At 37.7% G+C, this 67,914-nt stretch overlaps 9 protein-coding genes, 1 long non-coding RNA gene and 1 pseudogene across 24 annotated transcripts in view; 6 read left to right on the forward strand and 5 right to left on the reverse strand.

Annotated features, from left to right (window-relative positions):
* The first annotated feature begins 310 nt into the window (after positions 1-310).
* On the forward strand, positions 311-2,822 carry LOC103934379 (annotated as a pseudogene).
* Positions 2,823-3,006: 184 nt separating this feature from the next.
* LOC103934363 (probably inactive leucine-rich repeat receptor-like protein kinase At5g48380) lies at positions 3,007-4,046 on the reverse strand. Its single transcript, XM_009344112.3, has one exon. The coding sequence runs from the start codon at positions 3,880-3,882 to the stop codon at positions 3,202-3,204; it is 681 nt and encodes a 226-aa protein (XP_009342387.2). The 5' UTR covers positions 3,883-4,046; the 3' UTR covers positions 3,007-3,201.
* Positions 4,047-6,118: 2,072 nt separating this feature from the next.
* LOC103934364 (probably inactive leucine-rich repeat receptor-like protein kinase At5g48380) lies at positions 6,119-9,325 on the reverse strand. The gene is made up of 3 exons (XM_009344113.3): positions 8,916-9,325; positions 7,611-8,561; positions 6,119-7,430 (listed from the first exon to the last, which is right to left on the reverse strand). The coding sequence occupies exons 2-3, from the start codon at positions 8,469-8,471 to the stop codon at positions 6,411-6,413; spliced, it is 1,881 nt and encodes a 626-aa protein (XP_009342388.2). The 5' UTR covers positions 8,472-8,561; positions 8,916-9,325; the 3' UTR covers positions 6,119-6,410.
* A 7,542-nt stretch (positions 9,326-16,867) lies between these two features.
* LOC103934360 (FRIGIDA-like protein 3) lies at positions 16,868-21,086 on the forward strand. Of its 3 annotated transcripts, none has more exons than XM_009344107.3 (5): positions 16,868-17,029; positions 17,290-17,375; positions 18,438-19,495; positions 20,065-20,234; positions 20,454-21,086. In XM_009344107.3, exons 3-5 carry the CDS (start codon positions 18,448-18,450, stop codon positions 20,874-20,876), a joined length of 1,641 nt encoding a protein of 546 aa, XP_009342382.1. In that variant the 5' UTR covers positions 16,868-17,029; positions 17,290-17,375; positions 18,438-18,447; the 3' UTR covers positions 20,877-21,086. The 3 variants fall into 3 exon arrangements, with proteins under 3 accessions (XP_009342382.1, XP_018499803.1, XP_048430022.1); XM_018644287.2 differs by having other exon boundaries at positions 16,869-17,029; positions 17,297-17,375; XM_048574065.1 differs by lacking the exon at positions 17,290-17,375 and having other exon boundaries at positions 16,870-17,029.
* A 1,431-nt stretch (positions 21,087-22,517) lies between these two features.
* Positions 22,518-25,179, forward strand: LOC103934358 (rhodanese-like domain-containing protein 4A, chloroplastic). The gene is made up of 4 exons (XM_009344105.3): positions 22,518-23,271; positions 23,685-23,787; positions 24,339-24,581; positions 24,828-25,179. Exons 1-4 carry the CDS (start codon positions 22,571-22,573, stop codon positions 24,873-24,875), a joined length of 1,095 nt encoding a protein of 364 aa, XP_009342380.2. The 5' UTR covers positions 22,518-22,570; the 3' UTR covers positions 24,876-25,179.
* Positions 25,180-25,361: 182 nt separating this feature from the next.
* Positions 25,362-26,901, forward strand: LOC103934378 (ubiquitin-like-conjugating enzyme ATG10). The gene is made up of 4 exons (XM_009344127.3): positions 25,362-26,208; positions 26,306-26,374; positions 26,516-26,615; positions 26,693-26,901. Exons 1-4 carry the CDS (start codon positions 26,008-26,010, stop codon positions 26,899-26,901), a joined length of 579 nt encoding a protein of 192 aa, XP_009342402.3. The 5' UTR covers positions 25,362-26,007.
* LOC103934359 (hemolysin A) lies at positions 26,899-30,391 on the reverse strand. Of its 2 annotated transcripts, XM_048574066.1 has the most exons (10): positions 30,231-30,391; positions 29,932-30,004; positions 29,708-29,787; positions 29,182-29,284; positions 28,911-29,067; positions 28,587-28,715; positions 28,245-28,331; positions 27,544-27,588; positions 27,028-27,246; positions 26,899-26,957 (listed from the first exon to the last, which is right to left on the reverse strand). In XM_048574066.1, the coding sequence occupies exons 1-9, from the start codon at positions 30,343-30,345 to the stop codon at positions 27,046-27,048; spliced, it is 990 nt and encodes a 329-aa protein (XP_048430023.1). In that variant the 5' UTR covers positions 30,346-30,391; the 3' UTR covers positions 26,899-26,957; positions 27,028-27,045. The 2 variants fall into 2 exon arrangements, with proteins under 2 accessions (XP_048430023.1, XP_009342381.2); XM_009344106.3 differs by having other exon boundaries at positions 26,899-27,246.
* A 1,763-nt stretch (positions 30,392-32,154) lies between these two features.
* LOC103934357 (uncharacterized hydrolase YNR064C) lies at positions 32,155-35,506 on the forward strand. Of its 6 annotated transcripts, none has more exons than XM_048573618.1 (13): positions 32,159-32,413; positions 32,512-32,566; positions 32,744-32,799; positions 32,915-33,015; positions 33,157-33,226; positions 33,412-33,481; positions 33,622-33,678; positions 33,772-33,839; positions 33,925-34,005; positions 34,238-34,315; positions 34,414-34,569; positions 34,727-34,778; positions 34,898-34,975. In XM_048573618.1, the coding sequence occupies exons 1-12, from the start codon at positions 32,255-32,257 to the stop codon at positions 34,745-34,747; spliced, it is 972 nt and encodes a 323-aa protein (XP_048429575.1). In that variant the 5' UTR covers positions 32,159-32,254; the 3' UTR covers positions 34,748-34,778; positions 34,898-34,975. The 6 variants fall into 6 exon arrangements, with proteins under 6 accessions (XP_048429573.1, XP_048429572.1, XP_048429575.1 ...); XM_009344104.3 differs by lacking the exon at positions 34,727-34,778 and adding an exon at positions 35,210-35,506 and having other exon boundaries at positions 32,168-32,413; positions 34,898-35,050; XM_048573616.1 differs by having other exon boundaries at positions 32,155-32,413; positions 34,414-34,778; positions 34,898-35,050.
* A 7-nt stretch (positions 35,507-35,513) lies between these two features.
* On the reverse strand, positions 35,514-39,004 carry LOC103934377. 2 transcript variants are annotated; one of them, XM_048573614.1, is made up of 14 exons: positions 38,761-39,004; positions 38,381-38,497; positions 38,031-38,087; positions 37,835-37,936; positions 37,620-37,700; positions 37,405-37,523; positions 37,206-37,307; positions 36,982-37,098; positions 36,723-36,791; positions 36,550-36,616; positions 36,314-36,367; positions 36,140-36,229; positions 35,946-36,029; positions 35,514-35,833 (listed from the first exon to the last, which is right to left on the reverse strand). In XM_048573614.1, exons 1-14 carry the CDS (start codon positions 38,785-38,787, stop codon positions 35,720-35,722), a joined length of 1,200 nt encoding a protein of 399 aa, XP_048429571.1. In that variant the 5' UTR covers positions 38,788-39,004; the 3' UTR covers positions 35,514-35,719. The 2 variants fall into 2 exon arrangements, with proteins under 2 accessions (XP_048429571.1, XP_048429570.1); XM_048573613.1 differs by having other exon boundaries at positions 38,031-38,090; positions 38,761-39,000.
* An 11,159-nt stretch (positions 39,005-50,163) lies between these two features.
* Positions 50,164-57,751, forward strand: LOC103934356. 6 transcript variants are annotated; one of them, XR_007254518.1, is made up of 4 exons: positions 50,164-54,128; positions 54,213-55,583; positions 55,681-55,752; positions 57,125-57,751. It is a non-coding gene; the product is annotated as an uncharacterized LOC103934356 (long non-coding RNA). The 6 variants fall into 6 exon arrangements; XR_007254519.1 differs by having other exon boundaries at positions 50,164-50,498; XR_007254516.1 differs by having other exon boundaries at positions 50,169-54,266; positions 54,860-55,583.
* A 1,146-nt stretch (positions 57,752-58,897) lies between these two features.
* The window catches only part of LOC103934376, a 10,960-nt gene continuing 1,943 nt past the window's right edge, over positions 58,898-67,914 (reverse strand). The window contains exons 6-21 of the mRNA XM_048573929.1: positions 67,898-67,914; positions 67,412-67,510; positions 66,725-66,841; positions 66,502-66,617; positions 66,193-66,292; positions 65,757-66,115; positions 65,092-65,422; positions 64,360-64,577; positions 63,739-63,957; positions 63,006-63,192; positions 62,206-62,456; positions 61,963-62,055; positions 61,776-61,877; positions 60,069-60,426; positions 59,817-59,954; positions 58,898-59,737 (exon numbers count right to left, since the gene is read on the reverse strand). The exon at positions 67,898-67,914 is cut by the window's right edge and continues 58 nt beyond it. Coding sequence (XP_048429886.1) covers positions 58,898-59,737; positions 59,817-59,954; positions 60,069-60,426; positions 61,776-61,877; positions 61,963-62,055; positions 62,206-62,456; positions 63,006-63,192; positions 63,739-63,957; positions 64,360-64,577; positions 65,092-65,422; positions 65,757-66,115; positions 66,193-66,292; positions 66,502-66,617; positions 66,725-66,841; positions 67,412-67,510; positions 67,898-67,914 — 3,545 coding nt within the window. The remainder of the gene's footprint in view (positions 59,738-59,816; positions 59,955-60,068; positions 60,427-61,775; positions 61,878-61,962; positions 62,056-62,205; positions 62,457-63,005; positions 63,193-63,738; positions 63,958-64,359; positions 64,578-65,091; positions 65,423-65,756; positions 66,116-66,192; positions 66,293-66,501; positions 66,618-66,724; positions 66,842-67,411; positions 67,511-67,897) is intronic.

Consider the following 67,914-nt stretch of genomic DNA (forward strand, 5'->3'; position numbering starts at 1 on the left):
TGATACTTGTGGTGGATTCTATTACCAATCTCAGTCAAATTTCGAGATTGATGTCCATGTTTTGTTTGAAAATTGGACAGGTAGCTCTCATGCATGGTAAAAATACGTCATTTCATGTGTATTTTTGCGCTTTCATGTATATGTTTCGTTAAAAAATACACTTATAGTGGATTCTATTACCAATCTCAATAAAAGTATATAGCCCAAGTTTTATTCAAAAGTTGGACTTCTAGCTCTCATGCATGACAGTATGTCATTTCATGTGTACTTTTACTCTTGCATGTGATGACCTAACGTTCAACTTTTAGACGGAATATAAACGCAAACTGGTATTTTGACTAAACATTGGTAACTGAGGCATACAATTAATACCGAGTATATATAACTTGCTGAGTACAGCAAAGAATTGAAAACCCTAGCAAAAGAACCTAGTTCCTTTTTGTGAGAATCTCGAGAATCAGTGAATCGTATCCGTTCATTGTACATCATGCAGTTAGAAATAATTTTAAATTTTTTTATTTAAAATTGAATACAAACAGTCTCGAACGAAAATTGACTGCACGATGTACAATGAACAAACACGATTCACGGATCCTCGGATTCTACAAAGAGGATTCGGAGAGGATCCTGTTGGCTAGCAAAAAAATAGGAAAAACAGAGGAAAAGAAAGAGAGAGATGACAAGGCTCACTGCTTGGTGTTGCCCTATCCATCCCAAGGCCACATAAATCCCATGCTCCAATTCTCCAAGGTTCTACAACACAAAGGACTAAAAATCACCCTCGTCACTACTCACCGTTTCCACAGCACCATGCATAGATCACCATTCACCTCCATTGCATTCGAAACCATTTCCGACAGCTACGACGAAGGTGGGATTCTCCAAGCTGAAACCACTGAAGCCTATTTGGACAGCTTTCAGAAGGTAGGGACAAATACATTGATCGAGCTTCTCGAAAAGCTTTCGTGCTCAGGGAACCCCGTTGATTGTATTGTTTATGATGCATTCATACCTTGGCCTCTTGATGTTGCTAAAAAGTTTGGAATTGTTGGGGCAGTTTTTCTCACTCAGTCTTGTGCAGTGGACAACATTTACTACCATGTCCAACAAGGACTGCTCAAACTTCATCTGCCTCCTGACTGTGAAATTCTGCTTCCTGGATTGCCACCACTTCAGCCCTCAGACATGCCTTCTTTCATCCATGCTTTTGGGTCGTACCCGGCTTTCTTCAAGATGGTTGTGGATGATCAGTTCTCTAATGTTGACAAAGCTGATTGGATCCTCTGCAACACATTTTATGAGCTGGAAGAAGAGGTAATTGATCAATAAACATGTTGGGATTGTGCATATACACTACCAAAAAATGGGGCCTTAATTACAAAATTAAGGACGCAAATGAGAAGTTTGCGTCTCGTTAAACAACATTAAACACTAATAGGGTGAAGCAGTATCCATTCAATATAAGGCACTATGTATTGTGCCCAATGCAGAAAATAATTGACACAAACACAGTATTGATCACAGGAACCGTGCAAAGAGAAACATGTAACCTCTAGCGTGACAACTTTTTGACAAATTAAATGATTTTTAGTAGTGATGTGCAACATCATGATTAAATTGAACGATTTTCATTGTTTTTCTTTTCCAAATTCATTCCTGGAGAGGATAGATATACTAAGTAGTTTAACTTTTTTCTTAAGTACAAAACAATCAAGAATATGTAAGATAGGTGCTTTGAATTGTTGATTCATCGCAAAGATGGCACAAAACCAATAGTTCATTATCTAATGAATTTTCTTTTCATTCTACTCAAACTGAGAGTTATCAGTATTTATCAAAGTTGTTCCTATCTATTGGAAGGACAGCAAGGCAAGCTGTATATACAGCAAGGCAAGCAGAAAGCAAGGCAGCATGTGTTTGCTGACTCATGGACAGCAGGGAAAGGATACATATATACAATTCAGAAAAAAGGAAACCTGAAAGCTTTACACCCTTGTAATCAGATGCAACAGCACACATGCATGTGCACATTCCTTTCCCTGCTGTCCATGAGTCAGCAAACACATGCTGCCTTGCTTTCTGCTTGCCTTGCTGTATATACAGCTTGCCTTGCTTTCTGCTTGCCTTGCTGTCCTTCCAATACTATCTAATGGAAGTTCGTTATTGGATCCAATGACAAAGACATTGTTAAGAAAAAGAGAGCGTTTTCCGAATGAAATGAAACCGAATTCATGTAAAAAGAGAGTAATTGAGCTTACGAACATTAAATTTAATTCCAAGCTTATATTTGGTGTTTTGATTTGTTTGTGCATATATAGGTGGTGGATTGGATGGCAAAGTTTTGGCCATTGAGGACGATCAGACCAACCATACCATCAAAGTACTTGGATAAGCGGCGGGAAGATGACACAGAATATGGCTTTAGTCTTTTTAATCCAAACACTGATGCCTGTATGAAATGGCTAAATGCAAAGCCAAAAGAGTCTATAGCTTATGTGTGTCCTTTGGCAGCTTAGCAGAACTTGGAGCTGAGCAAATGGAGGTACTAAGTCGGGGTTTGAAGAGGACCAAAAGCTACTTCTTGTGGGTGGTTAGAGAAAAAGAAGCGGCTAAGCTACCAAAAGGATTTGTAGAGGAGGCATCGGAGAAGGGTTTCGTGGTCTCGTGGCGCCCCCAATTGGAGGTTTTAGCACATGAGGCTGTGGGATGCTTACAACTAGGTTTACTTTTGGTGTTTGAAAAATAAGAGGACGCGTTTCATGCCTTTGGGTATACAAATGGATGTTCTTTAATTTATCCGGTTACCTTTTTTGTGCAATTCAATGAACTTGTAGTCCGGCAACGGATTTTTTTTCCAACAAAAAAATAAAAAATAAAAATAAAAACACAATCTATGTTTTGTAAAATTTGCAATGTTTGCGAGATTAATAATTAATCATGTACATAGTTTTCAAGTCACGCCGAAAAATTTCTTATTTTCAAGTACAAGATTATTTGCATACACGATTGGACACGAATTACTGATCAGATTTATTTCGACTTAAATCCTCGTGAGACACCATGAAATAAAGCACACTGCTAGCAGCTCGCAGGGAAAAAACAGAGAAAAAGGGGAAAACCAAAACCAAAACCAAAACCAGAACCAGCTGCTGCCATAACTACATGATTCGACTTCCAAACTTTGAATATAGTACTACGCTTCTACTGGCAAGGCTTCAACGGGCCTCCACAGAGTCCGGAGTTGCCTGCGTAGCTTTCCGATCCGAATGAAACAGAACCGTCGAAATTTGGGACTGGACCGGATAGTCTATTGTTGGCCACACTAAATGTTTTAAGCCTTTTGAGCTGGGCAAGTTGTTGAGGAATTTTACCCGAGAACTCATTGTTTTCAAGCTTAAGCACATTCAGATAGCTACAATTCGAAAGACTCGGGGGGATTTTCCCCGAGAAGCTGTTCGATGAGAGATCAAGAGTCGTAATAAACGCAAGGATTCTACCAATATCTTCAGGAAGAGGTCCACTGAGCTTGTTGCCGGACAGATCTAGGCCAGTTAAGCTTGAGCAGTTAGATAAGCCCCGAGGAAACTGACCTTTTAGTCCCAAATCCGAAAGCTTGATGTTCAAAACTTTGTTCTCGTTTGGGTGCCAGCACTCGATTCCAAGAAATTTGCAGATGAAGCCTTCGGTGGTGTTGCTAAAATCCCATGAAAGGCTTAAGTACCCTGAAGGATCTTCAAGTGAGGCTTTTATGCTTTTGAGGCAGCTAATATCACTCTCAACACCAAAGCTGAAACTACAAGTAAGCAATAAGACGCAACAAATAAAAATGCTGCCAAGAAAATGTTGTTTGCTCAACAAGGTATCACGTACTAAGAAATCCATCAAAACGGTCTTAAAAATTTCTACTGTTTCAATAAAATTGAAGCCAAATGACCAGAGCTAGAGATAGTGCTCAATCAAACCCACAAATTCTCTAGCTTTTAATAAGACTGGGGAATGTGAAAGAACCCAGAAATTTCACTCGGAAAGAAAGTTCAACGACAAAATTAATGTCATGGTCCAGACGTAACTTAAATGCCAGAGTGGTTTATAAGTCCACGTATTTTTTTTTCCTGATCCCTATGTGAAACGAAAATTTTTTAGCATAACTATCACAACGGTACACAATATTACTATTCAAGTTTTTATACAAATAAATAAAAACACATCTCGGTCAAACAAAACTATACGTGATTCTCTCTTAATCGCCTTCAATAGGATATGTTATTCAAGATCTCAATTCAAAGAAAAATCAATATAATAAATAAAATAACGTGTTATAAAATAAGAAAGACGACAAAATTGTTAAATATGTCAGCACTCAACAATGCCTTCATTTTGAGGTCATTCCTTTTTGTCAAAAGCTGAGGAACGACTTGGACAATTGACTGCTTGACTGGGGCTTTCCAGACCCTGCTAGTGCCTTTGCGGTTGGCTTCCTGAGATGGCACTGTTTCATTATAAACTTTGACTTCTCAGACGTGAATCGCACTTCCCTTGCCCATGCATAAATTTTTTTTTTTTTTCAACAAACGATATTATCTACATTAAAAGAAAGAGAGGGGATAAGCTAAGTTTCACAATAAACTAACAATAATATGATTCAAATTCACATTTGGCGAGAATCGAACCTAAGACCTCCACTTACAAGTAAAAATGAATATCACTAAATTGTAAAATTAAGTGATAAAATTATTATTAGTACTGAAAATTGGTGGAGTAAAAGCTACTTCTTGTGGAAAACGGGGCTTAAAGCTCAAGCTGATAAGAAAGGGACAGTGAGACAAGAAGAAATAGCACATTAAGAAGAGAAATTCAAAACAAAGGGTAATCAAAACCGTACCGAACGGATCCTAAGCGTACAATCACCCCTTCGAGCGTACCATATATTATTTCAAAGGGTTCAAACTCAAAACATTTACTCATTAAAGATATGGATCTACAACGATTATCACGTAATTTAATCGCATATTATATGAAAAATAATATGAACTCGTAAAGATATTGAAGACTAAGCAGAATCTCTAGGTGAGGCGGGGCATGACGCCTGCGAATCATTTCTTCATTGTTCAAAAGATACCAATCATGAGCTAATAAAATGGACATGTAATTGTTAATAATAATAAGGCCATTAAAGATATAGAACTTGATAACCTCTTTCAAATTTATATATTAATCAACCAATCAACTAATCAACTTAGCTAAACTTAATTCATTTTTTTTTTCCTATCGTTTGTTCATAGGAACAAGAAGAAGGAAGAAAAAAAAACTGAATTAGGAGGGTCTTAGCTTCTCTTTATTATCTTGGGCTTTTGGGATTGTACTGGTGGAGCCAGATTCAACCTGGGACCACGGTGTTGTAGGCCCAATTGGTGAAGTCTCTGTTTGGCTCAATTTCCATGTTATTTTCAGGGATAGTGCTTCTCACACACCCATTTTTACACATCACATATCCTTATTATAGCTCGTTTAGAACTACTTTTAAAATAGGTAAAAGCGTTTTTTGTGAAATGCTTTTGAAACTAATCTTTAATAAAAATGCAAGTAAGTCCTAAAAAACACTAGAAGTGTTTCTTGCAAGAATCACTTGAAGTGCTTTTAGAATCCACATAAAATTCTGTTGAAAACATTTTAAAAGCAGTTTCAAACGAGCCTTTAATTTTTTGCAATTGATTTTCTTTAATTCATTCAATTCGACGGTTGATAATTGAGAGGTGCCTGAAAAATAAAAATGGAGGTGTAAATATCACTACCCTATATAAACTCTCATGTAATCGGCATCCATGCAATTCGTCCGTGAATCGTCGATGCCTTATTCGATCATTGAGAAACTAAACTATTAACATGTTATATATGACCCAAAAAGTGAACAGCCACATCATAAATAATATTTACGACAAGATTCATCACTCAATATAAAAATGAAACAGTTGGGCAATGCTTCTGCATTCTCGTTTCAACTTCTATTTACTTTGTTTCCCATCAACTTAGTTTTGGGTAAAAATAACCAAGAAACAAAAACTTCTCTGAAAATGGCGCTGAGAAGCAGATATGAGAGGTGGCAGGGACGAAAAGAGAATGAAGAACAGAATCTCGGCGTCATCTTCCTCCTATCGGAAATAATACATTTAATACAAATGCAACTACACAAATACCCCACAAATTTACTAACCAAGTTGGGTTATAAGGGACTCACATTACACATGAAAAGATTCTAACATGATGATTTTACATTTGTATGTCGAAAAAAGCAGTTCCAAATGTTAACTAAAGCGTAAATCATATATGTATAAATAATGCTTATTACAGTACACAAAAACAGATAATTACAGAAGGGTACTGACCATATACTAATAAACTCTTACCTTTTTTCAGGTCATCTCAACCATCCCTCGAGCAACAATAAGTTCACCTGAAGCATCACCATCGCCATTGTCTGTTGGCATCATCATCTCATCTTCGACTGTGAAGTGATATTTCTCCCCTATGGCCCTTAGAAGCTGGTATACTTCAAACATTGTAGGCCTCTCCTTGGCAATAGGCCCTACACAGTTGCACGCAACTTTAAGAAACTGGAAAAGCTCATCATTCACACCCTTCCCGACCAAAGATTTGTCTAGCGCATCCAGGAGTTGAGATTTACTTGACAGTTGCATAATCCATTCCACCAAATTTCCTTTGAAGTCTTCAGGGGCTTTAGAAATGTGGGTAGCCCTCTCACCAGTCACCAACTCAAGGAGTACAGTTCCGAAACTGTAAACATCTCCCTTTGGAGTGGCCACTAGAGTTCGTGCATACTCGGGAGCAACATATCCCAGATCACCAAACTCCCCATTCACAAAAGTACTCAAATGTGTATCAATTGGATTCATGAGCCTAGCTAGCCCAAATTCAGATATTCTGGGCTCAAAATCTGCATCCAATAAGATGCATTTGGAGCTTATGTTTCGGTGGATAATTCGAGGATTGCAGTTATGGTGGAGCCACGCTAATCCTCTAGCTGCCCCTATCCCAATTTTAAGCCTAGTTGGCCAGTCCATGATCTTTGCACCTTCAGCATCTGCAGGATGTAGCTGATCGTGGAGGGTACCATTAGGCATGTACCTATAGACCAAAAGCCTTTCCCTCTTTGCCGTGCAAAAACCTAAAAGAGGAACCAAGTTACGGTGCCCTATATTTCCCAAAGTAGCCATCTCAGACAGAAACTCTTTCTCAGAGTGTTGAGATTCCTGCAACCTCTTGACCATAAGTGGAGTGCCGTCATCGAGCACTGCTTTGTACATTGTTCCAGTTCTTCCTGTCCCAATGATATTGTCCTTGCAGAAACTGTTGCTGGCCCTCATGAGATCACTCAGCTTCATCTTAGAAAGCGACTTCTCAAACATGGAAACCTGGAGTAAACTAGCTTCGTTAGAATGCAATACAATTCAAACCACCAAAAATGGAAACATAAATTGGACCGTCTAAAATCAATAAAACATCGCGAGAAACAAAGAGAAACAGAACCAATCAAATATCATTATACGTAAGTATTAATTTGTTTCTAAAAGATATGCTATGTAATAGCTTGCCTTGACGGCTTTCGTTTTCTTCAAACTCTTAGCCCACTTGTTTCCTTCAGGGTCCTCTTCCTTCTTCTTTGCAGACACTCTACGCATAAAGAAGACCAAGGCAATAATCACAACTAGTCCTGCAAACGTTGCACCGCCAACACCAGCTGCCACAATAACTACGCTGTTAGACTTCTTTTGAGCTCCCCGGCACGGATTCAGAAGCTTCCCACAAAGTCCAACATTGTTTGCGTAACTTTCTGCTGTAATTCCAGGATTGGAACCGAAGTCTGGGACTTGGCCAGAAAGCTGATTGTTTGCCACGCTAAATGTTTTCATCCTACTGAGCTGGCCAATGCCTAGAGGGATGTTACCCGTGAACTGGTTGCTGTCAAGCTTAAGCACATTCAGATAGCTACAATTGGTAATATTTGTTGGGATTTGCCCTGAGAAGCTGTTAGAAGAGAGATCAAGAGTTGTAATGTACGAAATAATTCTACCGATATCTTCAGGAAGAGGTCCACTGAGCTTGTTGCTCGAAAGATCTAATCCTGTTAAGCTTGTACAATTCGCTATACCATGAGGAAACGGGCCCTTGAGTCCCAAATCCGAAAGCTTGATATTTAAAACTTTGCTCTCGTGAGGGTGCCAACACTCGATTCCCAGAAAGTTACAGATGAAACCTTCTGTGTCATTGTTGAAATCCCATGAAGATTTTAGGTAACCTAAAGGGTCCTGAAGTGTTGCTTTTAGACTTTTCAAGCAGTTGATATCACTCTCAACGGCAGAGCTCAAACTACAACTGAGTAATAACCAGACCACAGCACCAACGAAAATACCAGGATCTCGTCCATTCAATACCATATACATTGAAAAAGCCATCAAAATCGCCTAAATTCGCTATTTTTTATTATTACCAGAGCTCAAGAAGACTGAATTCCACAAAACCCCAGCATTAGCAAACACCAAGCCCTGAAACAAAATTCAAAAGCAAAAAGAAATGAACCCAATCAGACCAATAAACACTCAAGTTTTACAAAACTTTAGCTTTAATTAACACCAAATTTGAAAACAAATTATGGAAACAACACAGGAAGCAAAACCCAATTCATCATCTCTCTACCAAAAGATGCAGAAACAGGTATACCAAGCAATAATTCAACTAATGAAAACAAGCGAATTCAAAATTCACAAAATACAAACTAGAACAAACACGTAGCAAGTTCAAAAAACTGACTTGATCCAATTGAGTTGACCCAAGTCTCCCTAAACATACAAAAATCCAGCTACAAATTTAAAGCTTTGGGAAAATTTCAAAAAACTCACCTGACATAATTCTCTTGCAGAAAACACTGATGAATCAAAGATCCCGGAGAAGGGTTCTTGAATCCACAGCAAAGCTTCCTTCTTTTTCCACAAAGACAAAGACTTTCCCGGTCAACAAAAAAATAAGTGCAACATACGATTTATATAAAAATAATTACCCAATAATTTTTCTGGGAAAATTGTAAAAAGGTGTGTGAATGGAGATGGATTTTTGCAGAAAAAAACGTTTGGATGGGATTGGAGAAGAAAAGAGAGGAAAAGAGAGAGGGCCGACGGGTCAAAGAAGGCCGGCCATTTTTGTCCAACTTGGCGACGACTTGAGGACTGCAATTTAGTGCTATTGGCTCAATAGACTCCTGACCATGAGAGAGTGCTTGACCGGCCCTTTCTCGGTTTCTTTTTCCACGAAATGGGAAAGTTTTTTAATGTTTTTACTGTTAAAAGTGTGTCTCTATTGATCTATAAACGGTTATCACTACGAAAAGCTTCGGTCTTTTCTGTGCTTTTTGTGTTCAACCACTCCTCATTTTTTCCTTTTTTACTCCATGATAAAACTATAAAAAACTTTGGTCCACGGAGATTTTTCAGTGTAAGAGTCATTCAACGGTATGTTATGTTATTGACTTATGAGTTAAACAAATTTACTTGAGTTTTTATTTTTTTTTTCATATTTAGTGAATTTAAACACAATTGTGATTTACTAGACTTTATGATTAAGAGTGTCATTATCGGACGTTAATCTTGTATCGTAGAAGACAAACGTTATTCACTAACAAATAGATAGACGTGTTATAAAATGCGTGGATCAATAAGGACACATGTCAAATTGATGATGACAACGAAAAATTACTCATTAGGTTCTTACAAGAGAAATGCTAAGGATACTCTAAAAAATGATATTTTCAAAGAACTTTCTGTCACTTTACAATTTAACGTCAATTATCGTATTAACATTATAAAATATTATGCAAAAAACATAGAATAACAAAGAGTCTCAGCCTCACATTTGAAAAGATCTTCTTAGCATTTATAGTGAGAGTAAGAGTGAGGGCAGAGTCAAATTTGAGTCGGTTTCCATTTCCCCAAGCTAACATTTTTGTACTTATTATAGGAGATATTTGTTTTGCTTCCTTCATCTCATGTATTCATGAGTGGAGCAAACACGTTATGAAATTAATTTCAGCCTGGACATTATTTCTTTTGTGTTTTATTTATTGATGATTGTCGTTCAAACACTTTTAAAATGCTGAACAAGTTGAAGGAGTAAAACTCATATATTTTAGTTTAAGGACTCGTTGCATCTAAGTTTACGGATCAATACTCTAATTTTCTCTTAATTCCATATGTTTTTATTTGGTTATACATGTTTATGGGTTTAAATATTCATTTTTATTTGCAATAAGTTTGATACATATTTATGGGTTTAACTATTCATTTTTATTTGCAATTTAGCTCAAATGATTTATAACATTTACCTATATAGTATACACTTATAGTCTAAGCTAATTTCTCTTTCTTCAATATTGTTTGTATTAAAAAAAAAAAAACCAACTTTATTTTGTTAAGAGATAAATGCTAAGAAGACTCTCAAAAGTGAGACTTTTCATAAACTTTTTATTACCTCGTATTTTTAGCACAAATTTTATAATATTAACACAAAAATTAACCTTAAATTATAAAATGGCATGGTGTCCTTGAAGAGTCCCACAATCTCTTTAGCATTTCCCTTGTTAAAAATTGGTGTGATGTTTATATAAAGCCAATGTGACTTGCATTCCATACTTTATCAAAAGGGAAAGGTACATTCCTCATATTTTAGTTTTTTTTTTTTTTTTATAATGCTTCCCTCTTGTTTAATTAAGGGTATCAACTTCACCTTTGGTGAACAACATTTCCTAAAATCAGTTGCTTTTGCCATTTAATCCTCATTAAATAGTGTGTACCAAATACAATGCAACCTAAATAGCCCATTGAAGCATTAAAAATTTTGAATTTATTGATGAGTCTTTACAAATAACAAACTTCAATATGTTGATAAGTTCATGTTTTTACATGTGGTCTAATATCTTAGTAGATAGGATGTTCATTTCTACCATGTGTTCTGAGTTTAAAATTCTTTTCTCTTAAATTATTGTAATAGTTTTGAATTTGCCATCTCCCTTTAATAAGAATAAAATTTGAAAAAAAATAAATTCATGTCTTCACTTTGTTAGTGATGCACAACAAAATTTAGGGGTGTGTGATTTTACTTCTTACACACCCCTTGATAATTTCTATCCGTTGATCTTCTTCAATTCATCTGATCCGATGGCCGAAAATTAAAAAGATGTGTGAGAAATAAAATGGGGTGTGTGGATATCACACCCCTAAAATTTAATGTGATGTATGGTTGAGGAAATTAAATAGAATAGGATAGAAAATAGGAACCAAATGAAATCAATAAGGAATAATATCAAATATATTCTTCGTTGCAAATGGAATCCAAGATTGAATCAAATTTAGGGTTGGTGTTCAAGGTTCATGTTCGAACTTAGCACTAGTTTTGGATGGCTGTATTTTTTTTCTTTAAAGACTATTTTGCTGTACTTTAAGAATAACCAGCTGTAAAATAAAGCAGTTGAGCATTTGATAAACTGTATTTTTAAAAGTGTTATGTGTACGAAAAATAGGGTAAAAGCGTTTGGAACACTTTAATGTGAAAGTAATATAATTGTATATAATGACAAAATTGAACATAATAATTGGGGCGGTGACAACAACAACAGCGGCGAGGCGATGGAATTGATGGCTACGACAATGGTGGGGGTATGGTTTTTGGTGACAACAAAAGGATGTCGTGGTTGGGGGAATAGTGCTAGAGTCAATGATAGAGGTGGTGGTGGCAGTTGTGGTTATGATAGCGGTGATAGCAACGATGGTGATGGTAATGATGGTGGTGACGGTGGTGGTGGTTGCGGTAGTGTTGGTAATGGTGGCAGCGAGGGTGGCAGTGATGGTGATGGTCGTGGTGGCGATTGTGGTGGTGGCAGTAGTGACAATAATGATGGTGGTAGGGGTGGTAGTCATGTAAGGTTAATAGTTGTAGTGGTTTTTTTGTTATAGCCCAAAGCCCCTACAAGAAGATTGGGATTTACTATAGGAAAAGAGCTTCGTCAAACTCTTCAACTTAAGTTATTTCTATTTGGAATCAGTTTAGAGAAGTTGCATACCAAACAAGGATTTGAATTTAATATTTTTAAACAACACATGTGCTTTTAGAAAAAAATCAAAATTTTGAGTTTTGTTCTCAAGTTAGATACCAAACAAACCCTTATATTTTTACCAAATGTTTTTTATTACTTAACTTTAAAGTTAAACAATTTTTAGTTGAGCCAGGATGGGTCAGATCTACAGTAAGGTGGGGTGAAAATACCCTTGGTTCGACCGTTAGCCTCGAAATCTGGATTTGGGTAAGTTGAACTAGTCTGAGACCATGATTAACCGTCTAGAAGGCTATAGGAGTAGGTTGGGCGCATGGGTGCTAGGTTGCCTCGGTTTGTCCTGCTTAGTCTCGAGCTAGAGGTCCACTAGGCTCGCGTTGGGTTGTAGCTTGCGCCACGGTTGGCGCAACTTGGGTTACCTCAGTTTGGGTAGTTCGCGTCCAGGTGAAAGAGGTAGGCGTTAGGACTGCTGCCTAGAGCGAGCAATTTAATGGGCCTACGGCTGCTGGCTACTTACGTCTCAGGCCCCCTACCCTAGGGCTTTCTCGCAATGAGTGGACGCTGCCCTATAGGCCATTACAACGACGGCAGCCGCTGCTGGCATGGCCACGGTACCTCGTGGTGGCAGTGGTGCGGTCTTTGCCATGGTAAGCCTCAATGAGCAACGACATAGAGCCACGTCGCTATCTTCATCAGTTGGTCTATGTCATTCCACGTAAGATGTCTCATTGGTTGTAGTTTCTGAATTTCCTACCATGATAGCACCAATTTATGGATGCAAATTTTTGCTGTCTCTTCCTTTATGAAAATGCACCTGCAAAGATTAAGGCCAAAAGCATCATGCGCTCACGATGAATGGGGGGCTTTGGCCTAAGAATCTATGTTGCCAAAGTTATCACCTCTATAGAGGTAATCTAATTCTGAGGAAATCCAGAATTGAACTCCTGAATTGGGTGGACCCCACATAAAATTTGATTCCCCAATTGCTAGTAAATGGCGGAATGCTTCAGGAGGAATGCAATTCTGTTTCTCTCCCTTTCCCATCCCAATTAGTAAACACGCTTTGAGGGAGAGAGGTCCCTTAAACGATGGTGAGGAACCTTTTTACATTGTCCATTGGCTAAATAGTAGTGAGGCTAAAATATTATACAACACATACAAAATGTAAAATATGGTCATTTTGGTTACGGTCTTTGTTCAACCCAATTGTTCGATTGAAATTTTATTTATTCAGTCCAACATTTAAATGTTGCATTATTTAGGAGATTTAACTCTCGCATTTATGAATTTCAGAATCGATAATTATGAAATTAAAAAAATTCAAATAGTATTTTTGAAATATAATAATTACTTAATGCTCAATAATAGAGTAAGATTGTTCTTCACATAGTTTTAGCAAAATCAATAAGACATTTATTAGTAGTGACGAGAATGGACGAATACAATTGTACAAAGAAACCCTAAACCCAATGGATATAGTTCCAGATTTTGGTGATTTTTGGTAGACATGATCTTTGAACGAATACCTGAAAGATGGACAGTTCAGCTCATTGAAATACATTACGAAGTGAGCCCCACAAAATGTTTATCAAAAGTTGTATAAAAAAAGTGATGTCATAGATATGTCCCCATAACAAATATTATATGCCTTTGGCCTTTTATGGTTATCTCCAACCTTACCATGTATGTTTAACTATTCATCTTTACGTATAAATGACACACCCTGACCCGGAATGTCCACCTGGACTCTAAATCGAGTTGTGCTGAGCGACACCAGGAAGGTGACGAAGCCATAAAGTGTGGTGATGTGGAAAATGTGAATAAATTTGAACCTAAAAGCAAACTAAATGCAAGAGTGCGCATGTGAGCAGGATTGAACCTAATTCACACATGGTGCCAGAGCATAAGTAAAATACAGTAAAAGTAGGATAAGAATTATACCATCGAAGGTAATCTCCTAAAGTAACATTTGCCAGGAATCCTTGTCGGCACAAAAACTCTGCCACTAAATCGTGGAGGGCCAAAAAATAAGGTGAGTGGGCCTAAAACATAATAACCCTTCGCTACAAAACAAGCATAGTTTCCAAAAATAACATACTTCGTATAGTATAGAAATACTTACCATAAGTAATATCTCCAAAATGCAATAATTCACCATATTTCGCATATAAAACATATAGTATCCAATATCTCGCGTAATGAACATATAATATCTAGTGCTCATAGACATATGCTGACACACGAACTCATGCAGAGATATTTTGATATAAACAGGATTGGGTGTAATAATGATTTACGTTATAGTATTACAATCACATGAATACTGGCGCTATGCGCATCACATACGAGTCCTAATTGCCTATAGCAATTTAGGACAAGATTGGCACCTACAATGGATCTAAAATGAGCGTACGGTGCAATGTGAACATACAGGTGAAGACTGGCCCTGGCCCGGGTGAGTACTAACACCAGTGTAGCATGCACGATGAGCAGTTAACACAAATATGATCATGCAACAGTAATTCAATAATCCTAGTCAATAAAATACTATTCATGGCCACAACTATGATTAAAGCATCCCATAATAGTACGAATACCCGTGCCTCTCATAGGATATAAGACAATTTCATAAATTTCGTTGTTCCACTCATTCTTATAAGCGTTAGTCTAATCTAGATGTAATGTAGAGAATTCTTTACTAACTATATATATATATATATGGAAGTTAAATAAATATGTAGTAAAAGACCCACTCACAATTACTTGCGAGATCACATCCGTTCAAGCTATGAAAGTCGAAGCCTCCGATAGTAATCACACCTAAGCATAATATTGAGGCCTATTAGTCAAACTCAATTAAAATATTTGAATTTGGAAAAACTGATGGCGGATTCAGAATCAGCACGTTGAACTACGCTAAGAAAGGTCCTGAGCAAATTTTGTAAAAAGTCAACAATCAACCAAAAAGTCAGCCGAGTCGTCAAGGCGGTCAACTACGTTAAAACTTTGGAATTTCACCAAATGGATGCCAAAAATGGACTCGGGGCATCAAAATAGCGTAGGAGGGTTTCGGAGAAAATTTCGAAAAAGTCAACAAAAGTCAACTAATGGTCAACATTTAAAGTTAATGAAATGGACCGAAGTCGAATTTGGTGGACTCGGGTTGGATTCGGGTTTGAGTCAGTTTGTGGATCCATGTTTGGATCCGAATTTTGGTTATTGAGTCGAGTCGACCTAGTCCCAGTTGAGGGTTTCTAGGGATTTTGGCCTGGAAACTTTTCGAGCTCCGATTTGGGTTCAAATCTTAACCATTTCTTGCATACTATATATGGATTTGAAGCTATGGAAGAGTAGATTAGGAATATAACAATGAAGTTAGTTAGTTTTTGTCCTCCAACTATTAAAAACCTACAATTACCACCCTAATTTTATAATTTGTTAAACTGTTGTATTTCTTTGAATATTTTTTTGGCTAAGAAATTTGGAATTAGTTTTTGTATAATCTAAATTTGGAATTAGTTTTTGGATAATCTATCTTGTTTTACTTTTATGAACATTTTGCTATAAAAAAGTTCAAATTCTGAAGAAAAAAATTGGTAGTGAAATATGAGAAAATTGAATTTTTATGGATGAGTGAACATGTAGATGTGTATTTCTAGAATATTAGAAGAGTTTTGGTGTTGGATCTGATTTGGGTTAATTTATAATATTATTTTGACCATTGGATTTAAATTTAAGTCATTGAATCTTTTTATTATCGTTAAAATTGATTAGTTGGATTTGAGTTGTTGGATTTAAAAAAAGGATGTAGATGGGCAAATGGCATTGAATCAATATCCAGGAGGTACGACAGTCATTGGATGCCAGTGACGCTATAGTCACATTCGTAGAAGGGGTGTTGTCCATGCGCTCACCCGCAGAGGATCTCTTTGCTTTAATGCAGCTAACGCACGAAGCTAAGTCTTCTCCTTTCTTCACATGCAACTACTACAAGCTAGGGCCCTCGTCGGCCCATTTATTTTCTTATCAATCGTGGTGGAGGGGGGGGGTGTTGTTTCTCACTCCCAAATACATCCCATGAAGAGGTATTGGTCTAAATTTCAAGTTTTTATTTTTATTTTTTATGAGAAATGTTAAAGAGACTCTCTCAAAAGTGGAACTCTCCACTGCCTTATGTTTTTGGTACAATTCTTATGCCAACATTATAAAATATTATGCAAAAAATATGAGGTAATAAAAAATCTATAAAGAGTCTCACTTTAAAAATATCTCATCATTTTTTTTTTTTTATTTCCACCCTACAGCCTAAACGGAAACGGTAATGGGGTAAATTTAATTATTACCGTTAGATTGGAACATATGATAAGGCTACAAATCACGACCATTGAAATTACACGACCAAAATTGAACTTGGCCCGAATACTTTGTCCACGTTCATAACCAAAATTTTAGATTAGTTTTTCTGACAAAAGTATTACTTAAGGAAAGTACAACAAAACCTTGTCCGACAAAGATAATTTTCATAGTCCTGTCCAGCGCATAGACGGCAGGTGGCACAACCTTAACAGTTAACACCACTCTCCATTTCACTACCAACACTCCTGCGGCCCAGGCCCATTAATCTTTCCACGCCCTCTGCACATTCCCGAACGCGGAAGTATAAAAAATGAGAGTGCCCCTTAAAAAGCAAAAGAAAGAAGGCTGCGATATATAACACTCTCGCTTGCTTGTCTGAACTTTCCTCTGTCCCTCTCTCTCTCTCTCTCTGTCTCCCCTCTTTCTCTCTCCCATCGACTCTGTATGTAGGGATCGCTGAGAGCAGCAGCCACACACCCGCACACCGACCGCCACTCTCAGCAGCCATGGATTGATCTGCCCTCGTCGCAATTTCCACAGTTGCATCGGGGCTTTTCGGTAAAGTTTCCTTCTTTACTTGCTGATTAACACATTCGGCTTAATTTCGTACTGTAATCTTCAGATCGGGGCCTTTTCTTTTCCGCGGAAATTTCCCTGTTTTCCCGCGAAATTTGTTCGATTTTCCGGGGAAGTCGGGGAAACGTTTCCCGCGGGAAACGTTGGGATGTTCTGTCTGAAATTGAAGAGTTTCGGTTGCTAATTCTGAGGCTTTGTCGTCCAGTTTCGATTTTTTAACGTTTGGTTTTGACTTTTTTAAGGTTTTAGGGTTTTGAAGTGTCGTTTGTGAATCGAGCATTTGGAGATCTTTACTCATTGCGGTAGTTCAACCTTGCTGTAATTGCTGGTGAGTCTTAATTTGCTGTAGAAATTAGGGTTTTTGTCGTTTATCTTTCCAAATTTGGCTGCAGTTTGTTTGAATTTTAGTTGTCATTTTTTTTTTCTTTCAGTTTGATTGACTGAGGTTAATGCTTCTCAAGGTTGCTACTTTTGCTGTAAATGTGTAATTTTGGTGATTTGAGGATAAGTTTATTAATTAGAATAATTAGGGAGGTAAGATTGTAGTGGATTTAATGAGCTAACATTCCCTTTTGATGATATATAGGACCACTTACTGTTTTTACTTTATTTGCATGCTGAATTGTTTGTTTTGAAAGTGCGAGTATTATTCTAAGTCGAAACTATGAAGTTGAGATCATTCTGATGCTTTGAGCGGAGCACATCCATCCCAATTTGATGGTTTCCTTTTTATTGGGCGGTTATGGGATCTCTGATCTGGTTTAACTTCATCCTTGAAGCTCCCTCTTCTGTTTGTCAAATTTAGTTACATTGGGAAAGTAATCTGTCAATTTTTTTAGTATCTTTATTAAGCTGTTTTCGTATGGATGATTACCCAACCGATATATGTTTGAGGCGGCTTGAGAAGGCGATGACATCCAGCGTATCCTTCAGTCGAAGCCAACAATATTTTTATGATAGTGCTATTCACACACGCATTTTTACCTCCCACACACCCTTGTTAATTTTTGGCCATTGATCTTCAATTCATTCAATCCGACGGCCAAAAATTGAGAGGGGTGTGTGAGAAGTAAAAATTATATGCGGATAGCACTACCCTTTTTTGAAATACCTTTGCGGTTGGACTTGTATCAAGACCTGAAAGGATTTGTTTTCCTAATAATTTAGTTTTCTTTATATTATACAAGTGAATACCTGATACATTGGCAGACTGTAATCTTCATATACATCTAATTATGCATGTATTGACCTGTGTACTTTAGGGGTATGATGAGTTTAAACAAGATGCTGTATCAGATCAAAATTAGCATGTAGTTTTTCTGCTGTTTCTGCTTCTTTAACTGTCGATAGGTCAATATGTGTTGACATTTCTCTCTTTTGTTATCTCCAGATCCTTTGCCATGGATAATACCCATTCCGTTTCCACGCTGATAGATTGTACAACATCTAAGATACAACAACTTCAGAAAGCATTTTCTGAGCTTGAGAGCCACCGAGCCGTAACCCTGAACTTGAAGTGGAAAGAACTTGAAGCGCATTTCCACGGTCTTGAAAAGTCCTTAAAGAGGCGTTTTGATGAGCTGGAAAGCCAAGAAAAGGAGTTCGAAACCCGAACAATTGAAGCCCAAAAACTGTTAGAAAAGCGGCAAGCTGCTGTTGTGGCCAAGGAACAAGCTTCACTGGAGATTCTTCAAAAGAAGAGAGATGCTGCTGCGTATGCTATTACTCATGCTCGAGAGAAGCAAAGGAAGGTATCAACTGAGGAGCCTTCTGTTGTCACTGATGATGGCCAAGGTGAGCCGCCAAGTGTGGAAGAGAAACCACCAGATATGATAGTTTCTGATAGTAACTGCCAAGAAATGAAAAGTCCTGAAATGGTGAGTATAGAGGTGATGTCCTATCCCCAGTTAGCGAAGCTGTGTGAACAGATGGACACAGAAGGTCTCCACACATTTATATCAGATAACCGAAAGAACCTCGCTTCCATAAGGGAGGAAATTCCACTTGCACTAAGAGCTGCAGCCAAACCTGCCTTATTTGTCTTGGAATCTTTGGAAGACTTTTACCGCCTAGAAGGGCCCAATACAGACCGGAAGAAGGATGCAAACCTGTTGGGTGTCCGTCGAACTTGTATCATGTTGATGGAGTGTCTGAGCACACTACTAACAAACCCAGAATTAGTCTCTGCGTCTGATATAATTACAGAGGAGGTTAAGGATATGGCAGAGGCAATTGCTGAAGAATGGAAGCCGAAGTTGGATGCTCTTGACATGGATGCTAGCAATGGGAACTCACTAGAGGCTCATGCCTTTTTGCAACTTCTCGGAACTTTTGGCATTTCCTCTGGTTTTGATGAGGAAGAACTATTCAGGATAATACCAATGGTTTCGCGTCGTCGCCAAGCAGCTGACCTTTGCCGTTCTCTTGGATTGACTGAGAGAATGCCAGGTTCGTGTTTTTCTTTATGAAAACATACAATTAGGTGAAAATTTTCAAAACTTTTTTAGTTTGATAAATAAATATGCGGTCCTTAAATATGGCCATGTGAACTATTCCAATCTAAAGAAATGTTTATCTTCTTTACTTTTGTTTTGCCCTTGTCTTTTACTTGTTGGCATGTGTCTTTGGCATGTTTTTGTTTACAATTCTATAAGTTGGTAATGTTTTGTCTCCCGCTAGATCTTTCCATTATAACCACTGAAATAAGGTTAGAATTGCAACTTTGGTCAAACTTCCTTTCTATTCATCCTGGGTGAGTTACTCAGAAGCTTATATAAGCTGGTCTTGCATTTCATTACTGTCATTGTGTAAAAGTGCAGCAACATCAGAGACCAATCTCCTGGCATTGGCAGGATAATTTTACCGATACCCATATAACATCAACCTGAAAACAATGCAGTTTTGATTAAAGGACCACCGTTGAGAACCTAGAAGTTGAAAAAAAATGATTTCTTCCTTGCATGAACTTCAAATTTTGTATATTCTGGAAGCTGATTATGTTAATGTTGACATTGCAGGTGTTATTGAAGTGTTAGTGAATAGTGGACGGCAAATTGATGCAGTTAACTTGGCTTTTGCCTTCGAATTGACAGAGAAGTTCTCTCCTGTGCCTTTGCTGAAGTCCTACTTGAAAGAGGCAAGAAAAACTTCGCCGGTCAAATCTGGAAATGCATCTCCCACAGCACAGGTGCTCATCACTCTTTATCTTTATCGCATGGGGTTTCTGCTCTCAATTTAATTATATTCTATTTTGCATTTTTTGATTATCTGTTTAATATGAAATTGACTTTAATTTGCCAATGGAAAATTAACCCGGGATAGTACTGATATTTGGTGGGGTTTTCCAGAGAAAGGATGGTGTATAAGTGCAAAATGGATACATATAACAAATATTTTGTTGTTTCAGAATGAAGTGAACGACCGAGAGCTGGCTGCCCTTAAGGCTGTGCTCAAGTCCATTGAAGAGCATAAGCTTGAGGAGCAGTATCCAGTGGATCCTCTTCAGAAACGGGTTCTTCAGCTGGAAAAGGCCAAAGCAGACAAGAAGAGGGTGGCTGAAGCAGCAAAGCCTCAGCCCAAGAGACCTCGTGCTAACGGTGTTGGATATGCTCCCCGCGTCACTAATGTTGTTACTGACAAGACTTTCTATCCTAGAGTTGCTGATAACAGGTACCCGCAATACGTGTATGACAGACAGTTTGTTTACCCGGGACCTGCTGACAACCATTGCCCCTCCCTGCTGGGTTCTGCTACGTACAACATGTCTCCTGCTCATGGAAACTACTATGCAACCGGCTACCAGTACCAGCCTGCGGCGTACCTTCACTAATTTGAGGCCAAAAAAGTGACACTGATCCTCCTCAGTTTAACGGTTAGTCTTTAACCCTCTGAGTTCGTCGATGTTCAATGTAAGAATGATATTAGTATCCGAAAAAGACCCCAGAAAAAGAAAAAAAAAAAAAAAAAAGTTGTCTTGTTAAATTGTTAGTTGGATTTACAAGAAGATATTTGATCCTCTAATATATGTACTTTGTTTTTACTTTTGTATATGTTTTTCTTTTATCTACCTTATGTTTTAGTTTGAGTGCATTCAAAATGCACATAGCCAACAGGCTGATCATTCAAGGAGGTATTTTTGACATGCTGAAAACTTTGAAGGGATCGTGCCAGTTTTAAATAAGAAAACCTCTCAAGTATTTTATAACATAACGTACCGGAAGTGGTATTTATGCCTCGTACCTCCGGTGATCGTATATTGAAACGTTTCGATGGAAAATTTTCATCGGTAAATCGTGAGGATCCAGTCATCCAAGTGTGGAGGTATTTTTGCAAACATTTTTCTTTCACAATAATTGGTCAAGTAGTTAGCAAGTATGGAGGTTATTATTAGGAGAGAGAAATAAGTTTCTTCAGCTTGAGTTGGGTTAAAAATACGGAATGTATTAGCACAATCACTATTTTCAAATAAAGTATTTTCTACGTTAGCATCATGAATAGTAGAAATGGATGGAATTGCTAAAGAATCAACTGTAACCCTAAAAGAACCAGATTCCGTAAACAACATAGAGGGAGAATGAAGGGAATATCTTATCGAAGCATGAATCTCTCTAAAGTACTGACAAGTGCATTGACCGGTTTTTTCTAAGTCTGTTGATACCAATGTCGTGTTCGAATCAAGAATGAGATCATTTTCACAAAGAGGGACGCTAGATAGAGAAATAGCTCTTCAAAATGCAGAGGAATTTCTCACGCCATGAACAATTATTTAGTTTAATGACACTCTTTATTTGGTTTAATGACACTCCGTCTTTATTTAGTTTGAGAAAATGCTCAATTCTCATATCATGAGTTGAATTAGAAAAGTTATTCATCCCACGCTAATGTTATGTCAGTCATCAAAATTCACCACGCTAAAATAGCACAACTTTATTTTTCTTATAGTTCTTTTTGGTCATATTTATTTATCTTCAAAGTTTTGGTACCAACTCTAAAAGAATATAAACTACATTGATTTATCTTCTAATTAAATAGGATAAATTTGGTATATTCGCACAGGTTTTGAGTCGTGTGACATATCGCATCTAAAATTGTCATTTTTTGCCATGAAACAATAGATACTCTAATTACCTCCTCATGCACTCTCTATTTTTGTGTTCTACGTTTTGATTTATTCTATTGACATTTTACTGCAGTGATGAAAAACAATATGCCTATTTGTGTGTTCGATCCCCATTGAGCCTCCTTCTCTTTAACAACTAAAAATTTGACATACCAACGCTATCGTTTGTAAAAAATAAAAAAGTCTAACAACAAGTAGAAGACAGAAATGTCATGAGAAAAAAAGGAATGTGAATTACGTTCTTTGCCATCCAAAAATAAAAATTGTAGACATAAATTGGGCTGGACTCTTGGGTCATGGGTTGCTTTTGTTACTACCCAAAATCCACCATCCAATTCCATTGATCATCCTTTACCTTCTTGGCCTTATCTTCTCTCTGTCCATCTCCCTCTCACTCCTCTCCAATGGAGTCCCTCTCCATGATCCTCTCCTTTTCTCCACCACCCCAAAACCACCTCAAAGCCCAGAAACCGTCCACCTCTCCACCAACCTCTCTTCCCCAAACCACCACCATTCCCGCCATTTCCACTTCCCTGCTACCCAATTCTTCCCAATTCCAATTTCCCTCCACCAAAAACACTCCTCACACCCCAATTTTCCTTCTCAAACCCACTCATTTCCCTCACAGATTACCAAAAACCCAACTCAAATTCCTCCTCACCGAGCTCATTGCAACCACCCCATTTGCCCTTCCTTCTTTCGCTTCCGAATCCGCAGCCTCCGCACCGGAGCAAGTTTCCGACAAAATAAACCTGGAATCAATCTTGGTCTCGATCGATGACTTTTTCAATCGGAACCCGTTTTTCGTTGCTGGGTGCACGTTCGTTTGGCTGGTTGTGATTCCTCTGGTTCAGGCGTATTTGAGAAAGTACAAGTTTGTCCTCGTCATTGACGCGTTTCGGAAGCTCCGGGACGACCCGAATGCTCAGCTGTTGGATATTCGAGACGAGAAGAGCTTGGGGTACCTGAAGTCTCCGAATTTGAAGATTTTGAACAAGGGTACTGTGCAGGTTCCGTTTTCGGAGGATGACGAAGCTGGGTTTGTGAAAAGGGTTTTGGAGAGGTTTGCGAACCCAGCAGAGACTGTGCTTTGTATTCTGGGCAAGTAAGTGTAAAGATTTTGCTTTAGCTTCATCTTTTACTTGAATTTATGCTAGAAGTGGTTTTATTATAAACGTATAAAAATTTATGTTAAAAATCCAAGTGCTTCCTTGGAAAAGCACTTCTACAACCAAGGAGGGTTTTTTTTTTTTTATTTTTTTTTTAAACGTAGTAAGCACTAAAAGTGCTCTCAGAAGCAATCCCAAGCATGCCTTAGATATGGATTGATAGTTTAGGTCTATGATGAGTGTCTAGTTCTAGGAGAAAAACTTACCTCCAATGCTAGTGTGACGGTATCCCAAGCCAGCTTAAATACCGCCGTAATGACATCCCGTGGAAGGAAGATAAGTTTATTTCATTTTTTTGGATTTAAAGGTATGTGTAATCTCAGTATCGGTTTCTCTTGTTGGAAGGTAGTTTTGATGGAATTTCCATCAAAGTGGCTGAGTTACTGTTCAAGAATGGTTTCAAAGAGGCTTATGCAATCAAGGGTGGGGTTGGAGGTACAAAAGGGTGGCTGGTAAGCGTCTTTTCTTTTCTTTTAGTTTCCGTTTCACGTTATCTGCGATTAATTTGAACTGTAGCTCCATTGAGATCAGCCTTTGTGTTGATGCTTTTCAGGAGAATGTAGTTGAATTGTTTTTTGATTCATTAATTCTTGGTAGATTTTTTTGGATGTGTAAGATTCTGATGGAACCATTCAAATTCCGAATGTAGTAGAGAACCTATAACCCTAGAGTGAGGAACAATTTTCCTTTTCTGGATTTGTGTACCAGCACCATAAAAAGTTATAAGGGCATACATTATGCATATGGGAAATTTTGAATTCTCCGACTGCTTAAGTTTTTCTGTTGTACCGATAACGACCTAATTAAAGCAAAATTTCCAAGTTGACTAGTGAAATGATTTACTGCATAGGTTTGAAATTGCTTCTAGGGTGTTTTAAAGACTGTTTGACGAGTGCGTATAAGAATTCTGAAGCTGCAGTTCAACTTTTAACACGAGGATTTGCTAAAGTGTGTTGGCCAGTTTTGTTTTCTTAGATAATGTGTTTACCTTTTTCCTCCTCAGGAATCACAAGAAACTCTTTTGCCACCTTCTATGCATATCTACCCCAAGAAGAAGGTTAAAACTTCACAAGAAACTGTGGCAAACGGAGTTGTTCAGGGAAAGGAAGACAGCAATGGTGCTGTCACTTCTAGAAATTTGTCCACAGGAGAAAGTCAAACGACAGACAATGGACGCACAACCAAGTCTACAGACTCCGCATCACAAATGAAAAATGGCTCTAGATCATCCTCTCCCTACCCAAGCGTATGTTCAGTTTCTTTGTCATTAATAATTACTAGTTACAAAAGATTACATATCCTTAATTATCGACACCGTATGCTTTACCTTAAAAGATGGTTTAATCTCATTCGTTCTAGAGTTATGGCTTCCATTAACCAATGTTGGTGGGTGGATTTTGCACAATCCATTGGCAGTTTCAAATTTCTTTTCCAATAGGGTCATGTCTGTTTGTTCATGTACGTTTTTTCATTTTGGTTGTTTCCGATGCAGTATCCAGATTTGAAACCGCCATCTTCCCCAACTCCATCGAAGCCCTGAGATCGACGCTGTGACTTGTCTTGCTCAGAAGTGGTGCCTCCGGTTGGGCGAAGCATATTTTTTCACAAGTTTTGCCGATCATTAGTTCTATATTCATCATATCGAGGAGAGGTTATTGATAAATGACCGGCGTTGTATGTCTTAGTAGCAGTAAATTTCTAGTTCTGAATTTTCATATCAGCTGTATATTTTGTAATAAGTGCGTTTGAGCTAACATTTGTCCCATGGTGATCGTTGCAGCGGAACCGTGTTATGAAACCATTCGAAAATGCACAAATCTTCCATGTGGTGTTGCATTGTGTTATGTATAAATGTTACCTCTCTGGTGGGGAAAAAAAAAAAAAAGCCCCTTTGGACAATGCCCCTGTGATTAATCGCGTTATCAGTCTCAGTTCAAATGAAATTTCCGTCTAAATTCCTTATAAATTTGTAATTGTGTAACCATATGACATTGTGCGCAGAATGTGGATGAAAATATCGATACAAACTAAAGACTAGTAATGACTAATGAGTTTGCCAGAGGTAATATTGAGATGAGAGAGGGAAAGGAAAAAAGAAAAGAAAAAAGGGGTGTCAAATCCCGTGTAATTAAACGACACTTAAAATGTTCTCTAAAATTGACCCATTTAATTAAGAATCTAAAATTGACCAATGTTGTCTCTGAATATTAGTGCTACACATCAATCTTATCATTTCGTAAGAATTTTATCAAAACATCTGTTAATGTGCTGATATGACATACATAAGAGTCATACTTAGATCCAAAAATAAAAAATCAATTAAGTTTCTCTGCCGCAGTCCGGCCTGACCAGCCAAAACATTGCAAATCCTTTCACAAAACCTGTCCCCAATGGACTCAACCCATACAAATTATTCTTACATAAAAGATGCCCATGCAGTAGAAGTTTTGACGGAATTATAACAGAAGGATGACATTAATTTCAAGCATTTATATCCAAATACTACATTGATCAATTTTCATCTTTGAAATCTTATTGATTGAATAGGTCAATTTTAAGGATCATTTGTGATAAAAAAAAACCCTTTTGAAATTTAAACGACATGAGAAGCAAAGAATTTCAAACCCGATTTGAATTCTCAATTACAAGGAAAGGAAAATCAAACGAATTTTATGGAGGTTTTGGGATGGGATGGAGCCCTCTCGTCACGTGACTTCTATGTCGCAGCACGTGCTTTTGCCGACAACCGGAAAGAATTCAACTCCGACTTGCCTCCATGGAATTGGGTTCCTTCTCCTCATCTTTCTCAGTTGCAGCAGCAGCAGCAGGGCTACTTGTCATTGGAGAGGATTTGCCTTCACGGGTCAAGCAAGGTAGGACACGTGGGTCAATGTGTATTAAGACAGGCGGCTTCTCGGATTAAAAATCTGCTAATCATACTTTGTTAATTTAATTAATGATCTGTCTTAGGAAGATGTTAATGAAGAGAATCACACTGGGGAAGAAGAGGCGTCCGAGCCCGTTGATAATGCCACTCTGGTGAGCATATAGCTGACCATATTGTAAGGATTTTGTTAGCGACAGTCCTCCACGCGCAAGCCACGACTCCAACCATTGATTCATTGATGGCGTGGGCGACTAACTCGAGCATTGCCATTTTTAGTATTTCCTGTTTGAAAGGTTGAGACCAGTAGTCCTCAAGTATGTTACTACGACTTCCATATAGTCTACAGTGATTCATATCGGTTTCCCGTGCTGTATTTTCGCAGTTACCACATCGGTATGTTAACCTGTTTTCGGCAACTTAAGCAGAAAAATTCAAGCGTTAATGTTCGTAACATTGAATGATATATATAGATGGACAGCCCTTGGCATTGGAAGAAATCGAAAAGGACCTACCTGCTTGCTGCTCATCGAAGGTTTTACTGGAATCAAAATGGGCATTTATAACTCAGGAGGTACGTATTCCTCAATCTCCATCGCAATCAAAATTGAAGAAGAAAATCTGTTCAATGAATCATGCAGAACTGTGTCTTCCTCACAACAATGGAGTAAACCGGACGTGAACCCGAAATACCAGATCGCATTATGTAGTTTGCTCATCCTTACAATTGTAGAAAAACCTTTTCAAATAAGCTAATTGATGATTTAAAGTAACAACGTTTTGACGCCGGACAATTGGGATTGCTAACCCTATCTTCCGTTTTGTGCTACTCCTTAATGGCAGGTTCGGGAGAATGAACAGATTCTGTTGTATTTAACATTTTAAGTTCATCCTCACTTCTATTAGCTGTCCGAGTAAAGTGAACCAGAAATTCTGTATTGCCCTCAGCACCCTTAAGAGGAGACTCGATCCATCCTTTGCTGCTAAATCCAAAATTCTCTACACCCTTGATAATCCTATCAAGAACCTATTCAATAAAACTTAATCAATATCAGGCTGTAAACAATCAAAACATTAATCGAATTCAGTGATTAATTGATTAAGTACCATTATTTAGCAATTTGATAATTATGTTGCATTATCACGAAGCTGATGAACTTACGATTAGTGAAACAGCCAGTTACAAGGGGGCATACACTAGGCCTCGGTTAGGGCTAAAAAACAATTATGACTTAACAAGACGGTGAAAAATAAAAGGGACACCTGTTCTCTTTTAGATATTAGGCTGAAAGAAACCAGATAAAAACAAGGAAGAAATGCTTACTTCTTGATGGACTAATGGATCCCTCACAATCCCACCACTTCCTACCTGCAAAGAAAATGAACTTCTGAATTGTTAAACTTTTGCTTACAATGTTTTCTGGACAAGGTTTTGTTGGGAGATGATGATGTTGTTGTTGTTGTTGTTTTCTGGACAACATCGATCCTTATCTTATCATTGTGCATTTGAAATTAGAATATTCTAGATTTTCCACCCTCGAAAGTACTGAAAGCCAACACGCGACTAAAACAGAAAACAAATCCAAACTATCTGTAAATTACGTAGAAATTGCTCCATGCATTGAGCACAATAAAGAGTAGAGAAAACTTACAAATGTAGACCTATCAGAGTCTGCCTTAAGTTTTATGCAAGGATTAGTATGAAGAGAAAAGTTTGCTCAATCAAAGCAACACAACTTTCTTATACAGAGTGGTGCATATACATGCAAAGGAAATATTCGTTATTCTGGAAACGTCCAGATATAAATGCACAATATTTTTCATGAATTCCTAGTTCGAAAGGTTTTTTTTTTTTAAATATCAAATAGCAGTTGCATTGGCATACTGTTGTAGCCTGGATAAGGAAGGTAACTCCTTCTCTATATTGTCATCTCTGCTATACTTTCTAATTTCAAGTAAAATAAATCGAAATAGCTTCCAAAGGTAAGTATGGGTTGATGTAAGAGGTTGATGTCAGACTCTTACTTGTGATCTGCGAGCTTCAAATTGAGGTTTAACCAGGGTGACCAGTGTCGCCTCTTCCTTCATCACATTGACTATAGCAGGCATGACCTGCTTCCAAATTAAAAGAAGCCTTGACCAAGTGTAAAACCCATAGGCATAATAGTGAAAAAAAGCTACCTAGCCTTCAAATTTCTTAGAAAGTATATTTTTTTCCATGGGGAATAGGCGAATAGCACATAGAGAACATACAGAATTATACAAGCAACAAATCCTCGGAATTTCCAGTAACAGAAAATAAAAGTGAGATTGGAACAGCCAAAGAACCAGACAACAATATACATTTACAAGTATTTGAAAGCGTACCAATAGAATGGAGATGAAAGAGAGGTCCAAAGTCACCAAGTCAACTTTTTGAGGGAGTCCAGGAAGGTATCTTAAATTTGTTCTTTCTATCACGCTAACACATTCATGCTTCCGAATTTTTTCTGCCACCTAATGATAAGCAATCAATTGTTGAGTAGAGGAATATCAAAGAGAAGTAAGGCACAGGCCACGGTAATTCCATTCAATTTTCATTTCTATAGTCATGAAAATTAGAGGGAAAAAAAGAAACTCCAACCCTGCTGATAAACCTACATTTTCAATTAATGGAACAAAACTTGAATTACTACCTAATAATTGTATTACCTGCCCATAACCTACATCAACTCCATAAACAAATGATGCACCGTACTGAAGTAAGCAGTCAGTAAATCCACCAGTTGACAACCCAGAATCAAGAGCTACTTTGCCCGAGACATCAATACCTAGCTGTTCAATGGCAGCTTCTAACTTGTGTCCTGCTCTGGATGGACAAAATAGGTACAAATTAGAACAGAAGGTCTCGCTAAAGTTACAGCACAACCACATTTTCAGTATAAACGAAGCAAAAGTTGGTTTGTCAAAGTGAAGTAATCACCTACATACATATTTTGGGACTTCAGCCATTATCTGTACATCAGCTTTGTCTGAGACTGGAGTCCCGGCTTTGCTGACTACCTTTCCATCCACAAATACTTTCCCTACACCAGTAAACATGAACCAAAATTACCTCCATAGTCCCTACAATGTCATATATATTTAACAGCAGTTTCAGCTCATATAAAAGATGAAGTAATGTGCAAAACAGATTTTCACGAACATTTACTACAGTCAGAGTGACAAAAATCCTGAATTTTATATGCTGAAGTTGACTACAAACCAGTTTAGATCTTTACCCAAATTTCTTTCTAGAGAAATATGCAAAAATGAAACCGGTCATAAACTTACAATCAAAATAGAATAGAGGGAAACCAACAATAAGCAGTATTTACACCACGGTTTAGCGCCATTTTATCATCCATATAGTGTCCCTCCTTCTTTTCGATTCAAAGATATAACCGCTCTATTTGTGCATATTCCCTTCTTTCTATCAATGACCCTTGTAATTCAACTGTAATGCTCACCTTGTAAGATCCACGACTGGATGAAGGTTCGACTATATTGTTGAAACCTTTCGAGGCATACCTCATCTAGCCTCTTCCTCCTAAAATTGTCATTTTTCAAACACAAAAGTAAATATATAATTAACGAAAAGAAACTTCACAGATTGTCATTAGTCAAGCGTAGACCCAACACTAATTGCAAAATGTGTAAATTTATAAATTAGTATGGAGATTAAAAAGCTTACTTCTTTGGTGGTAGAGCCTTTGCAAACTTCACAGAAGCAAAGGTTCTATGCATTGGCACTCCGACCCATCTCGCTGAACATAAAACCCAGTTTAAAGAATTAGAGATTTCAAGTGTTAGACCACAAAAAATGAAAAACCTTATAATACAATTGCCATGTAAAGGACAATAATGCAGAGCCAAATGATAGCACCCCAGGTGCTTGTGAAAATTCCCCAATGAAAATTAAGCTACTTTCGACTTGGAGAATCAAATTATAGCAACAAAAATAAAACCAGATGGAGAGGAAGAGAGAAGGACCAGGGAGTTCCTGTAAGTTGGGTTGCGAGAAGAGAAAAGAGAAGGTTGAACTCGTTCTTGCAAAACGGCAGGAGATTACGGTGTGATTTGGGAGCTTGAGAAGCTGAAGCCCCATATCTGATTCTCTGTCTGCACATCCGCTAGTGGAGGCTAAACCCGATTTGAGTAGTTTGCTCTTGGCGGTTTCAATTGGGTCGGGTCTGTAATTGGGTCAACAACATAACATATTTTAGTTCAAGGTTTGGATTGGGCTTTGGTTTTTCGTACTTTTTAGCTGAAATGTTAAAACCTTTGAAAAATATTTAAATCTATACACATATTTTACATCTAAATGGTTTAAGTTGCAGTCATAGACGTAATTATATTGGCTGTAGTAGATGTGGGTCTACATATGCTTTTGAGATTGAATTCACTACAGTTTGGATTTGTTTTGAGTTATATGTCGCTTGCATAAAAATATGATTTTTTTGGTCAAACTAAGCTACTTTCATAAAATAAAAAGACTAGTATAAGGAAAAGGGAGCCCAAAAGGCAGCACATAACCTAAATACAAGTCCAAGAGGGAAAAGCAAATACAACAGAAAGCCTAAAAGGACCCAACTGAGAAACAACCCAAAAAACCCTAAAAATGGAGAGGAAACCAACATCTACCACCAAGTCAGCCGACATGCCTCCATTGCAAGGTCACCACCACCACCAAGAGAACGAACCAAACGAAACAACTGGATCAACAGAAAATAGGGGTCAGCGAGCCACCAACGCAGTGAGCGCTCCCATAATCCTACCAAATAGTGCTAAATGCACTTAGCCACCAAAAACCCAAGCTCGCTGTCAAGGAGAAGCACTTGGACTGAGTAGCAGTGGTTGGTAATTAAGGACATGCGACGAAAAGAAGCATCGGAGAAAGAGAGCTGCATAAAGGCCTCGGTTTGAGACAAACTTAGGGGAATTGAGACAAACCCCAAGGAATTGAGAGAGCTCAAGGAAAGCCAAAGTAAAGGAAAAGTAGAGTAGTGCAGGAAAAAAAGCAGACACAGAGGATGAGAAAAAAGAAACTAGAGGAAAGCTTGAAATGGAAAAGCAAAGAGGGGGATGGGGGTGGGGGTGAGGGATATGGGGAGGGGGTGGAGGAGAAAGGTTCTGGGAAGGGGAAGTGGGGGAAATCGAAGGAAATGGTGGAAACCAAAAGAACAAGGTGGAAGAAAGGGGAAGATGGAGGTGGTCGAAAAAACAAGGAGAGATGGTGAGAAAGGGAGGAAACAAGAGAGTGGAAGAAAGGGGGAAAGGGAGGAAGGCGAGGAGGGAAGGGCATTGGGCTACCGCTGACCCCAAGCCGGAGCCAAAGGCCGACGTCAAGGAGGGTTGCAGAAGTTTAGGGGTTTTTGGGAGAGAGAGAGAGAGAGGCAAGGAGTCATAGGAGAGGCACTAAATTTTCTACCTTTGTATAAAAAAACATGGTTTAAAAGTAAATTTCTTTGACTAGTAATATGTTTGTGGTTTAAAAGTAGAGAATCAAACCTAAGACCTCTCACTTACAAGTGAAAAAGAATACCACTAAATCATAGTACTAAGTGGCATGCTTGAATCAATTGTTAATACTAAGATCAATAGGGTTTAGGGATATAACCAAAGCGCACATAACTATATTATTGCTAGCCTATTATGAGGCTTAGCCCACCACCCCTTTAATGTAGATAATATTGTTTGTTCAAAAATAATCAAATATATGGTGCAATAATAGTCGATTGCATGCATTAACAGTTGGTAGAATTTTTCTTTCCCTAAAGAATCCCAACCAAATTCATAATATAAAACTTGGACTTTGGGAATATGTGTACGGTGTCACACAGCAGATGAGGACCAGAAAATGTCTATCCTAAACCAACTACCCTGTCCCACCAATTTTTCAGTTTATGACTTGTAACCATATCAGCCGTTAAACCAACTACCCTCTCCCGCCATTGCTAATTTGCTACCGTTCTTACAGTTTACACAAATTAACCACCAACTACTAAGCAGCAGCAATGGCAGCAACGCAAGCCAAAACCCCTTCGCTTTGTTATTATGCTCGTCAACTTCACAACCATATTCCTGCATCATCCCTATCACTTGTTGGTAATAATCTTAAATCCAACCACCACAAGAAGCCCCTCAAATTCACCTGCAGATCCAGCGGCCAGGATGTAACGATTCTTTCTTTGATCATTGTGTTTAACTTTTGTAATGTTAATTTCTGTATTTTTTTTATTTTATTGATTTCTGACTATATTTTCTTTGTCAGGATTATTACATTGATGCTCCTGTTGAAATCGGTGATGGATTTTCCTTTAGTGGAGGTGCTTACTTAATTCTGGCATTTTTGAGGGAGCTGTTATTTGCGCTCCAGTTATGTCATCCCGCTCTTCACGTGCAGGATGACTGTTTTTGAAGTGCTAATAACAATTATATTTCTCGCTTGTGCGTATGTGTGTGTTTATATATAAAGTTAAGTGGAAATGTGGGTGTTTTGGCAGGAAAGTATTCTGATGGACCAAGTCCTTCCGATGAATGGTTTAAGCAAGGGAAGATAGTGAGTCCCTTTCCTATTTTTCTTTCTTATGTTTTTTGTTAATTTAACCATTGGAAAGCCACTTGCACTTTAGCTCATGCTTAAACCGTAACTTCGATTTATCATTTTCCTCTAGGTGAAAGCTTATGCTGCTTTTGGTTCTGGCGAGAAGGCAAAAGACCCGATTTTTGGACTCGCAATGGGTGCTGATTCTCAGGCCTCCACTGATGTTTTCAGGTGAGCTTATAAATTACCTTTAGACATTCTTTAGTTAATGTGTTTGTTTATATGATTCTGTGGAATGCAGACATTGAGATTGGATTATTTGCAGGGTTTACCAATTGAAACATGCTCTGTATATATGATTTTGTTCCATAGATGGTTTTGCGTTGAATCCGGAAGTGCTGATAATCCTTCAGTTATATTAATTCATGGTTTTCCTTCTCAGGTGAGTCAGTCTTAATTTGTCAATGCAGTAGGATAGGAAGCCTTCTACCATTTTTGTGTTGTTGTATCTGTATGATCGATCGATGCATGTTAAACGCATGTTTTAAATTGTGAAATCCGTGTTCAAGTTCCCCATCTATGTCTTGATATTCTTCTGTTTATTCATAAATGTGTTCAAATCATCAGGCATACTCTTATCGCAAAGTTCTTCCCATACTCTCAAAGGACTATCACACGATTGCTTTTGATTGGCTCGGTAAGAATCAAGACCACAAGTTTATCTTATATCCTGAATGCAGTTCAAATTCTTAACATGAACTACTCATGCGATTCAATTTTTGCTTCGCTTGAAAAGCAGTTCAATCTGTTGCTTATTGCATCTGCCTTCAATTGCAGGCTTTGGATTTTCAGATAAGCCTCAACCCAAATATGGATTTGACTACACTATGAATGGTAATTGTTTTTGGTCTTCTCTCCTATGAAGTCAGGCAGATAAATGTAAAAAGTACTCTTGTTTATGTCGTCGAGTTTTTCATGGTTTTGCAGAGTTTGTAGCATCCTTGGAGTCATTCATAAACGAAGTTACTGTTAACAAGGTCACGCTCGTTGTCCAGGTATTTTGTTTCTCCAGTGAATATATAAACATGTAATTCAAAGCCTGCAATTGAAAAGAACTCTGATCTTTAATGTGCCTCTCAGGGATACTTTGCGCCGGTTGTAGTTAAATACGCTAGCAGTCATCAGGAAAAGATTGACAACATAATACTCTTAAATCCTCCGGTATGTACTCTCCCGAAATCCACCATTTCTTTCTTGGTTTTTTTACTCATACTTTGTCATTTTGAACAAATTGCGGAGTTTTCGCAAGGTTTTCTTATTTAGAAATCGCCGTCTTATTTCTCAAGAAGAAATCTGAAGATTAGAAACAGAATTATGATGGATGTTATAGTGTTATCTTGCTGCATTGTAAACTTATTCAGGCAGATAATGTCATCTTTTCTTTTTATTAAAGCTAACAGAGAAGCATGCCAACCTTCCATCAACCTTGTCAATTTTCAGCAACTTTTTGTTGGGTGAAATATTTTCTCAGGTAAGAAAATATTCATTTTCTGTTTGGTTGCCGGGAAAAAAGAGTATCATTCCAATGTGAACTTGGTCATTAACGTTCTCTGTGTGATGATCGACTAGGATCCCTTGAGGGCTAGTGATAAAGCCTTGGAAAGCTCCGGACCTTACAAAATGAAAGAGGACGATGCTATGGTCTACAGAAATCCTTACCTCACATCTGGAGCATCCGGTTTTGCACTAAATGCAATTAGCAGGGCCATGAAGAAAGAGCTGAAGGTGAACCTTCTTATCATATATTGTACTTTAGTATTTCGTCGATTTCCCTCCTGCATGTGCACCTTACTGCCGATTTTCCTCTTAAAGTTCCATGAGTGGCCAATTTCCTCCCTACCATCATGTTTTACTAATATCTCACATAATTTTCTGTTCATAGAAGTCCAATGCCAGCCATTAAATTATGCAGGCCCGGCCCTGAGGGGAAACAGGTGGTGGCCACCGTACAGGGCCCTGGATTTGTATTAGAGTTTGGCTGAAAGCATAATCAATTTTTCATGAGACCGGGTTATTATGCTGCTAATGCAGTTTCTTATGCTGCTTTTGGCAGAAGTATGTGGGAGAAATGAAGACGATACTAACAGAGGAAAACTGGAAAGTTCCGACCACAGTTTGTTGGGGCAAAAGAGACAGGTGGTTGAGTTATGACGGTGTTGAAGAATTCTGCAAGAATTCTAAGCATAAGCTTATTGAAATTCCTATGGTACCACCCTCTTCTATGCACATATGCAGGACAAGTTTTAGCTTTACACACACACATAAAATATATACACCGTCCAACAGATTAATGTTTTTATGTTAACCTTGTTCGATTGTCTGACGTTTTTAGTTTTGAGAACTCACACAATCCGGGCATTTTCAGGCAGGCCATCACGTGCAGGAGGATCGCGGCGAAGAACTTGGGGAAGTCCTTAAGGGGATTATCAGAAGAAGCCGTTTTGGTCTTTAATACTTTTATCATTGCTTATTTGAGAGAATTAAAGGGTAAATCAACTTCCATGTTTCTTGTGTTAGTATATAGATTTTTGAGATTTTTGAGATAGTATATAAATTTTACCAATTGAATGCTACAAATTGTAATACTATTCACAAATTCCATATGTATGCTATGAAAAGGCACCATGAACAAATAATGAAAAATGTTCTAATATTCTTGCTATCCAGAATTGAATTTTGTGTAAATTTAAATCGTATTAAGAATAATGGACAATCCAGTTACAATTTTTCATATAGCTATAGCAGCATGTACACTGAAAGGTTGAATTTTTTTGGGAAGATGCTTTTTATTTTCTACTTTTTTGAGCAGCTGCTTTTACATGATATCCAATTTTTGGATGCTGTGATTGGTTAGAAAATCAATCTCTTTCTGTTTTTACTTTGCTGTGATGTTCTTTTGGAATGGATCAATCCAGCAATTATCTTCTCTGATTGCCCTTTTCCATCTGTTCTTGAAAATTTCCAATTCAGCTAAGGATAGCTTCCTTACCTGAACATAATAGATGCATGAACGATGAATTTGAAGAATCCCTAAGTTCGCGGTACAAGCTTTGGGCTAGGAGAAATATTTATGCTACAAAGAACTTCAGTAGAATTCTTACCTCGGTTCTAGGGTCAGATACCGGCTGTTCTGAACTAGGCAAGCTTATATTTTGAGCAGGTTGATCATTTGCATCAGCATTTGTCTGCATTGGTGATTTTCGCCATTAGTGAGATATAAACAAATCATACGAAAATTATAACTTCGCAAAACAGACGAGTGGGGAGAGACAGGGAGTTGTACAAAATTTCTGACCTTGTTTGCTGCCGAACCCCCCAATGAAGGAATACCATAATGAATAATGTACTCAGAATCAACAATTCCGATATTTTTAGTTCGATCACCCTGTAAAGGATTGATTCGGACATGAGAAATGTACAGAATATAATGGGTGAAGAAAAGATGTAATTTACAAGATGGAAAAATTGCCTGTGCACAATAACCAAGCTGGAAATCCAAGCCCCAAGCATGAACTAAGTCATTCTGTTTAGGAGGGGGAAAAAGGTGAAGAAATAAAGAACTGTTAAAAGTCTGATTCATTGACCAAAACCTGATTATAAATGAGGTTTAGCTTCCTGCTGATCTCATCCTTTTCGATAATACAAGTTAAAACCCGAATCTAACCTTATCATTAAGCAATGCAGAAGACTTAAACCTTGTTGTACCTGAATCATATGCCATATGCAGCGCCACGATGCTCGTGAAAACACAGGAGCCATCATTTCAACAAACCTGCCCATACATATAATTAAGAGGTGTAGGAACGCATGCAGCATACATGGATTGATGCACGTGTGAGTAAACTATAATCATCTATGTGTGTATGCAAAATTCGTACCCTGTGCATGGAGGATCAGTGCTGTTTTCATCACACTTCCTTCCACCACGAAGCGTCTTGTTTATCTTCCTGTTAATGCATCACCAACCAAAAGATTGGAGCAATTTAGGAAATGTGAAAGAGAAACGTTACTTCGACCTAAGTTCAAGCAAATACTGAAGAATATACTCAGAATACATGAGTATTAATAGAGCCTGCGGCCAAATTTCCAATTAGGTTTGATGTAAGTCTCCTTATTTTCTTAGGAAAGAGAGCACACCTGTGTACTTCTGTTCTGTTGTCTCTCGCCGTAAGAAGATGATGCACCTCGGAGTTGTCAGGATCCAGTGCTGGCTGTGATATCTCAAGCCCCTCTTTTCTAATAATCGATAAGTATCTGCATATGAAAGAAACCAAGATGGATTCATCATACTCAGAAACAATATTTGGATGCAATGGTTCACATCAATTAATGCATAAATAATGTACGAATTGGGCAAGCACCTTCCAGCATTGAAATTTTCGATTCCAAGGTCCTCGTCCCAGAGGAAGATGAATTCGTACTCAGAAACAATATCTGGATGCAAGAAACGCTTGGCATACCACCTATGTGAAAAAGGAAGCGGACCAAGTTACTAGAACTGACTAGGAAAAATAGAGCAAGTGCAAAAATCAGTTTCAAATTATAGCTAGGGGCAATTACCACTTAGTTTGATTCATAGCAGACACATGAATGGCCTTACCACTCCATTCCAAATCTCTCCACTCGTTTACATGACCGTCATAATGGAAAAGCATCAAAACGAAATCACTTGACATGAACTGCGAAACCGAATAACAATGAGATATCAAATCCATTGAATTCAAAGATCGAAGAAACTAAACAATGGGATGAGAAACAATTGTGCTCTCCATTACCTTCTTTACAATCTTGTTCACACTTTCCTTTTGCTTTAATCCAACTGCCATGGCCAATAAGTTTGTTGATGACTTTGAGTTCTAAAACAAAAGGAGTGCAGAACATATATCAACATTCAAATCATATTGCCTGCAACCCTAATTACCAAATTCTTCAAGCTGCCTAATCAAAACCTAAGATTAATGCTACAATCAACACAGAAACACGGGCATACCTTTTTGTTTCGGGGACCCCATAACGGTTGCATTAGGAAGTCGGAGGTCTTGGAAACAATTCCTTTAGGTAGTGCCTCAGTTCCTTCAGGCTTGCATTGAGTCTGAACATGTAGGACATCATCAATCACAACTACAAATATCAACCACTGTACATATAAATTATAAAGAAAAGTCAAGTGCCATATAAGAACAAACCTCGCAACTTTTCGAAATTGTATGTTGCACACCATTAACCGATCCCCATGTTAAAAACTTCTGCGAATAAAATGCCTAATTAGAACTAAATATGCCATTTTAAGCAGAACAGCTGAATCTGTATGCATATACATATATAATACTTATTCAATGCAGTTAACTGCACTTTTTTAAAATATGTAGTCAAGTTTATTGATGATATATTGGCAACCATATCAACTGCATATCAACAACCGTAAGGTCGAAGTATCAACAGTATTAATAATATGAACAAAGTATTCACATTTAAAAAGAGCAGGGTTAATATATAGTATAATTATATATATATTCAATTATGGCGAGGAGAGTACCTCTTTATAATCAGTGACAACAAATTGGCTCCCAAAGAAGAGAACTGCAGAAAGCATAGCAATGGTAGAAAGGAAACTGCAACTAAAGAACCTCCTCTTCGGGTCCTCGTGAGAGATCTGATTGCAGGAGCAAACAACAAAAACAAATATAAACCAAAATAATTAAAAGGGTACAAGATTGGACATGTAAAAGCCACATAAACCAATTTAAAAAAAAAAACAAATTCAACTGCATCACTTCAAAAAACACGAAGAATGGAACATAGAATAAATCAAAGGAAAATCAAGAAAATGAGGAATGCAGAGGGAGATAGAAAGTATCATACTACGAAACCAAAACCCGAGAAATTTTAAGAGAGAGATTGCAAAGAGGGACTTACAGAAGTTGGGGTCTTCAGCATCATCATCTCCAAGTTGAATAAAAACAAATTTTGAATGTTGAGAGATTGAGAAATGAGATTATGGTGATCGGAAGAAAGGAAGCAAAAATTATGAATTAAAATATGGTATATATTGGGGAGAATAAATTTAATTAAAAAGTTTCGTCAGCGGGGCTTCAAAAGCAGTCCAGCAAGTGACGCGGCACGTTTCTTGAAGCTGCAAAAGCCAATTTTCAAATAAATAAATAAAGCTACTTATGCCACGTCTCCTTCAAAAGCCGCCAAAACGCGGGAAGACTGCCTAATTCGTTGGTTACAAACCCACTTCGATGTAAAGTACCATTTTTTTTTTTTTTTTTCCGGCGTGCTATTCTCACACTGTTTTTTATGTTTTACATACATTTGTGTTAATTTATTTTTTCAATTGATTCAACTTGACGATTGAAAATTGAAAGGGATGTGTGAAAGTAAAAATAAGTGTATGAATACGAACACCATCTTTTATTTTTAGTATGATTGTATGTATTAGCACTTTCGTAGATGATATGTGACATGTGACATGTGATAATCATCTTTCGTCCAAAGTTGAATTACGGGCCTATGTAATGTAGTAAACAAATTTAATAAAATAACAATTAATCATATGAAAAAACGATAATACACTGAATAATCTTAACCAATTTTAAAGATCATTCTTATTTGATGATTTCGATCAACTTAAGGAAAATTTCCTTGAATTTGAATCATCACCAACTCAAACAGCTAGGTTGAACTAGTATTTTTAAGGAAAGTGATTTTCACACTAATTTTAGCATTTTACATATCTTTTAACTTCTCATGAACTTCACTTCCGGTAATCAGATTAAATAAATTAAACAAAACAATGAATTTGATTAAATATGAGTGTGTAAGAGGCTAAAAAAAGCATGTGTCTATTATTTTTTCTATTTTTAAATTTAGCAGAATGCCAAGGCAAAAGATCTAATACTTTGTAATAGAGCAGTGTCAAAGACTATTGAACCCTTAATTTGGGGTGGACTTTGTAATTTAAACTAGGCTCGATCTTGGACCTTAATTAATGGATCTCCACGTTACTGCTCCTTAAATCTCTCAAAAGATGAATGGATATTTCTTTGTGCAGAAGCAAATATAAGGCATTTCGCTTGCCAAGCTAACAAGTCACGAACTGTCAAACATGTTGCATGGGTCTGCTTGTTTTCACATCAATATGGGTAATTTGGATGGTCTAGAATTATCTTACGTAAAACTTGTACAAACACATAAGCAATGAAAAACATATGTGGGTCGTTTAGTTTTAAAATTAGTTTAGACAGACCCATAATTTTAAAGTGAGCGGGGCTAGAATTTCTTTACCTACAGATTAAGAACTTGATGCTGGCTTGCATGTTCTCTAATACACCCCGACCCAATCACAACAAGCTAAGAGGTCGTAATGTGATGGCCAACACTAAGTTAACGATGCAATCTCATCATAGGATGACGACACATCATTAAGTTAATGAAGAAAGGCATAATAAGGAGAAAATGATGTGAATAAATTTGAACAAAATGTTTTTTATTAATTGGAAATTCAACTATCATGCAAATCCTAAACAACCTAAGTCCCATTATTATCACATCAATCCAAAGCTACTAGTAGTTCAACAGTTAACACAAATTAAGTGCAGTGCTTAGCACAATCAAAAGTGTGATTATGTGTTATTACAAACCAGATAAAAATGTAGAAAGGTGGACACCAAACTCTGCATGTGAACCGCCTTATTGCCACACCGACTTGTCTGCCCCAAAAGCCTCCTTTTTCTCACTATATCTTAAAGGGGTCGAAAAACAAAACGTGAGTGGATCGTAAAATTTAATCATTCAAATATAATAAACTCTATTTTGAAAAATATGTATATAATTGAAATCTGCATATAATATCTACTAATATATGGTTATTATAGCATGAGTTCCAACATAATCACCTCATCACAATCATCAACCGAATGTCGTAAAAACAATTAACTCATATATGTATCCAATCAATAATATTAGCATCAACTAGTACCGTATACCAAGCAGTTGGAAAGGTATCAACCAATCAATAGTTAGCATCAACTAGCCCATCTAGCATCTACTAGAAATATCAGTACCTGCAAATATCCTATGGATGTAACTAGCTATAAAAAATAAATGTGCATGATGGTCATGTGGTGAAAATAAATCACCCAAGTCATATCTAAACTTCACTTCTCATAATTCTTAGTAAGTCCCATCAAATACCACTATTCATGCGTCAAAAACAGTTTATTTGAAAACATCGTTTTTGAAGGGATCCGCTCACAGATATGGAAAGAGCAACACCTCGCTAGGCTCCTTACCAAATTCCAACTTAACCTCACTCGATCCTATGAATGCACATTTTAGACGTGAGTTGCACAAACTGAGGGCGTCACGTGATTCAAAACATTGAAAGGGTTCTACACACACTGCCATGTGTCACCGCGGTGGCATCACACGTTGAGATATGCATCGTCATCGCTTACACCGTCACCGACGAACACGCCACCGTGGTTCAGCGAGTAGACGTAACACTTGCCATTGTTGGAGCCACATGCTGGTTGTTAGAAAGTGTAAGACAGATGGACAAAATAAACCTTTGTTGTTAGAGGATCCAGTTAATTCTAACGACACATTTATTGTCGCCGTTAAACCTAACGGTGACTACCGTCTGCGGCTGTCCATCGACCCTGGAAACTTGTTGGATTCTGCAAAAAGAGCCCAGATTGATGCAGAGCTTAGATTATGCTCGTTTTCAACAGAAATCAGTCCCAAAACACAACAAACACTCCAAAAAAAAGTTTAGAAACTCACCTAAAACAATTTTGGGTCAAATGGAGGTCGAAACCACCTCGGATTCAATGGTTTTTCTTTGAAGGAGCTCGCCGGATTCTAGAAAACGAACAGAGTGCATGCATGGGTTAAAAACACGAGAGTCCAGCTCCAAACCTCACCATTTCCTTACCAAACTAAAACAGGTTCAAATCCAAATGAAAAACACCCTTAGACGGCTTCGAACTCAACGGTTTTCACCATTGTTCTACAAATCCCTGCCTAGCACTGCCTAGACCCCCGTCTAGATGCTAGGCGACTGACCATAGTTCTGATTAATCTCTAAGTGTTTCAAAATTAAGAAAGTGCGCCTAGACTGCTTAGGCACCCACCCTAGTCTGCCTAGGCCTCCGTCTAACCGTTAGGCCTTAACCTACCATCCGATTAGCGCCTAGCATCTTTTAGAACCTTGATTTTCACTGGAGTTTGTCATTGGAGCTGGGAAAGCATGCACATAGGATAACAAGGATTAAAAACCCTCCATTTGAATTCAACTAGGGGTATTTGATCATTTCACATGATTCGAGAATAAAATACAATATTTTAAGGTACTGGTTGTAACATCCTCGCTCTCTCAGACACAACTTTTACGTTGTTACTATGTGTTTGAGTTTTGATTAAAAAAAAAAAAGAGCAATTTTAGAGTTCTTTGAGTGTAAAGATAGAGATAGGATTGAGATTTAATTGGTACGTTGAAAGATTTTCGGTTGTCGAGATTGCCCCACCGACATTCAAAACTTGAAGTCTCAACAGTCTAAAGTCCTGTGACAGAAAAACCTTTGTTTTTTTTTTTTTTTTGGGAAACTGCAGAAAAAACCTTTGTTTAACATTACAATTAGACCTGACATTCGGGTCGTGTTTCACGTGTTCGTGTCTTTTTCGTGTCATACCCGATAGCTTAACGGGTCGTGTCGTGCAATACCCGTTAAAGTAAACGGGTAATATGACCCGACCTAAAATCAACCCATTAATATTATCACGTAATATGACCCGACCCGTTATCCATTAAGATAAATATATTTTAAATCAATAAAAATGAAAATGAAAAACATAATTTGTGACATCCCACATCACCCAGGGAGTGATCCTTAAATGTAATTCTCATCCTTACCTAGCACGAGGCCTTTTGGGAGCTCACTGGCTTGGGGTTCCGTAGGAACTCCGAAGTTAAGCGAGTAGTGCGCGAGAGCATTCCCAGGATGGGTGACCCATCGGGAAGTTCTCGTGTGAGTTCCCAAAAACAAAACCGTGAGGGCGTCGGGTGACCCATCGGGAAGTTGCTCGTGAGTTCCCAAAAACAAAATCGTGAGGGAATGGTAAGCCCAAAGCGGACAATATCGTGCTACGGTAGTGGAAGCGGGCCCGGGAAGTGGTCCCCCCCGGGCCGGGATGTGACAATTTGGTATCAGAGCCTAACCCTGGTCGTGGTGTGCCGACGAGGACGTCGGGCCCCTAAGAGGGGTGGATTGTGACATCCCACATCACCCAGGGAGTGATCCTTAAATGTATATCTCATCCCTACTTAGCACGAGGCCTTTTGGGAGCTCACTGACTTTGAGTTCCGTAGGAACTCCGAAGTTAAGCGAGAAAAGGGCTTGAGCAATCCCATGATGGGTGACCCATTGGGAAGTTGCTCGTGAGTTCCCAAAAACAAAACCGTGAGGGAATGGTAAGCCCAAAGCGGACAATATCGTGCTACGGTAGTGGAAGCGGGCCCGGGAAGTGGTCCCACCCGGGCCGGGATGTGACATAATTTGACCCAAAAAAATCTAAAACATAATACTAAATTAGTATATGCATACTAAATTTTGGAGTTGACCCCTTCATGAGTTGTAAAGCTTGTCATTACGAGTGATTACATTTTTCACACTTCTACAAAATTATTGTTAATTTTATTAATTTTGCACTCAAATAAAAAACACTGTTCATGAGATTTGGAGGGTTTTAAAAATCTAAACGACCATGTAACCATCGTCTAAGCGTTGAGGATGCAATTATAAATGTTTATTACGCTTAGACATTTTTCAGACTTATACATTAATGATTATGAATTTTGTTTATTTTGAACTCCCTTAAAAATATTATGCATGAGAGTTTCTATGGTTTTGAAAATTCAAACGATCATATATCCATCCTCAAAGCGTAGAGGATGCGACTACGAGCGTTTGCATATTTTTTTTTTTCATAATTTTCGCACATGTAAATTAATTATTATAATTTTTTTAAGGGTAAAGTACAAAAAACTACCTCAACTATGGGTCAAACGACACTTTCATACCTCATCTTTTAAAATTGACAATGTCATACCTTATCTTACGAATTTGTGACAATTTATACCTTTCATCAGTTTATCTGTCATTTATTCCGTTGAGTAGTGATGTGGCTTAAAAAATTAATTAAATATTAAAAACTAAAATTATAAAATCATTTAACAATTTTTTTTTACATGGGGACCCACCCCTTATCCCCCTCACCTTTCTTCCCTCCTCCCATTTTCCCCCACCCCAAACCCAGATCCCATCCCCACCCGCTCCCATCTTCCCCTAACCCACCCCCCAAACTCATCACCTTCAACCTTCTTCCCTACCTGTCTCCCCCGAACTCATCACCTTCACCCTTCTTCCCTATTTCAGTCCCCAATTTTTAATTTACTCAAACAAATCAAATCCTAATTGGAATTTCGCAAATTGGGTGTGCTCTATTGCTACCCCTTTGACACCTTTGCCTTGTGCATCCATCCTTTTCTTTCTCCCCTGTTCAAATCCCAATTGGAATTTCGCAAACTGGGTGTGCGCCGTGACGGCGTGCTTATGCGTCCATGGATTGCTGCATCACAGTAGAGGAATTAGAGCAGGAAAGGCGCCGGACTCGCCGATCAAGGGGTGATTATCAACCTGATTCTTCGTTAAAAGCCTGAGCTTGGCCGCTGCAGATTGCTTCACGACAAGCGACGACGATTGGAGGCCGTCGACGCAGATCTTGATCGTCGGCTGAAGATCTTCCACCAAAATGCTCTCGATGATCTCGATTGAGAAGTTCTCCCTCTGCAAAAACCCCTGGCATGGTTCCAGTTCTGGCGCAGCCTCAGATAATTCAGAGGTCAGCTCGTTTTCTGGCGACGGCAAGCTTGCGAGCCATTTTAATTCTCCCGATATGTCGTTGCTGCAGGCGGAGAAATCACTGAAGGCTTGGGATAGCTAGAGGTACCCATCGTCGAAAGACGCAGACTTACTGGCGGAGCTGTGGGTGTAGAGGGCGAGCTCGTCGAGGCGCATGTACATGACCGAATCGGTCAGGTTCTCGGAGATGAAAGGCTCTCGGCGTAGGTACAGAGGACGAGGTTTGTGTAGTTTAGGGCTTGGAGCTTGCGGATAATGGCAGAGCTGAAGAGGCTGTTCTTGCAGCGTGAAAGGGAGATAGGGGAGAGAGAGAGAGGAGGGATGGTGGGGGAAAACGGGAGGAGGGAAGAAAAGTGAGGGGGATAATGACACACCCTGACCGAGATCAGGGCATGCTGGCCGTCACGTGGGAGTGACGTAGCCATGTGCACAGTGCGGAAGCTATTAGAAGTAATATAAAAGTACGAATAATTTAAAAACTAGCATATATAATGTGACAAGATACGTGCTAGCGTAAGTGAGACGCTGAGTTCAGAGCATAAGGCCTACAACAGTCCAAAGGAAATGATACGACAATAGTACACCCGAAGGTGACCCTACACTGGTGAGTGTTTGTCAGAAATGCCGAGACGCCCTCTGGGAAAACCACCGAACCCGCTAAGCTACTAGAACCTGGAGGGGCGCAAAACAAAAGCGTGAGTGGGCAAAAACAAAGCTCTTTAAAAACCATTTAGTAAAATACATTCTAACCCCTCGCCGTAAAACCTGTATACTTCCCAGAAAATAAACATATATACGTAAGTATAAATATACCAATCATGCTCAAGGGTATGCCAATCATGCTCAAAGGTATGCCATGTCAAAGCCTCATAATGATATGCAAGTGCTCAGGTATAAATCACATCAATAGCATAACATCTGGCAGCCGGAGTCCCCTAAGTGACCTGTACGGCTGAATCTAGAGCTCAAATCTCAATCTCAATAACTAAACCTGCCCACGAGTCGGAACCACCTATAGTGGTCTGTATGACAGGCCTGGGTGTAATACATATAACGCTCTAGTGTTACGATCACGTGAAGGTTGTGCGAATAATCGCGGGTCACCTACGAGTCGGAACCACCTAAAGTGGTCTGTACGACATGACTGTGCACCTAACTTGGATCCAAGCTGAGCGTGTGGTGCGAGAGGTGAACAACACGTGAAGGACTGTGCCCTACTCTGGGCGGGAGCACTAACACCGGGGGTGCAGGTTATGAGCTCTCAAAGCATCTCTAACCACTATTTAATGCAATCGTTAAATAACGCTTACCTGGCACTTACCTATGCCTCCACAGCACCAACATATATATATATATATGACATATGAATGAATATATAAATCAACTTATATGCCACTAATCATGCATAACGACCACTAACATAAAAGGAATGGCATATAACGAATAAACATTTATACTAATTTCTGGGAATTATATGTATATAGGTATATACGGAAAACCAAAAGCCTACTCACTGGTATGTGGAAGGGTCGTAGCCCCCTGCCTCGAGTGAGCACGCTCGTCCTCGGGATACGTACCACCTATATGCGAAACAACTATAAAAACGTTAATTTTAAAGCACATAACCTAACTTTCGTAATAACTTCTCATACATTGCTCAAAATGGACAAATGAATATACCAACGTGCTCTACACAACCTCAGGATCACAACCATATTTTTATAAAATTTTTTCTCCGCCGCACGCACTGTCACGCGCCGGCCAAGGCACGGCCACACGCGCCGGCCACGCGCAGGCACGTGTGGCGCACATGGACGGCGTCAACTGACGCCGTTAGGAATATTCCGTCAAAACTGATAGATTCCGTTAACGGCGTCAGGAATATTCCGTCAGAATTCTGACGGAATATTCCGTCACCTTCTCCGGCGAGACTCCGGCGCCGTTGCTGGAAAACCTGCAACTTGGGTTTTCTCGCTCATTTTTCCACCATTTTTCATGATTTTTACACCAAAATGAAGCTTAGGACTAGTAGAACACAATCCTACAAGTTTTAAAGCCTAAAAACTACTAAATCAAACCTGTCACTAACCTCCAAAACCGGCCAAGTTTGAACAGGGCAATCCCAACGTCCAAAATCGCCCAACGAAGCACTCCCAAGCTCCTTGGGACCTCACCAACACATCTACAAGCTTCAAAAGTCCAAAAACTAACTAGATTAAGTTTGCATGAATGGTGTTCAAATCGGAGTTTGTGCAATCGACGTGAAAACGACTGGTTTCTCACCTGAAAAAGATATGATCGTGCTCCCCTCGACCTCACGATCACGACTGTGCCCTTGGTTTCCTCGATCTGTGATGACTTAGTGTAGTTGTGTGTGTGTCCGTACCAGTTCAAAGGAAGAGGAAGAAGAAGAAAGGGAAAGGGAAAGGAAACACGGGAGAGAGAGAGAGAGACAGACAGGGAAAGGGACAGAGAGAGTGAGTGTGAGAGTGTGGGTGTGTGTATGGCCCAACACATGTCCACACCACACGAAACAACCACTAAACGTAAACGAAACGATCTAGGGGCAAGGTTGTAATTTCACACGTACGTTAACATGAATTTTGGGACGGGATGTCACAGATAAGGGGTGGGTCCCTATGTAAAAAAAATTGTTAAATGATTTTATAGTTTTAGTTTTTAATATTTAATTATTTTTTTAATATCTTTTTTTTTTTTTTTAAGCCACGTCACTACTTAACGGAATAGATGACATACAAACTGACGGAAGTTATGACATTGTCACAAATTCGTAAGATGAGGTATGACATTGTTAATTTTAAAAGATGAGATATGAAAGTGTCGTTCGACTCATAATTGAGGTAGTTTTTTGTATTTTACCCCTTTTTTTAATGTGTTTGGTATTTTTAAATTACTTGATATTTTTATTTTTAATGCATTTTATGATTTTTAATCTCAATCTTTGCCTATAATAATATACTACAAAAATTAACAAATAAAAAAAAACTTGAACTTTAAAATTTATATAGAATAATAATTAATAAACAATATATACATATTCATTATATGTATTGTATTTTATAGTAAGTTTTTTTTAGTAGTTTAGTAGTTTAAAAAATTAAAATCATCAAAATAACATTTTTCTTATCGTGTCGAAATAGATTACCCGCTTGTCATTCTCGTGTAAACCTGTTAAGGACCCGTTATTAACCGATTATTATCGTGTGACCCGATAATAACCTGATTAGTTATCGTGTTGATCCGAAACCTATTATTTTCGTGTTGTGTAAGAAATTGTCAAGTCTAATTGCAGTAGGACCAATTGTCAAGGCAAATGACTCCAAATTGTGGCATCTCTAATCTTTTATAAGGGGTATCTTCCACATAATAGCATCAACCAAAAACCGAAGCATCTTAGCAGACATTAAAGAAAAATCTCTAGTCACTTTGTGGCTCCGAAATTTTTGGCAAACTCTAAACTCTTGACTTATAAAATAAAATGTTTGACATTGCAGTAGGGCCAATTGTCAAGGCAAATGACTTCAAATTGTGGACCAAGATCCTCTCCTAATCTAAGGATGAGATCCTCATGATTAAGGGATGTGGATCGTTGGATGAAAATTCAACGGCTACAAACAAGGAAGTCCCTTTAAAATTATAATACTTATAACCGTTGAATTTTCATCCAATAACTTACATTCCTTGATCATAAGGATCTTCATCCTTAGATTAAGAGAGAATCCTAATCCCAAGCTACTTTGGGAAACCACGTACATCAAAAGGTGCGCGGCATGAATTATCCTCACCTGCAACCTTATCCTCTATACATACATTACATGAAATATGACGTAATACGCAACACTAGTATTGCTAATCAAGCCCCTTCTCAAGGACAATTTTAGCCCGTTGGCAGTGACTCTCGAGCAGCCTAGAGCCTAGAGAAAGAGACTCGACATCCGACATCAAGGACGAACCAAATTCAACCATTAAATTTCATCGCATCACCACACACCACTATATCGTTACAACGTGCCCTCATCACCCAATTAGGCCCACCACCACACCCATTTTCCCTTCCTTCTTCTGCCGTTTGTTCCACGCGCTTCCGTGGCGCCTGACTTCAGGTAACCCAATGAACCAACTTTGAACCTGATCTCAGTAGTCGATGATGATGGAATACGATTCTCTTTCTCTTAATTCTCTCCAATTTCCTTCATCTCACGGTTTTTTTGGTTTTGTTGGTTTTGTTTTTATATCTAGAAATGAAGAAAGTAGGTGAGAGAGATCTGAGATGAGAGAATCATGCTCTATGAATATACATCCTATCTTACATCCTATACAAAATAAATTTCATCATTTAATTTGATTTGGTAATGTATTGCTATGCGAAAGTTTTGTGATAAGGTAATATAGGATCGTGATATCATAGTGGCATTTTTTCATGTAAGTTGTTCTCGTTATCATAAGTGGCATACACGATCAATGTAGCATCTAGTATCAGTGATCCAAAAAAATTATACATGAGATTTTATCATTGACTAAAAACATATATTTGTATCACGTAAGTTGCTCGTTGTACAATGAACACTTTATATTGAAGAAATAACTCTTTTATTATCAATTAACTACGTAATAAACTAGTGATTCTCCTAAATGTTTATCGATTCTCCTAAATTCTTGTAACTGATTTGCAAGAAATGATTTTTCCCAAATTTAGGTTTTCTAGCTTGAGCCCTTTTCGTCTAAAGAGTTAAATGCTGATCATAGACTCAAGGGACAGGTGGTGCACGTGTTCCGTTTCTGACCGTGCACCTATGCATCACAGGACTAGTGATGAACTTTTCAAATTAATATGGTACTTTTTCTTTGCAACCAAACAAAAATGGTACATTTTTCTTATTTTTGACTTGTGTTAAGAATAAAATGGTACCATCTCTAAATCCATAATCATGATATGTAGTACTTAGTACTATAAAACAACTGGTAATTTTTTTGTTTAATATATAATTAATTAATTTGTTTATAGTTGGTTCAAGAGCTCTATGTGTCCAATAACATTCTATCTAAATTTATCTTTTCGATAACTATTTACTAGAATTATATTTTGTAAAGTATGTAATGATTGATGGTTAAAACTATTTTTTTTTTTAAAAAAGACAATTGGTGATAAGTTATGGTCATCCGTCTTTTTTAGAGATCGAAAAAATATACAAAGACATTTCAGCTTCTCTTAACCGCAATTAAGTAGACTTACCAACTTGAAGACTATGGTTTTAAATATTAGAAAAATAATTTAATCATCAATTCTCACCTAATGTATAAAATATGATCCAAAACTATGGTCCCGGACATTTTTCTTTGTATAAACAGTGTGGTGGAAGCTGTTTATGATTGATAATATGTTTTTTTTTTTTATTTTTTTTATCAAACAATAAATTTTATTAAATTAAATATTATATTAGTCACCAACATAATTTAAACTTGCGCTGTCATATACAAATTTGACATATTTTTACTACTGTAGTAAAAGATCACTTAAGTTGATAATAAGTTATTAACTCTTGGTCTTCTCGAGAAATCCAATTTGTCCTTTATTTTTTACACTATTTCTTCCCCTTTCTTTTTGTAGATGCGGTTCTTTTGCTTTTAAGTGGCTCTCCAGTTTCTCCAGTTCTGCTCTTTTCTCATGGACTCTCTCACTGGCTTTTGCAGCTTCTTTCTCTGAAAGTGGGTTTTCTTTCCTTTGCATGTTACTATTTTATTTATTGGCTTGGTGTTTGTCTAGTTTGTAGGGTTTGGATTTGGCAATTGATGCCTAGGGTTTTTCAATTAGATGCTTGAATTCTTCGAGTTATCATGTGCTTAAGTGTGAATTTTTATACACTTAATTGTCTTTTTCTGGGGTTTTTTGTTGTTGTTTTTCTGACTTCGGAAAGGGAACTTTGAGTTTTACAGCAATTAAGAACTTATTCATGCATCAATACATAGTTAAGAAACATTTGGAAAAACTAGAGAAAATTAAATTATTCTTCTTTTTGTTATTTGTTCTTAAATATTAGATTCAGCAAAGCTTAATTACATGTTCCTGGAGCATGTGCTTTATCCTTTTCTGTACATCAGTCTCAATCTGTAAGAATTAAGGTTAAAAGTTTGTGTTTTGACTATTTTCTTAACCCTTTTTGTGCAAAAAATTAAGGCTTGAGGTGAAGGAATTTAATTTGCTTTCAAGTTGGACCGAGAAGATCCATCCTCAAAAGAAATAATCTTAGATTTTTCCATTAATTCTTCAAAGCTTTTGTATATTTTATTGGGTCTTGTACAATTTATAATCAAGATTTTCTAAATCTAGAGTACCAGTTTAATTTCTATTGAAAATTAGATGGTTTGGGGTTGTAGATAGTGTTCTTAGATATCTCTAGATGAGGTTTCTGATTAGGGATGGGCAACGGTGATGGCGAGTGGGTAACCGTGGTTATTTACTCATAACCGTTTAAGCTTTTACCCACATAATCGTTTACCTGTTGGGTATTTACATAAACAGGATGCTCATACCCATAACCGTTTATAAACGGTTAATCATACCCATAATCGCATACCCATTTACTCATAAACATGTACCCGTTTACTTTTTTTTTTTTTTTTACCCGTCTACCTATTTTTTTAACAACTTGAAAATTAAAAAGAAATTTGTCATAATTTTCTTTTTTCTAACTATTAAATACTGTTATAAGTACATTTAACATGTATTTTTATATTAATGGCAATATTATTTATGAATATATGTGATGTCTCCTAATTATTTGACGGTCAATTTATTACAAGAATTATGCATGGTTGTAGGTTAATTAATATTCTTGTATACATACTTACATATATATATATATATATATCTGTAAGTACACATCAGTCTGCTAATAAGCTAATTTGATAAATATTTGGATTTTTATTTAGAAACATATGTTCATCTATCTAAGCCGTTTAATCAATTTCTAATTTTGGGGTCAAATATTTATTGAAAACTTGAGGCCAATTAAATTTATATATATATATATAGATAGGTACGCATTATCTGATAACAACATGTTTCTAAATGCTCAAGGTAATTATTATCTTGAATTGGTCAAAACTCCAAAAGACAACTGTCGAACACTTTAATGCTTTAGCATGTTCAATCACATATATTAAACATTAACCCGTTCTATCAACTATATTTTTCTCTCAAGTGAGGCATAAATATATATATATATATATATATATATATTATATGGCCCTTTATAACCAAATATATCTCAGGATATTAAACCTAGTTAGAAACAATTTTTTTTTTTTGGTTTAACATATATTAAAATAAACGGTTAAATGGGTACCCGTTTATAACCGCGAGTAATATCCATAACCGTCCATTTAAATTTCACAAGTAAACAGTTATACTCATAACCGTTTATTTATCTAAACGGTTACCCATAACCGTAACCGTCAAATTTAAATGGGCGGATAACCGCGGTTACCCATAACCAATGGGTATTTGCCCATCCCTATTTCTGATAGTCTTTTGCATGTGTTGTTGTGTTCTTAGTTTCATGTTGATATGTCGCTAAAAGATCAATCTTGGTCTGCAACTTAGGTCTTACGTATTCTCTAGTCATGCTTGATAAATTTTCAACCAAGCACCTTAATTAGTTACTGGTATATGTCAGGCTTCTCTGGAGATGATTATGATACTACTGTTCTGGGTCTAAATTTTCTGTGCTAACAATCTAGGTCAGTTGGTCTTATTAGGGATATCAGATCTTTGGTTGGTATTTTATATATGTGTAATTGTATGTATGTATGTATAAAGTTCATTTTTTATCTTCCCCCAATTTAAGTGGGGAAATTTGATTGCATGTGGAGGATAATTCCTTGACAATTGTTGTGATTGTTAGAACATTATAAACTGCTTTTTTTCATTGCTACTGACGTCTGAGTTGAGCTAGGGTTTGATGTTGTGTGACGACGAGAGAGAGCACGCTTGTCATCACCCATGAAAGGATCATGGTTGTTTACGGGCGTGCTCTCTCTTGTTGTCATACAGTCCACCTGCTCTTTCTTTGGCATGTGATATTAACTTGCAGGTGATTTTGATCTCTAACTATACTCGCCCAGAATTCACATATGATATGAATATAACTTGTTATATGATATGGATATTACTTTTTTTTACTTCAATTTGTTGTAAATTTTTCGTGGAATCAATTTTGTGAGCTTATTGAGTCTCATGTTTTGAGATCCCAAATTAATGTGCTCATTCAACCATTGATAAAACATTTGGACAAAAAAAAAAAAAAAAGAAGAAGAAGAAGAAGAAACTATAGCTCACCAAATGTGTAATGCTAGCTATCAAATAGCGGATCTTTGCGTTCAGGGAAAGAGCCACATCACCTAGAAGTCCGTCTACTTGACTCTTACTAATAATAAGAAAGGGGCAAGCCAAAACCTACTGGTACCAAGTTGCTGGCGTTTCAGTCGTTGGTAATGCAGATGTATCAATCAAACCCGTATGATTCATTCATTAGAAAATGTACAGGCGGTGCATTGAGGCTACTTTATTGTGCTTAGGGTTGAGGTTAAGAAAGGTTGTATACCATATATTATTATCACTTAATATTGGAACTTCAATATGCATCTGTAGAACATAAATGAATCATGTACCTCAACCAATTAAGTTTGTTGATTGGGGACTTAGGCTGGGGTTGAAAAGATTTGTGCTGATCACGATCAGTGCTAGTTGTGTTGTGCCTACTGCAGATGTTGACAAATTTAGTGAAATTTTGCTAATTAATCTCTGATTCAGCTGTAATTATTGATCTTTGCTGATTTGCCTCCCTTGTTTTAATGATAATTGGGCCCAAAACCCATCACATGTTCTTTATACATATTAGAAGCAAAAAAAGAAAGTTTGAAAAACAAGTTAGATTTTTATGAGAATCTATAAGTTGAAGGTTTGTTTGATTTGAAAAGAAGGGTAGTTTTTGCATATGAGAAAGTATAAGGAGAAGATTTGATTTGTTTGGGTCCATTACTATGTTTCTAACTTAAACATAAAAGCAAAGAGAAGGGTCTATTTTGCATATGGGATAGGGCAAATTTGGATACTTTGTTTTCTTTGCACGCATTGTTGTGCTTTTCAAACGTCTATAATTTATAAACATTCTCAACATTCAGTTTTGTTCAATTTTCATTTTTGTATTTAGATTCATAAAAAATAGAGAAATATATACTATAACGAAGGAGCAGCTATGGCCATTGTGCCATGAGATTGTGGAGGAACCAGAAGGCCATTGTGGCATGATCAAGATCGTCATTGTGGTTGCATGAGTAGATAATCTCTCTTTCGTTCTTAGTTCTTGCATTTTTATATTACTCCATCATAATTTGGCAATGCTAACTTGGTATTTGTAGAGTTGATGGTGATGGTGAGATGTGGTTTGGCAGCTGGTACATGGTGTTTTAGTGGTAAGTGAATCAACATAGGTTTCTTATTTCATTGAGATTATACCTTAAGTCTAACTTGTTTTTGCGGTCTCTTTCTTACAAAGGATGAAATAGATCCTCTATATTTTGTTCTATGGAACTATCCGCTAGCACACACGTGAATGTGGTGCTGATCTCTAATTATTGCATAATGATTTTATATATTTATCACGAGTTTTAACTTGAAGTATACCTGTTGTTTCCTTTCTGAATTACTATATGAACTTGAATTTTCGTGTGGGATTTAAATTTTGCTTATTCAACCTTCGGAAAATCTAATGTAGTTGCAATGCATAAATTTTACGTAAATCATTTTCATCAGTCATTCTTGGCTGTGGTCCTAATGTAATTGGTTAATGCAAAAATAAATTGTTTTACCTTTTTAGAATTAGACTGAGCATTTTTAGATGTTCCTGATGTAGATTATGAAAACTAAATGAAATTCCTAATCGAGCAATAATTTCATTTTTTTTTTTACCATTTAGGATTTGAATTTGAATTTTGTGGTGGTTTTTTACCCCTTTTACTTTTATTTGTTGCATAATGGAGGAAGAACAATTCTTGGCTACTCAAAGATGATTAGGAATTCCTACTCAAAACTCTTTGTGTTCGAATCACAGAGCTTTGTGCTTATGATCAAAACCGTTCATATTGCGAATCTCTCTGTAAAGATCATCTCTGCAAAAAAAGGAATTAAAACTAAAGTTGTTCGGCCATTCTATTGTAGCAAATACATAGACGGTTCATAATGCTTTTACCAATTCCATTCATCTGTTTTTATACAGTTTGATGACTAAACGGCCTTAGTTTTAATTGATTTTTTGCAGAATCGATCTTTATAAAGTGATTTATAACATGAACGGTTCTGATCATAAACACGAAGTTTTATGAATCGGCAATGAACAGTTTGAGTAGGAACTCATACTCATCCTTTGAGTAGCCAAGTACTATTCATGTAGGAAAGGATGAACATGGCTAGCGTTGGGTTGAGGAGTATTCCATTCCCCTTATTTGTCCTTGGTCCTACCAGTATTTGTACCCTCTTCCCACCATTGAATGGTAAACTCTAAAGCTATCAAGCATCAACAACCAAAAAAAATTGTTGCTCACTGATGGGACATGAATTTGTTGTTAATATGATTGAACAAATCCATTACTGGAAACAGAAGCAAAAGATGTGCACATTGCTTTTACCTACTAACAAGTGGAAGACTTAAGAATGGAGAGCAACATTGCTAATGGCAGTGTGAGAGTGAAGGATGGAAATGTGATTTTTCAGCTGTTGGTGTTACCTTGGTTGTAAGTGGGTTGTAGTTTTTGGCCTATTTTTGACGATGTTTTTGTACTCTTTTCCTTATGAAGGATGAAAAAAATCTTTTATTTTTGCAAACTCCAGGCGTAGCAGACCATGCAAGATGAGGTGGTTAGGTCTTTTCCATTGTTTGAAGCCCTCACCAAAAAGGAACAGGTATATATTTGGATCGCTTGTTATAAACACCATTTACATTTTCCTCATATTTTCCATTGGCTAAGTGTCATTTTATGGACTGCTGCTTTTTGGTATAGTTAATTTTTGTGTACTTGTTTTAGTGTATTTGGATAAGGAACCTAAAGTATCATGGAATTTTGGACTCCATTGTTAAAAATGCATTACAAGAACACTATGACTCTTAAATATTTGAGCATTACAAATGTACTACTTAAAGTCTTAAACATTACAAATGCACTACATAAACACTATTCCTACCAAATGTATTGCATCTAGTCATGTTCAAGACCTAGGAAGACTTATAAAGAGACTATAAGAAAAAATATGGAGTACCTAGAGCTAACAGAAGACTTGGCACAAAACTGAGCTCAATGCAATTCTAGGATTCATACGCCCGACCCCACTTAGTGGGGTAAGGCTTGGTGGTGGTTGTTCTTGTATTTCAGCCAATATAAGCTTAAATTCAATGCAACTTTAAAGTCCCTCATCCAAGTTCCTTTAACTGGCATAACTAACATTTCTACTGCAACTCTAGTAATTGCAACTTGCAAGGAAGAGGTTAGGTATCTATTTATGCCCCAAGTAAAAACTCTACTTTCCTATCATTGAAGTTTTTTCCCTCTAACCAAACAGTCAAGATAGGAATACTGGTGAATGCATTCAATCCTCCATATTGGGTAATAGAGGATCAACTTCACTTGGGAACTCCTGTTTTATTGTTTGTGTTGTCGAAGGGAACTCATTTACAAACGTGTCTTAAGCATAAATCTCAAACATCTCTGGTGACTCAATTTTAATTACATGCTATCTTAATGTATGTCAACATGTTTGTTCCTTTAGATTATTAAAACTTCTGTTCCTGTTTTTATGGAATCTGGATCTAGAAACCTTTCCCTCCCCCCGAGCCCATGCCTTTTATTCCGTTACTCTGATGGTATCTTCGGTACTTCTTTTGGTACTCTTGTGTTTGCAGTGGGGGATATATGCTTCCATTTCTTGTTGATGCAATTTCAGTTATAGAACTTTTATTTCGTAAGATGTAAGACTTATTAGGAATGGCATACGTTATAGAAATTTGTTCTGTGCATACGTTACAGAAATTCGTAAGATGTAAGACTTATTAGTAAGACTTATTAGATAAAAGTTATATAATGTTTGTTCTGTGGTAGAAAAATTTGTTCTGCGTCTGCTTACTGCATGAATGGCATACGTTATAGAAAATATTTGCTACTATCTAGGTGGTCATTAATCTTTTACCTATACTGTTTATGTGTTTGCTTTTACTGTTAACAAGAGTCGTAATCAGACACCAGGAATTGATTCACACTTAATGATTAAATATTGTTCACAGAAATTTCGAAGTGCTTGAACGATCACCAGAAGTTGAATCTGAACACAGAAGATGTGTCCTAGATGTGTCTGGTTCAACCCGCTTGTAAATCTGGAAGAGGATTTGATTTTACATTTGTGTTCATCAGGCGTACTGTCTCGAAGGGTCCCTGGAATATTCTACACTTTTGGATCAGCCTTTGCAGTCTAGCATCTCATTCAAGCTCAGGTGAGATCAAAACTGGGATCCGCTGTTATTCAAGACCCGCGGCCTTTATTATTGAATCAGAGATCACCGTCCCAGCTTGGATGATTATGTATGATACCAGGTGGGTTGGGAGTTGGGATGTCAAACGTCCTTTTGAGTTAACCAAAACCTAGCATGGTCTATGCATGCATTATTTTTACTTGGATTTTATGTAGATTCTAAAAAACCAAAACTTTCTTCAATACTACTACGTAGCATTAAATGGCTATGGAAATAAATATAACGGCGTTTATCCATACCATTCAATGATACGTATATAGAATACCTGAAAGCCAGCCGGTGGATGTTTTTTTCCTTTATCAGAAACTTCTTCAGCGTCTCATTTTTCCTGTAGCATCTCATTTCTCTAGATTGTGATGTTCTTATAAAATTAGGTGGTGATATCTGCACTTATTTTTATTTTTTTACTCTCAATTTCTGGCTGTCAGATCAACTAATTTGAAGATAAAAAAACAGAAACTAACAAGGTTGTGAGGAGGTAAAAATGGGCGTGGATAGCACTACCCGTAAAAAAAGTGGGATTTGGCATTCTTATCAGCATACGTCCCTTCCCCGCAGAAGAATTTTAGTTGAGTGAATCAAATGGTTCCGACGTTATTTCAGCGCTTTGGTCGATTCTGGACTAAGCTATTCTTCATGCTCGTCACCCTCTCGGCAATCTTTCTGAATTCCGGATCGAGCTCTTCACCCTTTGGAAGTTGATGGCAGCCGTGGATGGCATGACGGTATTGTTTCGTACGGGTTTATTGCAGTCAATGCACTTGCATGGCCTGGCGGGAAAACACCGTCCCTTGTCAACACCAGGGTGTTGGAGTTGGCTACGATCAGCAACTCCTGCCGTTCCACTGGGCTACATTTTCAAGTACGGATTTTTTTCGCACTTGTGGTGCTTGAAAATAGCAGCACAGCAAAATAACAGTTTGAAATAAATAAATGGCTCCGGCTACAATGGTATCATTCAGCGGTACGAGTTTTATGAAAGATTTAACTCTTGCAAACATCAATTAGTTCCTTGTACGAGTTTTATGAAAGATTTAACTCTTGCAAAGATCAATTAGTTCCTTATATGCTCGATCGAACCGTTAATTTCCAAACCACTTTCGTGCCAGGAAAAGAAAAAAGATTGCAAATAAATAGTAAAATTCAACTTTAGGAAAATAAACTAAAGATATGAATAACACGAGTGAGTACAGAATTTGTGGAAAGAAAAGAGCCGCCAACTGCAATGGCATTCTATTAGCAAGGATCCCTCATCAAAACAAATCAAATCAGCTGAATCAACAAAACAGAAACATAAAATGATACAACGGATGCACAGAAGAATGTAATATAAAAAACCAAAGGTTACAAGAAATATAAACATGAATACAACTACTACATCACGCCATCGCTTCCCCCGAAGATGAACAAAAAATATTGCGATGACCACGGTTCCTTTGTATGACATGTTGGGCTTCTACTGGACAAATCACTTAATTTCTGTGCGTGTGTACCTAAATGGGTTTTTGAGCAAGATTGTTGGGGATATCACATTCGGAAAAAATCCTCATCTAGTGGCAATCTTTTTGGAGCATTGGTTTGCCGAATGGGTGGCACCTGGGGTTGTAATGAGGTCGTCTGGGTTGGGACGGCAGGTTGGGGTGCTTCCGGTTGTGGAGCTTGAAATGGGGCATCTGACTGAGGTGGGACCTCTGACTGGGGCGGTGCCTCAGATTGGGGCGCTTGGGGCGGAAAGGCCTCTGATTGGGGCGCTTGGGATGCAGAAGCCTCTGACTGGGGTGCTTGCGATGCAGAAGCTGACTGGGGTGCTTGCGATGCAGCCTCGGACTGGGGCGCTTGCGATGCAGCCTCGGATTGGGGCTCCTGGGATGGATCCCCTGACTGGGGCGCTTGAGGTGGGGCATCTAATGGTGCTCCATTATCCGTAGAAGTTACGGGGACACTTTCTCCCGAAGCAGCCGAAACTGGATTACCTGGATCACTCTCTGATGATGAAGCGGGAGGCTTATCATCTGATCCTGATTCTGATTGTTGTGCTTGTGGCGCACCTGAAGGTGCTGGTGTGGGCGTAGAGGCTGCTTCCAACATCAACGGCTTGGCTGGTTGCTGCAGTGAATTCTGAGCCACTGGAGCTGTTTTCTTTGGAATAGAAATAGGAGGAGCTGAAAGAGACGGCATCCCCGGAGGAAGAATTTCAATTGGTGGTTTCTTGGCAGCATCTGCTAAACTTGTAAGCTTGGGTTCCTCCAGAGAAGCCAAAAATGCAGCAGCAGCATCTGTTTTCGTTGTTGGTGTGTGGTCAACCTCCTTCTGTAGCATTTTATTCCAAGTCTGAACCAAGTTCTTCAATGTTGGTCGCCCATGAGCCTGCACAGACAATCCATGAGACAGTCAGGTCAAAATAATAAACTCAGAGGAAGATGAACACGCATAAATCACATCATACATTGGCATGAAGCACAGCATCAGCGAGCATTCCAGTTTCCTGCCACGCCTTCTCCATGAGGGCATTGTCTCCCAAAACTGCAGCTGCAAATGCTGCTTCACGTCCAGAGCCAACTGATATTAAATTGTTTACCAAATTCTGCAGCGCAAAGCAACTGTATTTAGAATGGACTATCAAAAATTTTCAGAAAGGACTATCAAAATCACAAGAACTAGCATGCAAGAAGAGCAAGTTCAGATATGAATAACATACACTTAGCTGCGTCAACTCTCCATGATTGGCTAGGCGCAGAGCTTGTCCTCTTAATTCATGACCCTGTAAAGCTCCCTTTACAGAAGCTGCAGCACCCAACCTCTTAAGGGCTTCCTGAGCAATTTCAGCCTGTCCAGTAGCATCTGCAGCATCAATAAGATCCATAAACTCCTTTACGAACTTCACTATTCCTTGGACAGCTTCCAGCACATTTTCTTTCTTAGTCGTTACAGTTAGAATGTCCTTCAAATCAAATGACGTATTCTCTTGCCCTATGTCCCTGCTGTTGCTCATTGTAAGCAGGCACTGAAGAGCTCTTTTCAAATCACTGCTCTGCATGGCCAAATCAAACTCCAACCTACAAAAAAAGGATAACGATATATACGGTTCAAACTGAGATGAAACGGCTGCTGCTTAAATGCCATGATTCCCAACACATTAACTTTATAGTTGAAAGGCGTTTTGCGATCACTACAACAACAAAAGGATACAACAGACTCAAAGTGCCTGTAGGCCAGACACATCAACTGAAAACTGAACCATGTAAACCACATCAACCTATGGCCACAATGATGCATGGTTTTACACTTGACAGAATATAAAAGTAGACCCTCGAAAGCAATGGGGAGAGGGTGAGGTTTTGGGAGGATGGTTGGTTGGAGGGTGGACCATTGAAAGAGCAGTATCCTAGATAATTCTTTGTTATCGAGAAAGTATAACTAGAGCATTTCAAGTTTTGTGAATTTTTCTCTTCGGTCATTGAGTTGGAATTTTGATTTCAGAAGAAATTTGAATGGGCTGTAGATAGCAGAGGTGACTGGGTTATTACAGAAGGTGGAAGATGTTCGTTTGATTCAATCAAGAGCGGATAATAGGTGGTGGAAACTAGACGGATCAGGATTTTCCAATTGCAAATCCTGTAACTCTTTCTTATGCAACAATGGAACCGTGCAACAATTTCCACCCCATTCTCAGATTTGGAAATCAAAAGCTCCTCCAAAAGTCAAAGGCAATTGGAATGGTCAACACGTGATCATGTACCAAAGGCAAAGGTCTTTTATTTGCATTTCTCCTCATTTGTGCAGTTTGTGTAAAACTGAGGAGGAGAGCATTAATCATGTTTTTCTCCTTTGTTCTTACTCGGTACAGCTGTGGTGGAAATTGTTCAAGGAAGTTAGAGCTAGTTGGATTATTCCAAAGGGTTGTTTCGAGCTTCTAAGCACCAAGTTCGAGGCTTTAGGAAAGGGGAGGAAAGCTAAAGCTTTGTGGGGCTATTTGGCGTTGGCAGTTTTTTGGAACATTTGGTTGGAGAGTACGAAAAGAATTTTTGAGGATTATAAGGGAGCAGGAGTAGAGGAACTATGGGTTAGAGTAAGATACCAGGCAGCCCTCTGGACTTCAGTTTCAAATGAGTTAAGGGATTATTCTCTATCTTATATAGTAATGGATGTGTTAGCAGCTGTAAAATGAATTTGGTTCAGCTTCAGTTACTTGTAAAGTAGTCCTACTTGAGAGGTCTTAGCTAGTTTGGTGGATTTTTTATCCACTTGTGGGTAATTCCTTCTATTGATATAATAAAGTTCTATCGTTTCTTCTCAAAAAAACAAAAACGGAAATAATAAGCATAAAAAAATAATAATAAAAAAAAGAGGAAAAGTAAGCACTATGACATTGAACACACACAGGGTGAGTTTATTTGTGGCATACCTCTTAGATATTCCAGGCAAATGAAGTGCCTCGGTAGCATAACCCATGCCTAGCAAAAATTGTGCTAAATCATCATGATGTTCTCTGCCTAGCCTACTTGCCCTGCATAAAACAAAAACATTAGGAATTATATAAAAAAGATCGTGCGGTTAGACATGTAGGAAACTATAGAAAGAAAGATTGATACCACTTGACAGCACTAACTGCATCTCCATAAGCAGCAAGACACCGACAACGGATCCCAGGGTGGCTAAGGGATAAGGCATGAGCACTCATGTATCTGCAGGGAAATACAAAAGAAAGAAATCGTTTATGTTTGCGATCATATACTTATCACATAGAAGTTAGAACTCATGCACATATGTTTTATAGACAACTAATTTAGCATACATTCTTAACAACTTTATTTGTGAAAAGGGGGGCCCATTACCTATCAATTAGCCAAAGAACGCCATCTCTGACACCCACCACAACTAGAGGCCCAACAGGCCGTTTCTGCTCTGTTGGAAAACGAGTAACTGCCACTGATACCCCTCCACCACCAACAGCTATCTCATTAACCCTTCTTTCTTCAAACTCTTTTAGTATCCCTGAACTGTCCCCGTCATTTCTAGACTGCTTCGATAATGTTAAGAAAGGAGGCACAGATGGAGCATGCTGAAATGAGGCTAATCGCACCACCTAAAACAGAAGAAAAAACAAATAAGAAAAGAGAAATGACAACATTTAATCAAAATAGTAAATGATTTGATTCATAGCAATTGCATTTGGCCCCAACTTCTCTAAACTGTCCAGCTATTACAATATTCTGCCCAGCCGCTCAAAATAAAAGATGAAGAATTCAACTTGGATTAACTAAACCAACAAATCTTACACAGTCAAATAAAAAGGAATTATTTTGTTCCCAATAAAGAAAATTGTTTGAAAAATTTCCTTATTAATTACACTTAAAATTCAAGTAATATCTTAGAACCAAGAATCAGAATTTTCCCATATTAACCAACTTTTAGTGTATAGGAATGTATCAATATACGTCCAATTTGATTAAAAAAATTTCAAGCACATTGAAATAGAAGTTTCCAGAAAAACTCTTTACAGATCTTATATGGTTTCTCACTGAAAACACGGCACCGCTGCCAAATAAAATGTGAGAAAAGCGTAATTTGTATTTTTTCTATCTAAGGCAACAAACCATCAGCATAGAGTTCTACTTTTGGGAACTCTTTTTACCTGTAGCATCGGGGGCCTCAGTGCTATCCTTTCTTGTGTAACAGATTGCGAACCTTCAACTGCGATTAGTGCTAGTTCACCATGCTCAGCAAGGGCTCTTGATTGTGCCTCCTTTTGCTTCATTTCCTCTTTCCTCTTTCTGGTTTCAATATCAACAGGTGCAACTCCAGCATCCACAAAAACACATCTGCAAAATGCACGTAAAAAAGCACAGTTCATATGTTGTGCCCTTTTTTATTGGCTTAGTATCAATTCAATCTACAGTTCTACTCTGCATTCTTATTGTTGAGGTAAATTGGTCCAAAGAATCACAACAAAGCACAATGGAGTTGAAAGACAGCAATAACTTTCTTTACACCAGTATTACAAAAGCAACGAAAACTCAGGTCCTAATGTCCTGAGTTCATATACGGTTAAACCTCAACACTCAAAAACCTGAGTTTGCGTTTTCTACAGCCTAAGGCTATGGTGCATTAACTGAATCAATTATTTTATTTTTTTGTGCATAGCTTTAGCTCTGATAACTTTGAGTTTTTGTGTGGGCCCACATGTAATATCATAGTCAGACAAGTTTTAGAGGCTTTCCAAGATCAAGTTCCTAGAAGTCAAGATATTCTATTGTGTTGTGTCATAAATTAACAAAAGTTTTTTCCTGATAAAACCATTCTAATCTATTCCAAGAACCTGTTATAAATGTAAATACAGAATTTTTGGGACAATCACTATATCTTACTCAATTGTGGTTGGCGTAATGACAAATAACTGTCGCCTATGCCAAACTGCACCAGTAGCGTAAGGAATTGCGACATCTCCCAGATATCTATATTGTGGGCGCAAAGAAGATATGACAATGTATTTCTGATATGCAAAAGCACAATACTCAACCGTTTGATCCCATGCTGTCCATTCTGGTTGAGGAAGTAGACCACCGACAGGTTGAAAAGTTTCCCAACTGCATTGTCAGGAATCACTTCAGATTAAAAGGATAACTTATCTTGATCTTATATCCACATACACCCATTAAAAAGCCTTTACACAAAACACTAAACCCCCTATAGCAATCAACGTTTAAAATTTATTCCAGGATGGGCCAGGAAGAAAGTGAGACAAGTTTGTGTTCAAGTAATCTAAATTAAAATAGGCAATATCTGCAAGCACTAGTTAAAAAGAAAAGTTCAAGCATCCTCAATGAAAGAGTTGTGAGAAAATTTGAAGTATTGAAGAAACCGAGAGATATAACAGGGTCAGTTTGTGAAACACTTAATTCACATTTCTAAAACACAAAAAGTGATGAGCTATATCAAATAAAAATCCATTTTTTCATATGCTATGAAGGAATGAAGAAACCCATTGCCTGTATAGCTGAAAGTTTTGTGGTGCAGCCTCAGCAGAAGATGATCTATGGGAAGAAAATCCATCATCGAAAGTGGAAAAAGAAGAATGCCCAGCACTTCCAAATCCAGACAAGGGCATGGATTGAATTGTTGAAATAGCTGTTGTGGCGATAGGGCTAATTCTCCGCGATATTCGATATGCAACACCAAGAAGTGCTCCTCCATGCAAACCAATGACCTAGAATAGAATTTTGAATTAGAAAGGAACCTTAACTGTCAAACTTGCTACACATTCTACACCAAAATATTAATGGAATAGTCCAATGCATTTGTATTTGAAGTGCTTCCTATCAATTTCTGTCCAATTTGTAAAACATTTGAAACTTTTCTTAGAGAATTTAATGTAGAACAATTTTAGAAAAACCCTTCTAGTTTGTTTTCTGAAAATTGTTAACAACTTTTGAAAGCTGGTGTGGCTACATGCTTTTGCTTGTGAGTTTTTACAGAAAGTTGTTATTCACAAAGGAACCAAAGAAGCCCTTAACACTCAGGATTTATACAAACTCTAACGCATAGACCACATAAGGATTTTGTTCAATTGTTTTCAGTGCAAGAACAATGCCTTGAGGAACAAACTTATAATTTAAAACCCTACACATTTTATTTTTTGGTCGGTAAAAAACCCTGCGCATTTTAAAACTCACAACTATAATCACTATAACCATATCGACCAGGCAGAACAGAATAAATACCGGGTCACTGCGACCACCTATAGATCTCATTAAAATATTTGATGTGCCATCATCCAGCAAGATGCGAACTTGTACGTTAGCTGCAGAAGCAGCAGAGGCAGCCGCCGCAGCAGCTTGTGCTGCAGCTGCAGCAGCTTCTTTTGCTTTTCTCGATGATCCTCCCTTATGAATTACAGGAATTCGAGGTGGTAATGTAGACTCTAGTATAGCAAATCTGTCACGACACGTATCCCAAGCCAGAAGCCTTGCACTGCCTGAATCAACAATTGACCAGTCACTAACTTTGTATATAGAGAAGTAAGGGATATCAGGCCACACAACTGCAAGATACCTGAAATTTGTAGAAATAATCATTACCACATCAGTACCGAAGTTCCAAATGAAAAGATGAAAAAACATGACATGTTGGAATAAACATCATAGGTAATTTCTGATGACATGTATCACAAAGAATACAACATACTTAGAAAGATGATCAAAGACAACATCGTACACAAGATGCATTAATTTCACTCTTCTATGTGTGTTTAATATAAAGGCAGATATTGATGCGTTACACTACATCAACCTAATACTAATGCTATCAATCTAACCATGTCACCTAAACAAAGCTTGAAAACTATTGTAATTAAAGACCGGCATTTCTAGTGCCTGATGCTACTTACTTTCCCGAACCGCTTACTGAGAGAACTGAGTAGGAATCATGTGGAACAGTTGTACTAATGTGCTTCTTTATCTGTTTGACATTTAACATTTCTGGCAACTCCCCCCTAAGCCTTCCTGCTTCCGACAAAGAAGCATTATTTCCAAGAGATGGATTCGCTGTCTGGGATAACTGAAAGTTCAGTAGCTTAAGTTCCCTTTCCGTAACATATACAGCATTATGCTCTCGACTCCCTGACGGTGTTGGTAAGGCAGCTACAGCTGGAAGCGATCTTGGGTCAAACTCGCTGATAATGACCCCGACATTGGTTCCAGTAGCAACGAGGTGGGACTGTAAAGGATGTGCGACCATACAGTATACCTGTGATACAGTTAAGTGTAAGTATCTGATAAGAAGTTATATGACGAAAAACCTAAATAAGCATAAGAGTGACTTACCCTAATTTTCTTGTTCGGTGCAATTACTTGTGGAGGGATTAGTGAAGAAAGCTCACACAATGGCCTTGTGATTGCAGGATAAGTTGGATGTTCAATAGCCCTGAGAAAAAGTTTAAACAATTTTTGGTGAATTTCACAAGGAAAAAAAAAAAAAAAAGATGCCAAACACAGATCTCGTAAGTATGTTATGCCCAACTTTTTTGGTAAAGAAAACAGATTCTGATCATAAATCGACTGTTTTATAGCCAAAAATATTAACTGATGGAAAGTTGTAATGGAAACCCACTAGAAAGAAAATTTTGTGCATACCATATATTGGAATCTTTAACACAAGTCAATATATCAAGGTTTGGTGCACGAGGGTGGCACCAGGATGCCACACTATGGCAAGCAAGTTTTGGAACGGGCTTAATACGCCGCAATTCCTGAAAGAGAAAAGCAGACGAAATATATAATCAAAGTAAAATAAACACCAACATTCAACAGAAAACCAGTTGCACTTCACAAAGCCTTTTCTTAAACATTGGGATACCTTAAAGGAAACCGTGTCCCATATAGCTAACGTCTTATCTGCACCAATAGAGATAAGCTGGGGCGCACCTCCAATCACTCTAGAAAGCTCAACAGCCACAACACCACCATCATGAGCCTGTCATAAAAGAAATGGCCAATAATCAAATCTCCATTAGTTCAAGTATGTCATCCAGAAAAGAAAAAAAATTACATGCATAAAGCTCCTACATTCAAGCATGCAGAAAGAATGAACTGAAAGAAGGTCAATTCATGGAGTTCAATATAACAGAGATTTTTAATTATTTATAGGAAACACATTCTATTCATAAAAATGGACGAAATACAATGATATACCACCAAGAAGAATTGCACCAAAAGGAATATCTTTAAAATTCCTCAACAAAGATGCCCAATTGAAATCTACAGTTTGATTCAGAGTCCAATTTGACCAAGCCAACACTAGGCACTGGTGAGGTTTACATTACCTCAAAATATTGGACATCTTAAACCCGTTTCAGCAAACAGGGTGTCACATTTCCATATAAATTTTAAATAAATATGATAGCATCGATCAGCCTAGGTTTCAAATCTGCATATAATTTTCATACCATAACCATAATATGGAATAAATAATGCATCAGTAATCTAACCTAATAGTTGTCAAAGAAAAATAAGAGAAAAATGACAAGAAAAAATAGATAATTGCCTTTAAACTTAGTTTCGGTACGAGTTCTTGTGAATCTTGACCATGATCTCCACTCCAAACTACGAGCAAACCATCACTACCTCCAGAAACCAGAAGTGCCTGCAATAAAGTTTAGATATAGAAACAAGAAGCATTTAAACACATGCATCCAGTCCGTTGATACTGATGAGCACTCATAACAACCCAGCATCTCAATATTGTAATTCCTAGATTTTTTTACAACCTACATCATGCTGCAGAGTGAATGGAAAAATTACTTTCACCTAAGTGTTATATGAATGAACTTGAAGAATAAGGAGATAATAACATTTTATGAAGCTCCAGAGGCACAATCAATGTAATACATCAGGCCACCTATGGTATTTGAACACTCAGACACAAACTAAAATAGTAAATAAATAATAATAAAAAACGTTCACAAAGAAAGATAGCATAAACACATGCAATAAAGCAATTTGATTTCATCTTTTAGAAGTAAAAATCTACCTCGCCAGAAGAAGCCA

Source organism: the organism of the source record quoted next, unplaced genomic scaffold, assembly GCF_019419815.1.
Source record: "Pyrus x bretschneideri cultivar Hongxiangsu unplaced genomic scaffold, Pyrus_bretschneideri_v1 Contig7, whole genome shotgun sequence".
In the NCBI taxonomy this organism is placed as follows: domain Eukaryota; kingdom Viridiplantae; phylum Streptophyta; class Magnoliopsida; order Rosales; family Rosaceae; genus Pyrus; species Pyrus x bretschneideri.

Bases quoted from the DNA above. Each gene is read 5' to 3' on its own strand.
- LOC103934359 (XM_048574066.1), bottom strand. From the start codon at position 30,345: ATGGGGCTTCAGCTTCTCAAGCTCCCAAATCACACCGTAATCTCCTGC. The intron at 29,068-29,181 runs GTGATTACTTCA...TTGTCCATCCAG, and splicing joins GTCCCAAAATATGTATGTAG to AGCAGGACACAAGTTAGAAG. The intron at 27,247-27,543 runs GTAAGCATTTCT...TTTATTGAATAG, and splicing joins ATCCATTAGTCCATCAAGAA to GTTCTTGATAGGATTATCAA.
- LOC103934363 (XM_009344112.3), bottom strand. From the start codon at position 3,882: ATGGATTTCTTAGTACGTGATACCTTGTTGAGCAAACAACATTTTCTT.
- LOC103934358 (XM_009344105.3), top strand. From the start codon at position 22,571: ATGGAGTCCCTCTCCATGATCCTCTCCTTTTCTCCACCACCCCAAAAC. The intron at 23,272-23,684 runs GTAAGTGTAAAG...GTTGGAAGGTAG, and splicing joins GTGCTTTGTATTCTGGGCAA to TTTTGATGGAATTTCCATCA. The intron at 24,582-24,827 runs GTATGTTCAGTT...TTTCCGATGCAG, and splicing joins CATCCTCTCCCTACCCAAGC to TATCCAGATTTGAAACCGCC.
- LOC103934378 (XM_009344127.3), top strand. From the start codon at position 26,008: ATGGAGGTTTTGGGATGGGATGGAGCCCTCTCGTCACGTGACTTCTAT. The intron at 26,209-26,305 runs GTAGGACACGTG...GATCTGTCTTAG, and splicing joins GCCTTCACGGGTCAAGCAAG to GAAGATGTTAATGAAGAGAA. The intron at 26,616-26,692 runs GTATGTTAACCT...TGATATATATAG, and splicing joins TTTTCGCAGTTACCACATCG to ATGGACAGCCCTTGGCATTG.
- LOC103934377 (XM_048573613.1), bottom strand. From the start codon at position 38,787: ATGATGATGCTGAAGACCCCAACTTCT. The intron at 38,498-38,760 runs GTAAGTCCCTCT...TCCTGCAATCAG, and splicing joins TGCTGAAGACCCCAACTTCT to ATCTCTCACGAGGACCCGAA. The intron at 37,937-38,030 runs GTTTGTTCTTAT...CTACATGTTCAG, and splicing joins CAATTTCGAAAAGTTGCGAG to ACTCAATGCAAGCCTGAAGG.
- LOC103934364 (XM_009344113.3), bottom strand. From the start codon at position 8,471: ATGGCTTTTTCAATGTATATGGTATTGAATGGACGAGATCCTGGTATT. The intron at 7,431-7,610 runs GCAAGCTATTAC...AGTTTACTCCAG, and splicing joins AGAAAACGAAAGCCGTCAAG to GTTTCCATGTTTGAGAAGTC.
- LOC103934360 (XM_009344107.3), top strand. From the start codon at position 18,448: ATGGATAATACCCATTCCGTTTCCACGCTGATAGATTGTACAACATCT. The intron at 19,496-20,064 runs GTTCGTGTTTTT...TTGACATTGCAG, and splicing joins ATTGACTGAGAGAATGCCAG to GTGTTATTGAAGTGTTAGTG. The intron at 20,235-20,453 runs GTGCTCATCACT...TTGTTGTTTCAG, and splicing joins ATGCATCTCCCACAGCACAG to AATGAAGTGAACGACCGAGA.
- LOC103934357 (XM_048573615.1), top strand. From the start codon at position 32,255: ATGGCAGCAACGCAAGCCAAAACCCCTTCGCTTTGTTATTATGCTCGT. The intron at 33,227-33,411 runs GTGAGTCAGTCT...TCAAATCATCAG, and splicing joins TTCATGGTTTTCCTTCTCAG to GCATACTCTTATCGCAAAGT. The intron at 34,006-34,237 runs GTATGTACTCTC...TTTTTATTAAAG, and splicing joins TAATACTCTTAAATCCTCCG to CTAACAGAGAAGCATGCCAA.